This window comes from Equus quagga, chromosome 2 (assembly GCF_021613505.1).
Source record: "Equus quagga isolate Etosha38 chromosome 2, UCLA_HA_Equagga_1.0, whole genome shotgun sequence".
In the NCBI taxonomy this organism is placed as follows: domain Eukaryota; kingdom Metazoa; phylum Chordata; class Mammalia; order Perissodactyla; family Equidae; genus Equus; species Equus quagga.
In genome coordinates, this window is record NC_060268.1 from 96,019,497 (window position 1) to 96,091,585 (window position 72,089).

Genomic DNA, 72,089 nt, shown 5'->3' on the forward strand with positions numbered 1-72,089 from the left:
AAGTTTAAAGAATGTGAAAATTTACCTAGAATTAGCTAAAATTACCTAGAATTAGTGCTGGAGCTGACATATTCAAGCTCTTGAGAGCTAATTGTGCAAGACTCTTTCCAGTGACATCAAGCTGGTAGCTTGAAATCAACCATGTTTAGAGTATTGACCCCAGGGAAACTGTCAAATTCTAGAAATCAAGCCTCTGTCTTTGGCGAGCTGTCTTTGGCGATACACATTTACTGACACATCATTGAGTAGAACAGAAAGATCTGTAACTACGATTGAGTTCTGCAGTATGGTGTACAAGTACCCACATTTTTGGTAACAAACCTCATTTTACATGAATCTTGTCTTAAGAAATGTTTTCCCAGAAGCACTTGACGCTACAGAGTCAGCAGTGAAGTGAGTTCTTGGAGTGAAGACGCTGTAAGTCGGCTCCTCCTTGAGTCGTGCTTACCTCACGAGCGAAAAGACAGATCGTCATGTCTCTTAACAAGTGTGATTCTTTTGGCAAAGATTCTAGAAAGTAAATCTTTTTTTAAAGTTCTCATTTATAGTCATTTTGACATGAAAGTTAAAAACGTAGTGATATATTTTCAAAGTGTTCAAACATCTTTGAGCTCTGGCAAAGTGCTCTTGTAACGTAGCACGTGGAAATACTCCTTGTTGATGTCGCTTTGTGCCCATGTCTTTCCAGACCAAAGGACACATTTTCTTGACTCCTTGAACCCACATAATCCCCGTGGGCTTTAGCTATTGAAGTGTTATATCCAACTCCAATCCTTGTGCGTATATAAAGTTTAGTAAACACGTAGTCACCTTAATTTATGAATTGTCACTTATTAATGAGTCTCATTGTCTGATGACTATGTATATACATAATTAGATGCTTAAATTATATTTTTTCACAACTTTTGTTTATTAATAAAAGTATGTAAGACCATAAATTTTCCTCTGACAGCAGCTTTAACAGCTTTATTTTATTGATTAAATTATACAGTTTTCATTCTTATTTTCCATATATTCTTCAAATTGGTTTTATACCATCTTACGGATGCTTGGGTGGATGTGTTAAAAATTTCAGGTGACAGAGTTTCTACAGTGTTTTGTTTTGTACTTAGGACATCTTCTTGAACCTCGTTTTATCTTGTCCGTTCTCTGTCGAGGTGGCGTAGTGACTCCTACTGGTGACAGCATTCTTCATTCAATAAATAGTTATTGACCACTTTCTACCTTCTGTTGTGGAAAGCACTAGAAATAAGGTATGAGCAAACCCAAAGATGGTCCACGATGGCACTGCATTTATATTCAAGTGATGGAGACAAAAAACAGAGATTGTAACCAAAAAGCTGTAACTGTTCTTATAAGTCCCTGAGGCAGTGATTCCGTAGGAGGAGATTTCACTTAATTCAGAGAGACTTTCACCAAGGAGATGGCACTGAGTTGGGAGCTGAAGAACAGAAGAGGGGCATGGGGTAGGGAGTGTTCCAGGCAGAGCTAGGAGGATGTGCAAAGTCCCTGTGGCAGGAGAAAGAGTCAGCTGCTCAAGGAGCTGAAATGAGATGAGTGCAGCTAGAGTGCAAATAACGGGGGCAGGATGGTTGAGACAAGGTGGGGAGGCGGGAGGAACAGGAGTGGGTGTTGGAGACTAGTTAGCAGACTACTGCAAGCTAGACATGATGGCAGCTTGGGTGAAGCTGGAGAAACAGAAGCAGATAAATTTAACAACTACCTAGGGAAAAAATCAGAAATGGGTTATAGTGTTGTATTGCTAATAGGTGGAATAAGGGAGATGGAGAGATCACGGATAAAGCTACTGTTTTAGGTAACTGAGCCATATTAGTTTAAGGTCACCCAAGGGATGTAGTGACAAAAAACCAGATCTTTTCATCTTTACTGTTTCTAGGCAGAGATTAGGCAGTGGTAGAATGGTTGGATTCTGCATTTGCATGATTAGCAAGTACTAGTAGTAATTTCTAGTTATCTTTTAAAAAGTAGAAGAAGTAATATTTCAGTGTTCACTGCTTTCTCAAGAGAAAGACAAGTTGATGCCACACCCATCTGCTTCACAAACAGCTTTTGTATTATTTCTAATTTGTCCTTATTATGTGAGTTGCTTGTGACTTTACATAATCCAGTAAGAGCATCATTGACAGACCTAATGCAACACAATTTTAAAATATGGCTTTCCTTTCATCAAAAAAAAAATTACACATAGAAGCTTTGGAGATGCTGGCAGTTTGAATTAAAACAGTTCAAATTCCATCTTAAAGCTTCCATTAAATTATCGATAAAAATATCAAATGGAGGGCTGGCCCAGTGGCACAGTGGTTGGGTTCGTGTGCTCCGCTTCAGTGGTCTGGGGTTTATGGGTTTGGATCGCGGGTGTGGACCCATGCACAGCTCATCAAGCCACGCTGTGGCCGCATCCCACATACGAAATAGAGGAAGACCAGCACAGATGTTAGCTCAGGGCCAGTTACCCCCCACAGCCCCCAAAAAATCAAACAGGGAAAACCCCACAAAAGCACAGAAAAAGTTGGGGTGAGAAAACTGTATGTACCATAAGGAAGTCAAGATATATATTTGGCTGTTTATCTTGTTAGTCTTTAATTCCTGAGTGAGAACTCGTGGAGTTAAAAAGGGATGTGCCTCCCTGGAGAGCCTGGGCAATGATCAGTCTTCAATCACAAGTTCTTTCTCTCTAGCTCTATACAGAGCAGGCCACTTGTTTGGGCTGTCGAAAAGCACTGATAGGGGAAAATCCTGTTCTGAAAAAAGGAACAGAAAAGACTCCTGGTTAACAAGGCAGCTCCTAGAATTCCAAGGCTGCCCAGGCATGGAGGGGACACGTAATTCTAGCTCTTGAGTCTACAGGAGTGGGCATGTCTTTGTAACCATCTCCGCTGTCATTCTCCCACGGCAGCTTGCAAGAGGCTCCGGAGGGTGTTCCTTTTTAACTTGAGGCCTTTTGAGCATCTTTGAGTAACTTCATTGAGGTGACAGGCACCGGAATTTTCGTGGGCTTCATCTCCCACCCCTGGCATGCATGTACCTTATCAAGACGTCTAAAGTGCTTGCTAATTGTTGTTCGTCCGGTACAATCAGTGGGCTGTCGTCTTAGTGGTGGGCCAGCACGATGTTCACGTGACGTCAAGATGATAGGATCTCTGAGGACTGTGTGATGACAGAGATCAGGAGAATCGAGACAAATCTGAGGCAACTGTGAATATACACTGTTGTCCCTACCGGGTGAGAGAAAACTTTTTTTACTAGTCCTTCCTTGCAAATTGATATTGGAGTCGAAATATTTTACAGAACAATAGCTGCAAACAGTATCCCATCCTCAAAGTTCTGTTTCCCAGGACCATTACTAACATTACATCTTTATGGGCTCATTCATAAAAGTTAAAAACCATAATAGGTGTTTCAACCGAGTGAATTTAATATAAGGAATTGTTTACACCATAGTTGGTATATTGGAAAAAAAAAACAGAGAGGAAACACTTAGGGAGCCCAGAAAAAAAACAAAAACAAAAACACAAGAAGCAGTTACCACCCATAGGACGGGGAGGGAAAAGGAAGGAAAACATTGGGTTATCAGAATATAGGGCTTTGGAGGCAGACCTCCACTGAGCTGGAACTCAGACCTCCGAGAAGGAGACATTCTTTGCTGCAGATGAAATAACTCTGAAGGTCCAGGATGCTAAACGTTCTGGAAGAGCTGAAAGAAGTTGGAGCCTGGAGCTAAGTTTTGCTGCTTGGAGAAGAGCCATGGCCGAGGTGACAGCAGCAAAAACAGCACGCAGAAAAGAAAAGAAAATTTCCCCTATCTCGTGCCTCCCAGGATCCCCCAGCCCTCCATCATGGTAGAACCTGACACAAAGTCATCTGGCAAAGAATGTGCTCTGAGTCCCAGAATCACAAGACACAGCAAAGAAGAGTGGATTTGGTGAAAGACAATTGGTAAACGACAGCCACGGCAAATTTTCTTTTGAGAATCTTGAAGAATATAGTTTGTTTATTGAGGGAGGAAGAGAGATATTTCTGAATAAGCTTTCCGTGATGAATTACCCTGGGTACTGCTTGGTTTTTCTGAATCAGGATCTAAGAGAGTCTTGCGAATTCGAGTTCAACCTTGAATCAGTGCAATTGCACTAGGTGGTTTGAGATTTGCAGTCACAGGCCTGCTGTGAGCATTTGCACCAAGTTGGACGGGGAAATTTACCTTTTATAAGTGACCGAGCAGAGCCAGATGTGCAAAAAGAACTCAAAGCAATAGCGTCAGTTGAAGATTAGCAAATAGAAATTCACAGTAAATTCAACCCCATGGTTCCAGCATATTGACTTCATTCAGGGCTCTCCAATTTCCAAATTCATTTTAGAATTATGAGGCTGTCCAGTCACGTTGATACTTTTGTTATGCCGTTCCTATTTCCCAGCATCTAAAATGTAGTAATTTAGCCCGTTACGCTTAGATAAACACCTGGAAGCTCTCTTGGGAAAGATCCCAAGTCTAGACAGAGTTAAAAAAAAAAACCCTCACATGTGTTTCTTATTATAAGAAACTATTACTCTACAGACAAGAGAAAATCCCCATGTCTTCAGTGAGTTGCCAATTATGTCACGTTTTGTGATGAAGCACTTATGACTAATATGTAAGCACTTGCCTCCAAAAAGTAGAATACTGAAAGGGAAGATAGAAAAGAAAAACGATTTTATCTAGACTGCTAGAAGACCCATTTTTTGCATGCATGCAATCCTTAGATTATGGGAAGGGGGAGTGACCCACAACAATCCACCAAGGAAATTGTGTTGTTATGTTTTATAATTTTGGCAACTCTACTCAGAGGAAACCTGATCATACCACTTCAGGTTGAATGTAGCGATCCATGCAAATACATTTAGCAACTACTGTTTTCTAGATTTTAAATTGAAATATAACTTCATCTTCTTCTTCTCATAATATAATAAGAAACAATCTATAATAATACTCAATTCTGGGGGAAGTTACAACGGCTAAATCAGAAATTAAAAATTTCCTTAAAATACAGTGCTGTCAAGAATGGACTCAAGGAGAACCAACCAATCACCATTTATATCACCCAGCTGTGAATTATGAATAAATGGCAGCTCTCAGTATGATCTCCGCTAACTTTTCTTTCCACGGCGGCCAGGACTCATGGTGATGATAGCCTCTGAGCCGGTAGATACAATATAGATCTGACACCTGATACCAAACTCCACAAAAATAGGGATGTGTTGACTCTACTCTGCTTGGGCTAAGATTCTGTATAGACAACGTGCTAAGTAAAGCTGGAGAGCAGCCAGTTACCAGGCAGCACTGTGAGAAGCTGGAACAGTCACTCAGACGACTCTGGGCCCCCAGAACAAACACATTACAATAACAACTTGAGAAAATAATCAAACCGCCTTGTACAATTTCTTTGGCAGCAACTCTCTTCTTTATTCGACTAGTTACTGGATCTCTGATCTTATAAACTGAAAGTTTCCTCAGATTAGACTCCCCCACTATTTTTCTCATCCGTGCCTCAAAGATCAAAAGAGGAATGTGTACAATCTGTGGGAAAAAAAACCCAAAAAACTGAATTAACCCCAATAGACAATATTCACATATTTATACAAAGGACAACAACAAAACATTGAGCATAGATTTGAAAAGATTCAGTAATAGAGAAAAGGACCATCTAATACCTCAGGGAAATATTTTCTTTTTGAAAAGACTCTAACCCAAAAGAAAATGCTTGAAAATCTCTCATTGCGTTTATGAAAGTACAGCACAGAGTCATAGAAAAGGGAGAATATAGGATCAGTGTGGTGCTTACGATGAAAATGGAAAACACGTCACCACGTTGACGAACACAGCAGGCAATAAGGGTGAAGTGGACGAAATCGTTAGTATTCTTGGTCTCATGGAATAGAACAGATTACCTGAAGAATTTATGTCTCCTATAACTGGATATTCCTGGAGAATAAACTTAGTTTCAGGTGTGGATTTATTCTGAAATTCAAATGGTATCATCAACTTTATCTATTTTGCAACTTTCCTTGTCTCTGCTCTTTTTTTACTTTGGCTTCAGTCTTCCTTAGTCTATACAGACATTCCACGTAGCTGGTAAGAGAATCATCGGAAGACTGAGGCCCACTTGCTTTTACCTCATGATGCTAAAGGAAAAGTAGAACTCAGATTTCCCCAAAATATCCTGGGGAAAACTCTGGCCTGGGAAAATCCACACACCCATATCTAAAAATATCACGGTGTCCATTGGGACACAGAACTGTGATTTTCAAACGTCCCTTCCTGTGTCTGGCATTGGCGTTTGATACCATAATTAATAGCCATGCCAGCACCACACTAGATTGAGAGGTTCCGCAGAGACCAGACTCACCCTAAACAATACTAACCAGGATGTGCCGCTTTGTGGAATCCAAAGAAATCGATCAGTGAATTAAAACGCATCATCATCAAGTTCCCCAAGAACTCAGGGGTAAAAATAAAGAGACAAAAATAATCAGAAGATCAGATATGCGGACTTTCGTGTGAAAGATCTAGTGTTCATAAAGGAGGAATCCAGAGAGAGAGAGAACTTGGAGAGGAGTGGGTCCCGCCGCTCAGAACGCCGCCGTCTGGATTCTCGTCCCCAGTGCAGCCGCTCGTGGCTTCTCTCTGACGTCTGGGGAAGCTGGACACCAACAATAAAGCATATGGATCTGAACCGGGAAGCCTCTCTCTTTTTTCTCTAATAGGTCTTTTGTTTCTTGAACCTAAAAATGTATTTTTTTAAGAAACAAAAAGATAGAAAGTTTCAATTTACCTTCTCCAAAACCTTGAGTTGTGCAAAAAAAAAAAAAAAAAAAGAAACAAAGCAAAACAACTTTGTGCCACCCCTTGGTGCTCTAACGTGAGCCTCAGTGCTCTCTTCCGTGGGACCTGCCTTCTGCGGTGGCCGTTTTTCAGAATCTCAGAAAACAGTCAGTTTGCAAGGGCATCAGGCTCTAGCTATGTGAGGAGCGCTCTTCACTCACATGAAGTGTTGTAGGAGAGCCGACAGGCGGGAACCACCAGCAAGTGTTCATGTTAGGAATCGCGGTGTTGGTTTTTTTTCCGATTTCTTTGGTTCAAAATTGCAGACTCCCAGCCACCTCCCTTGGCGATACACCAATGGTGACTCTCCTGGAAATTAGGTATCAGAGTGGTTGTCACTGAGAACTGAAACAGTGATTTGTACAAGTGGGCAGAGAGGGACAGACGGAAGTCTACTAACATGGTCTGTCAATGGACTTTGTCTCCAAGTCTGGAAACACAATTGTCTTAATATTTGCGGATAAACAAAGAGGATAAAATCAACAAGGGGCCTATGAAAGTATATAGCAGAGCAAGGAAAAGGGAAACACTTTTAGAATATGCAGAGGAAGACTGCCATCCGGAAAGTGATAGGTTTCAGAATCCAAAAGGAACTTTCTAGAAACCTTTGGCATCATTAAAATAATTTAAGTGGATATAGATTTTCCGAAATGGAATCATCACTGGTTGAAATGAAGAGATGAAAATAAATGACATGAATAAGTGGATGAGGTAAAGGATGATCATAAACCAACACGATCTCTGTAACATTAAAGTATTCATGGGAGGCATCAAAGGAGTAGATAATATAGGAAACAATTAAGTGAGCAAAATGAAAAACAGCTTTGTAACTCTTAGGCTTCAGAGGACATAGATAAGAGGGGAAACCATGAGAGAGAAGATTCTAAATATGAACGACAGCAAAAGCGTTTCCAACAGATGAAATATTAATTCTAGAGGAGACACTAGAAGGTGGAAGATAAGAAATACGCAAAGATATAATAGGAGAATTTCTTTCTGAACTGAAGAAAATAAATAAGCATTCCACTCAAGAGGATGGAAGGAAAAAAGAACAAGCACTAACACCTAAGAAAGCAGAAAAAAAGAGATAACTAAGATAGAAAAGCAATTATTAAAATAGGAAATAAAAAGGTAAAGAAGAGGATAAAATTAATAGCTGTTTCTAGGAAAAGAATAATACAACAGTCAAACTTTGGTCTGAAACAGAAATGCATAATCAACAATTTTAGGAATAAAAACAAGGACATAACTGAAGATACAGTATAAAACTTTGAAAAGAAAAAGAAGATTATTCATATTCTAGGCAAGTCAATGAAAAAGAAGTCCTTCTCGGGTTCAGGTGAGACAAAAGTTTTAAAGTACAAAGATGCTTCTAAAGCACAAAGTAAAATTCCAGCAAGCATCTGGGCAGAAATAAAACAAATCGTTACTTGCACCGTCACATAAATCAGGCTGCCCCACACTTCTCTGGTGTAATGATAATTTCAGAAATAGAGCAGTTACAGGTGTCCTGGAGGAGACAGAAAAGGTTGCGACATTTCACTACAGCCGTTCAAGAGCTTTCACGCTCCTGTTTGATGGGGGTAGAGATCTCACCGGCTGCAGAAGGACTCAAAAAACACACCGGGCATTTTGCTTGAAAATTTTATTTCAAAAGATAATCCTTCTAAAGAGAGGAGGCAAGTTTGTGAGTTTAAGAATCAGATTACCGTAGTATAAAAAGTCTGATATTAGGCACCAACATCAATTAATTAGAGCCACAGCTAAATATCTTGTTGTTACAATTGAAAAACCAATATTGTTAAAATTTGGCTCTTTAAAAGAAGATACATGAAATAAGAACAATAATCACAAATTCTAGATAACATTAAGACCATGGGAAAGTGAAAAAGAATGGGGATAGCTAACAGGACAGATGGCAAAGTAGAATGTGTCCAAGTTCTCACTGCCAATAAAAGATATAGCTTCTCACGTGACTCTGGGAAATACAGAATACAGTAAAAATCGTACTCTTTAAAATGTGAGCCTATAGAATTTAAAACAAGAGCAGAAAAGAGACGTATCTGAAGGTTATTGGGTAGCTCATAGAATCCACGGGCGGGCTGGGAGTGGAGGGCAGGTCCCGCAAGCAAAAGCGCCACAAACTTGTCAGAAGAATCATCTTCTGAGTTCTGCTCATGACACTCGCCGTCGCCACTGTTGGTGCCACTCACCGTGCAGCTGGCTCTCGGGGCTCCTGCTGCTGGTCCCACCGGCCGTTCACTGCTGCCCGTTTCTGCAGCTCCCGGACACTCTTGTTCCGTGGACTCTAGACTGCGCTCACCACAGCCATCACGAATAAACTGTGACTGACCAAGAGTATCTGGGTCCCTCCCTCATGAGTCACCATCTAACCGCCTGTTGTCGGATCCACGCCTACGATCAAACTACAGACTAATTATTAAAATTACTGACAACATTTTTAACGATCAGGATTCTGAGGACTCACACTAGAAACAAATCTAGTATATCTTCTGATGAAAATCTCTCTTCTGTTTTCTTAAAAAGCTACCCATATGGTTCCAGTGGCCAGCGAGGTCTAGGCAATGCTGCTCTAGGATCTACACCGAGGACAGGAGACCAGGGATGTCCCTGTGATCGCACAATGGGAACTAGCTGTTGGACAGAAGATGGGTGACTGGGAGAGGAGCCCGGTCCATTGGTTTGGGAGGAGGAAGGAAGGAATCCAAAGGCATACAGCATTCTAGAAAGATGTTTCAAAGTTCAGGGGTTGACAAGGGCAAGAATTAATTACGTAGGAGAAAAACTGAGAGCAGACATTCAAAAGATCGTGCACGGAAAATGTGAAAGCAGACACGGGGCTGACAGCGCCCAGGCACATGGAACTCAGGATGGGGAGCAGTCGACGTGAGGGCTGTGGGCAGAAATGAGGCTGTGAAGCCAGGTCCACATTCTGGGCTCTTCAGAGATTGAGTGAAGGAGCAGAATTGGTCCCTTCATGGCAGACCTGCTTTGCTGGTTTCTGACCTGTCCCTGCTCATCTTCTTTAAGCCAGAAAATTTTACAGAAGATTTTTCAGTGTGAAGAAAGGAGGTCAGGCTGTCGATGCCAAACACTGTGGCACTTTAGAGGACCCTATTGCTTACCTACAAGATTTTAATGAACAGTTTTCAAGGAATTGGGCAAGGAAATATTGTGTCAACAAAGTAGGATTGGAAACAGTTGACTCATATAGACGTGGCAAACATGAAATGGTCCAGGGGGATATGGAATATTTGAGAAGGACGAAATTAGACTGAGAAATTACATGTGTCATAAAAAGAAAAAGTGTCCCAAATATCAACGAAAACAATTTTTCTTTTCAACAGAAATCTAGAGAGATTAATGGGACATGCGATGTCGCTTCTAAAGGGGAGTCCAAAAAAGGAAACAGGAGCATTTCTGGAAAGAAAACCATTATAAGGAGTGGAAATAACGTTTTCCGAAAGAATGCATGTGCAATTAATGATGCTATAATTCATGCTGGTTTAAGAGTTCTAGTAAAAACGTACAGTTGTTAAAAGATAAGCTCCAGAATTTGGGATGGCACTTCTCGAAGGAAACAGCAGAAGCTGTTCATCTGTGAGATTCATAGTAGGTCCTTAGAGATGGGAAGGACCCTCTGAATTCAACAAGTTGACGTAGTTTTAATTACTAAGAAAAAGAGAAGGAGTCACAGATGAGAAAATCTGGCCCCAATGATAGGAAAGATGGAAGAAACTTGGTACGAAACAAGATGTTGAACCAGATGGAGAAACAGATGCAAAGGTGAGGCCATAGATTCAGCAGTGTCAATGGTTTAATTAATATAAATTGGTGCTAATGGAGCATTTTTTTTTTCAAGAGCACACATTTGAAAAGTGAAGGGTGAGGCAGAGCAAAATCTCCTCATGTTTTAAGAACAGTCTGTCTCACTTGATATGCTACATAAGGAATATTGTTATGTGAAAACAGAGGTTTACTCAAGGACCCTTCTGTGATGGCCTTCCAAACCTTCACTTATTTACTTCTTCATGCTGGAGAGTGAGCAACAGGAATTATCAAATACTGATCAATCACCTTCATCATGCTGGAGCTAAATATACAGCGCACCGTAGGAATATCATTCATTCATTCAACAAACATTGATGGAGAGGCGTCTATGTGCCACATCCTGTGTTGGACATTCAAAAATCAGTACGACACCAAAGCTTGATGAGTTTACTGTGTGGGAGAGACACATTACACCATAATTCCTGGATAATGTGGATAAAAGGCACAGCTTTCCAAACATGTGTAAGGAAACGAAGAGAGACACTTAGTCCAGCGCAGGAGGGAGGAGAGAGACGAGCAGACAAGGTTCTTTGGCTGGAGATCCCAGCGGTGTTTCGAGTTACAGACAGCAAAGGTGTCCATGGTTTGGGAAGAAAAGAGACACTTCAGATTTTAAGCACGAGATTCTTTCCAGTGTGCAAGGGAGAGTGACCTTTCTGAGGACCCAGTGGGCCTCTGTGGAGTAGGAGCCAAGGGAGCCTTACTGATGCTGGGGGACCCAGAAGGTGAGGGCTCAGAGAGTCTCCTGAAACCAGCAAAGACTGCGAAGCTCAGGGCTCTGGCTCCCAGAAGGCTGTTGGGGTGAAAGGACTCAAACACGGGACGCAGAGGAAGCAGGGCTGAGAGGAAGGCCAGGCGAGTGAGGACCTGGACTTGAAAGAGATGCCCGCAGCCAAGGCCAGGCCACCAGAGAACCAGCATTGCAGGGCTCGGACAGTGAGGGCTTCCTCAGACTTACCCCTTAGAGAAGGCTCTTTCTCTCCCCTCCTCCCCAGGACTCTGCAGGACAGACCCAGAAGCAGCCATGCGTAGAAGCTCTAACGGGTCCATGTGCTTCTGGTCTGCCCCCCTCTCCTCGTCCCTCCGTGCTGCTGCTGGCACTATACGGTTTGGACAGAAGAGGAGCAACTCATTCTCTCACATCGGTGGGAAGTGGTTGAGGACAGGGGTGGATGCAAATAATTTTGCAGGAAGGCAGGAGGTTAAAGGAGAGCCTGTGTGAAGCCCTCGGTCTTCTCTGCGAGGTGGGAGGTGAAATCCTTGCTGTGAGTGTATTAGTCTGCAAGGCTGTGTTAACAAAATGCCACAGACTAGGTGGCTTAAAAAAAATAGGAATTTCTTTTCTCACAGTCCTGGAGTCTGGAAGTCCGAGCCTGAGATGCTGACTGGGCTGGTTTCTCCTGAGGCCTCTCTCTCCAGCTTGCAGACGGCCACCTGCCGGCGGTGTCCTCATGTGGTCAGCCTCCTGTGTGCACGCACCCCGGTCTCTTCCTCTTCTAAAGACCAGTCATGGTAGACTAGGGCCCAGCCTTATGACTTAATTTAATCTGAATTACCCTTCTCCAAATGCAATCACACTGGGGGCTGGGGAGCCCCATGTACGAATTTGGAGGGGGGACACAATTCACTCCACAGCAGTGTGAGAGGTGGGTTCGGGGTTTGGAGAGAGATGCAGAATGACAAGAGCTGCAGAAGGGAAATTGACCAAGAGCAAGCAAAAATTGGGAGATACACGTATACCAACACGTGTAAGTTCAGTAAGGAACATGGGGGCACTGTGGAGTAACCTCAAATAGAAAAGAATCCAAGACAATTTTGTGTTTCTCACTGAGAGCGGACAAGTATAAGTTTGTCTTCAACCTAATTGCCACTTTTAGTCCAACCCCTGGTCCTCTGGATGGGTTAGAGGGAGGAGCTAGGCCAAAAGAACAGCCCCTTCGGAGGTCACGACCTTGGGGGAGACGGTGCATTCAGGCCCAAGTCCTTCTCTCGTGGGTAGAGGTGTGTTCTTTGAAAGATGTGGCCTGAGTGAAAGAGCGAGACTGTTCCAGTTTGCATCTCCTTTCTCTGCAGATCCTGCTCTGATATTGAAACCAAGCTCTCCATCTTGGCCTGGCTGGGTCTTGGCCGGGATGTGGCGTACTCAAGTCACGGAGCAGGTGGGATCCTAAGGTTGAATCCTTTTCCAGGTGTATCCACGAGGACGAGAGTGTTTGAAAGACAAGGAGATGGTCCTTCCCTGGAATTGGGGAAGGGAGAAAGTGGAAGTGGGCGCTGTTTTCCTTTCTGCTCACTGTGTCCAGTAGGTAGATCTTTTTTGTGCCAGCGCACCTGGCACGGAGAATGCTCAATTTGGCCAAAACATTCAGGTGGACCTGGAAGAAGTGGATTAAAAAGCTTTGCCGTCATTGTGTAACAGTTAGAAGGAATTACCACCTGTTTAGATGAAAAGATATGTAAACAACTAAAAATTTATCTTCTGAATGAATGAGGTAGGTGGGAGCCAGAAAATGTTTAGCGTGAAGGCCCAATTCTGAAAGTGAAAAATGTGTACATCTTTGTCATTGATTATAAAGTCCTTGATGAGATATAAAAAATGGTCAGTATTTTAATCAATTCTGTCATTTTTCCCTTTTTCAGATTCATTGATTTCTTGTTATAAATTTAACAAAAAAATCCTCTTTGTGTTAATTTGGTTTATTATGTTCTTTTTCTAACTTTTAGTTAAACGCTTAAATAATTTATTGTCATCTTTACCAGTTGATATTAAAGCAATTTAAGCTATAATTTTCTCTTTAAGTATAGACTTGGCCTTTACTATTGGACCAAAAATTAAGATATGTAATATTTTCATTGACATGTAGGGTTCTAGTTGTTATAATTTCAGATTATTTAGCAAACAGTGTTGATTTATTCTTTGACCCACGAAGGCTTTAGATGAATCTCATATTTAAATTTTCAAATGATTTTATTGTACAGTGTTTGTTTGTTTGTTTTTTAGTTAAATATTTCCTTAAATGCACTATGAACAAAGAATGTGATCTTTGCAATTTTCTTTATTTAGATTTTCTCTGTGACTTAGCTTGTAATCGATTTTGTACGTTTCAAAGGAATTTAAAAAGAAAGTGCATTTCAGTTCTTTGTTTATAAGAATCAAAGCCTATGTGTATATATTTCAATTTTATTAATGAGATTTTGAAGTTCCTCTATTTTCTTATTATTTGTTTCTTTCTGATGTCCAGCATTTATTCTCTAATTGAGGTTACAGAACTTTGGGGGTTTTGTTCAATTGAGATATTATTAATATAAAATAAAGTGCCTGGATCTTAAGTATTCAGTTTGGTGAATTCTGACAACTGTACTCGTCCACATAACCACCATCTGAAACAACATATAAAACACTTCCGTAGCCCCCAAAATTCTCTCATGCCCCTTTGCATCTGCCCGGAATTGAACTTCAGAAGAGCAATATTCTCCTTCTGCATCTGACTAGATTTCATAACAGAAACAAACGAATCACAGTGCCCCAAATCGGGGAGAGGTTTATTAATTTTATTCTCACGTAACAGAAGTCTGGAGTCCGACAGTCCAGAACCTAGTTCCCTGCGGGGCCTCATCAGCACAGTGTCCACCTTCAAGATGCCTTCTAGCTTCAAGGTGAGCTCTGCTGCTGAACCCAACGCACTCTAGAAACAGAAAGGAGGATGAAGGGAGGGCCAGGGCAGGTGGGTCCCCTCCCAGCTTTACAGCAGTTTTCCTAAAAGGCTGCTGGAAAACTTCCCCTTATATGGGACCTACAACACCCCTCTTCAAGGAAGGCTAGGAATGCAGATTTTTTTAAGCAGGGCATGCGGATACATTCCAATGATGTAGGGGTTTTAGTTGGGAAGAAGGAAGGTCAGGAAGAATGGCTATTGAATAGCTGCCTCTGTCGCATCACTCGGGGTCTGTGTGCTTCTGGTGAAGCCGCCATCTCCTCCAGCTCCCCGCCTGGAACGTGCGACCCCCTCCTAAGCCAGTCCGTGTCCTCCTTCCCCCTGGCCGCAGAGATTCGTTGAAGGAAGGGACAATCAGAACCAACAAATCTCAGTTCCGTCGCGTATGGTTGAGTTTTCAAGGAGGCCTCTCTTTTCCCACAACGTCTGGAGTGGTGTGGCACTGAATAGCTTGGCCACCTGGAGACCGTGTGGGAAGAGGCTGCTTGAAATGGGGTCAATGTGGGGAAAGTGAGGCCGAGAGAGAGTCAGGACCTGGGTCCCTGAGCATCGTCTCAGCCTCTGATGTCAGACCTCCACTGGAGTTTCCTCCTCTGTACTGGTAAATCCTTCTTTATTCTAAACCAGGTTTGGGCGTATTTTCCATCTTTGACATCTCAGCGAGATACGTCCCTATGTTTCGTGCGCTTAACAGATAGAAAGGCTGATGACCGCTGAGCTTCTCCAAACAAGGGTGGGCTTCCACTTCTATAAATTTGGTTTAACATATTTTACGTCTATGTTGTTTGTTTCTTAAAAATTTCTGATGGTTTACTTGTATTTGTTATATCTTGTACTTTCTAGCATTTAGGAACACATCTTTTTTTGTCCTGTTTACTCCTTTCTGCCTCAATTACTGTGTCGTAGCTGATATTGTCCTCCCACTCTGGCCTCTGCCTTCCTTTATTTGAACTCGTCCGTCTCACTCACAGCCATATCTCCAAGGTCAAGCACCACGCCTAACGCACAGTGGACGCACAATAAATATTTTTGGAATAATTTCATGGGTTTCTGTTTTAAAAGACAAATCTGAGAGACAGAAAAGTATGTTCTAACTTGTAATATCCTTCAATAGATTTGTTTTCCTCCTCTCTTGATGGATTTTTTTCTAATCCTTTATTTTGTTTCACTATTCGGAAGTAACGAATCCTACATCTTTTAGTCTTCATTTTAATTCATTTAAATTTAATTTAAAAAGTTTTAAGGACCATACTTCACTTTATTTCTCCCAACACCATGGTCTGAAGTGGAATACAAGACGTGTGGCCTCCAATCCAGGCCTGGGTGAGCCAGTTCCTTTTGTTCACTTGGGTTTACTGGGTTAAGGTCCCTCCACCTCTTAGGAATCATCCCCACCAGGTTTGCCTTCGGCTCATCACCTTCGGCTGATGCATGGAGCACCAGTGACATCACGGACGCAGTGGACGGGAGAGTTCACCCCACAAATGTGACTCAAGCTACAGTCAAATATACAAAAATATTAAAAACCAGCAAACAAAAAACTGGTGAGTTCTGATAAATAAATGAAAGGCAATAGTATATGTTAGAGAATATGAGGAAGCCATTTGGTTTACAGCTAATTCAGCCTGACCTTGTTTTTCCAAAAAGGCCTGGTGTGGTGTGTTGAGCATGCTCTGTGCATCTGCTTTAAATATTTACTATGTCCCAAAGCCAAGAATGATGCCCTTAGAGAGAAGGATATGGCTTCCCCACATCTGCATTTCCTTTAGGACAAGCTTCTCTCCCTAAATCAAGGATTAATTACCGACCTGCGGTGCTCACCTTGTGACCACTGACCTGCTGTGCTAACTAAGCATCTCGGGACTATTGTAAAAGGGACATTCCTGTCACTCGTGATGTCTGCTCTTTGTTCCAAGACAGTATATAGCCACTCTGCACACCCCACTTCTTTGGTGCCCTTCCTTTTGTGGGGAAGGGCTAGTCCTCAGTCCTGGATCATAATAAAGTCACCCCAGTTTTGATTTGTAGATTGATTACGGATTGTTTGCGTCAACAGTTCCAAGTTAAGAGGATGAAATAAACCTAAATAAGGGAAAAAACCATCTCATAACACGTAATGAAATGAATGTGAATTTGTTACAATAAAAACAAAATTCATCAATAGTAACCAATTTAAGAAGAGAGGGGGCTTTAATCTAAAGCTAGGAACTCCCCAAAAAGGTGACAAAGTAAAGAAAGAGAGGGTTCCTGTGTGCCTCCAGGACTGGCCACGCACTGCGTCCTAACCCGCCCTCAAGCTTGGAAGGACGACTGAGTCACCTTTTTTTTTAAATCACGTCTTTCAGTTTAGGATGATGTTGATGAATTCCCTGCAATTAAAAATGTGCTTCTTGGCTTTCTTGCAACCTCCTGATTTCTTACACTCATTCACTTCAGATAAAGATCTTCAACAGCTCCGTGAGGAGTTCCCTCCCTCGGATTCTGGAAAGCTTGGGGGCACGGCAGCATCCTGGTTGCGCATTGAGCCACACGCCATTTATCTGAAGAGTTAATCGCAGCCTGTACTTACAACAGGCTACAAGTAGCCTAAAATACGGGTCTGGTGTTAAGTCCCAACCTGAGCTCTGCAGGCGATCGGCAGATTCCTGGTCCAGATGTGGTGGAGAGAAATGTTCTTGCTGTGACTCAGACCGAATCATGTCGTTAGTGCTTCCCATTCTGCATCATCCGTGCGATGCCCTTTGTTTCCCCGCCGTTCATTTGCCCATCGTCATTGCCCCGTCACCTCTGGCTGTTAGAGAACAAACAAACAGCTCACTTTCTCTGTTATCAGTAGCCCAAGATTCATCCTTTATCTCTAGGCTCTCCATTTTTGAGCCAGGCACTTGGCAGATCTCTGCAAGCCCCCGCCCTCGCACTGGACCTGTTTAACACGGCGGGGCCCCAGGCCACGTCTCTCCTCCCCTCTGTATGTTCTTTGTTTCCCACTTTGTCTTCTCTGAGCTGCGCCCTGTGGCGGCAGCCACTTTATGTGACTGTACAACCACCCTGTCTTTTGTGAGAACACAATCGATTCTGGGTAGAGTTCACTGCGAAGGGCTGCGTTCGGTGAGGAAGTCGTTGATTTTTACAATACTTCCAGCGTCTCTCTCTCTCCTGACCATTTCCTTGTCTTGAGCACACGATGGTTTCATTTTGGTTTTTCTTTTGGAGTTAACCTCCCCAAAGTCACTCTCAACTTCTGCCTGAATGTTTAAAGACTACAAAGACAGGTGTGGGTCGATCACTTAGTCTTAGACCAAGGACATTTTACAACACTGTTCTGTAAGGAAGTTTTGGCCACGGTTTCAGACCATTATTTATAATCGCGACATGATGCCCCCAACGGTTCTAATAGTAACAGATGTACCAGGCACTCATTAAATCAAGGGCAGAAGAGAAGGAAACTCAGATTTTTTGAATCTCCACGTGTCAGACGCTAGACTTCTTTCCCTCATCTAATTCTCTTAACGACCCCAATGAAGTGGATATTGATCCCATTTTTCTAATAAAGAAACTGAGGCCAGTGTACATAACTTGTGTAGGTCACTATCTGATGATCGATGGGATTGTCCAAGTCTGTCTGATTCTAAAGCTGATGCGTCTCACACTAAAATATAATGTTTCTACCAGAACCGTAAACGTGAAGGGGGCCAGGGACCAATTTTTAAAAGACTTCCAAATGTTGAGAACATTCTTTCTTTCAGACGGCCCAAGGTTGCTTTGCAAGGTTTCGCTGCCGTTTCATAGCTAGGGTTAGTTAAGACAGGTCAGGGTCTGAGCGCCACAAGGAAATTCTTACTAAGACCCCAGGGGTATCCAGGAATCCACGTGGTACTTATTAGGCAGATTTTGCAAACGAATTGCTTTGAGGATTTCAGTGGAGGAAGTCCGTCTGGGAGACCCTTCTGCTCCATATGGGCCGCATTTCTCTCAATGGGGCCTTTGTTACAGCTCAGCTCTGGAGGGAGGTCAGGCCGTGGTCAGCTGAGGAAACCACCGCTGAGAAGTCTGGGCCCTGAGCTGTCATTCCCCCACCGGCTTTGGACAAGGTACAAGAAATCCTTTATGGGCTGGTGTGGTGAAAACTGATGGAAGCCAGCTTTGTTCTATTTTTGTAACGTATTTCTGGTTGAGTTAATTCTATGGAAAAAAACAGTCAGTGGGTTTGTGTGTTTATACAAGCCCTTCAACTCACTGCTTTGTGCCAAGTTCCCCGAGTCGGCAAGGAAGTGGAGCCAGACGTGCTCTGCGTCCTGGGTCCTCACCCCGGTGACCTCTTAATCTTTCTAAGTTTACCGAGCTCTCTCGCAGCAGCATTTGCATGAAATTGATCTCTCACTCCTGGCTTTTGGCAGGAGGACGCTTCCCTCATATGGAAAAGTGTTTAATACCAATTTAATGGTCTGTCTAGCCACTGTACACCCGGAGCCCCCTGCTCCCCCCTCAGTATCCACTGGCACGGAGCATGGAAATCCAGCTTTTAACCACCCTTCTCAAAACGCCCCCAAATTTTCTTTCCAGTATGTCCACTGCTTTTCGAATGAGGGTTTGCCCCAACTCTCTTTTAATCCTGCAAAGGGTAACTGCTCCTGTAAATTAAAATGGTCTTCCTAATGCCTCCATATTGTTTTTCAGCTTCTCCTGTTCTCATTAAACGTAACTGCAGACAGAAAGGACGGGGGTCTGCTTTTGAATTCGCATGAACCAAAGCAAGTGGAAATCACTTTGTTGGTGACACCGATAAAACGATGCCAAGTGTTTGAGTTTAAGAATAAAACTAATAAAGGTCAACAGGAGGAAAAAAAGATGTAGAGTGAGCATTTTCTGGACCTGAGGAATCAGACAGAAACTAAATGATACATTTAAGCAAATCATAGCATTATTTTGTCCCAGTTCCCTTAAACAACATATGTCTACATAGTGGAAAATTATTAAGAATGCTAAGAATGTTGGAAGAGTCGATATAAATGCAGAACAGTCATACGATGAATGTGGCACGCTATTTATGCTATGCTAGACATGATGCTTATATTACTTAAAGCTGAATTATTTGCTTCATGATTTATCCCTGGCCAAGTTTTGCTCTCGTGGACACTTGTTGCTTTGTTTTTTATTTTTAAGCATAGCTATTGTTTAAACTGTCCAATTTTTAAATTCATTGAATTGTAGTCAAAATGGCTGTGTTCTCATCCTGACTGCCAGTAATCCACTAAGCCATCTTGGGGGAACGACTTGCTCTTTCTGGTTCCTCAAAGATTCTTCTATTCTCTGAGCCATCTACGAATCCTTCTCCCCAGTGCGCTCCCGTTAGATTACGTGTCTTGAAAGGAACTGCTTAATGCCTGGGTTTCTCTTTCAGACCCACCAGTTGGTTTCTTATTTTCACATTTTAATATACGACACAAACACTGTTTTAGCAGCAATAAAAGCACAGAAAAAATTTAGAAAGTGTCCCTGAGGTCCCAGCTGTCATTATACATCGCCTTTTTCCATGTCTGGGAATTTCTTCCCCACATTTTCACATATGCATACATAACTTTTACATAGTTAGACTCACTTTCAGCAGGATTTATTTTGCTTTTCAAGTAATATTACATTGAAAGCATTTTCTGTGTTGCTGGAGAAGTCATTCATTCAACAATACCTTTTATATGGGCTTCTATGAGCCAGTTAATAAAAAAAATCGTAATTACCTTTTTAAAAGGCTACATAACATCTGCATAATATGCTATTAAGGAGCATCATTTAATGGGGCACAGGCTTTTATTGGATGTTTAGGTTTTCAATTTTCTGTATTGTACGTAAAGCAATAATGTAGGTCCTCTTGCATCCAGTTCTTTTCTCATACTGACAACTCTTCACTCCCATATTTTGAGTAAATTTTGTTGAGTATCATTGCTCTCTCAGAGCTTGCTCAGTTAGAGTAGTTCCAGGTGAAAATTCCTGGTCATGTGCTTACTAGTCCCACAACATTGACCGCGCATCTGAACTTGTCTTCTCCTCTGTATGATGTTGACATTAATTCCCACTTTCCCGAATCATTGTGAGGATAAAGTGCGATGGATTATGAAAGCATGCAGTCTGAAAACGAGGATCACGTAGACCCTTACTAGAATTTGATTTTGCCTTATTGCAAATTACATCTCAAAAATCCTAGAAATTTATCCTGCTGTCAGTAATATGTGACAGTACCAATGTCACTAAAATCCCAAAATATCATTTATATTATTCACATTCGGAACATTGATGAGGCATTAACCAAGGCCTTGTGCTGTGATTTTTTTTTTGAGTAATTTAAAAATTGAAATATAATTTATACACAGAAGTGCAAAATCAGAAGTGTGCAGCCCGGTGAATTTTTATAAAGTGACCATACCCATAAAAGATAGAATGTTATTATCAGCATCCTATAAGCCCAGACATACTTCTTTCTGTCATTACCTCATGACAAAGGTAACCAACATTCTAACTTCTATTACCATAGATTAGTTTTGTCAAATTTGAAGTTTTTATAAATGGCATCGTATAGTATGTCCTTTTTGTTCTTTTTACATTAGATTACTCACTATGTTTATGAAATCCATATTGTATATAGCAGTAGTTCGTTTATTCCAGGGTCTAAATATATCACATTTTACATGTCCATTCTAGTTTTGACAAACATTGAGTAGTTTCCAGTTTGGGGCTCTTATAAATAATGCTGCTGTGAACATTTTTGCACATGTCTTTAGATGGATACGTAATGCGAATTTCTGTGGGGTGTATTCCTAGGGGTGGAATGTCTGGGTCATATGGAATGTGATTGTTCAGCTTTAATAGCTATTTTCCAAAGGGCAGTGATTTTCATTCCCACAGATGTATGAGAATTCCAGTTGTTCCACATCACAACCGACACCAAGCAGTTTCCACCTTTTCATTACACACGTTCTGGTGCTGTAGTCACCCTGGCAGCCACGTGGTGGTATCTCGTAGTGGTTTGACTTTGAACTTCCGTGACGTCTAATGACCATGAGCATGGTTTTATGTGCTTGCTGGCCATTCCAATATCTTCTTGTATGAAGCGTCTGCTCAAACTTTTCACTCTTTTTTCTTTCCTTTTACATTCTTTCCTTTACTTATTGATTTTTACAAATCTATTATATTTTGGATACAAAGTTTTTCCAAATATGCGTACTGCAAATATGTTCTCTCAATCCGAGGCTTGTCGTCTTATTTCCTTAATGATGTATTATGATAATCAGAAGTTCCTAATTTTAATGCAACCTAGTTTATTACTTTTTTCTTTATGGAAGGCACTTTTTTGCGGTCTGTTTAAGAAATCTTTGCCTATCAGTGCTTTCTGATTAAAAATATTATTGGCTTATCTACAATTCATCTGGATTTAATCTTTGTAAAGAAGAGCAGGATCCAGTTTCAATGTTTCCCATATGGATATCTAACCAAAGAAGCATATTCATTGAGCCAACTCAGCAATATTGTGTCATCTTTGTCCTAAATCAAGTGATCGTCTAGGCGTTTGGTCTTTTCCTGGGCTCTTTCATCCATTTCATTGGTCCGTTTGCCCACATTCGTGTCAATTGCTGCCTTTATGTCTGCAGGGCATAATGAGTCTGACATCTGGTACAATACATTTTCCAACATTGTTGTCCTTCTTTAAGATCACTTTAACTATTCTCAGTCATTTGGAATTTTGTGTACATCTTAATTATCCATTTTCAATTTCTACACAAATAGTAGGATTTTAATTGATCTATTAAATCTACACGTCAGTTTGTGCAAATTGATTCTTTATAATATTGACTCTCCTAATCAATGGATATAGTGTATCCCTCTCTTCATTTAATATCAATAATATATGGTAACTTTTACTGTGGTCTCTTGCTAAACTAGCACATGCTTCATCTCCACCTTTTGAGATGATCACGATTTTCTTTTATTTTTAATGTGGTGAACTTCATTAATTGATTTTCAAATGTTAAACCAACTTGTAGCCATGGAATTAATCTCACCTGGTTGTGATGTATTATCTGCTTTATACATTGCTAACAGGATTCAATTTGCTAATATTTTGTCTGTGATCATGAGAAAGATAGGCATGTGATTTTCTCTAATGTACATGACTTTTTCTAACAGAGTTATACTGACTGTTACAAACACACACACACACTCACTCATCCCCGTCTGCAATTATGTTTAGTGAGAATAGAATGGACATGTTAAAACCATAATTTTAATTCATAATAAAAAGTCTCGCTCAAATAGAAATAAAAAGGAACATCCTTTATCTGATAAAGGGTTTTTACAGGAAGCTCACACCCAATACTTAACAACCCAATATTCAAAACTTTCCCCGTGAGATTGAGAAATATATAGAGATGTTCACTAGCACTATTTTTATTCAATACTGTACAGTAAGTCCTACCAGTGCAATAAGGCAGAAATAGAAATGAAAGTCTTAATGATTTGGAAGGAGTAAATAAAACTGTCATTATTCATAGACATGTGATTGTAAGCAAGAAAATCCAAAATAACCTACAGATAAGAAATTAGAATTGCTAAGTGAATTTAACAAGTTGTAATATAACAAGGTTAATATCAAATCAATAATATCCTTGTATAGCAAATAATTGGAAAATTAAGTTTAAAAAAGACATATTTTGCTGTATAAAAAAGTACAAAACACTTAAGAATAAATGCAATGCAAAGGAAATGTTACCACCTGGAAATCCACATCTTTAGGAAGGAATGAGTTGCACTGGACATGATAAATATTGGGGGAAATATAAAGAATATTTTTCCTTTCTTTTATTAAATCCTTTAGAAGCCAATTAACTATTTAAATAACAATTAAAACAGTGTATTTTGCTTTATAATACACAGAAATAAAATATTTGAAATAATAGTACAATGGACAAGATGGAGTGTAAATGAAATTATATTGCTGTAGGTTCTGATAGCGTACATGAAGTATTATATTAGTGCAGGTAGACTGTGAAAAGTTAAAGATACACATTATAATCCTTGGAACAAATACTAAAAATAACAGAGATAGCTGAAAAAACAATAGAAAAGATAGAATAGAATACCAAAAATGTATTTCTGAAATAAGGAACAAAGAATGCAGGAAGCAAACAGGAAATACACAACAAGATGATAGACTCTAGCCCAACTATATTGATAATTGCATTACATGTAAATGGATTAAACACTCTAATTAAAAGAGATTGGCAGGGGCCGGCCTGGTGGCGCAGCAGTTAAGTTCACACGTTCTGCTGCAGTAGCCCAGGGTTCACCAGTTTGGATCCCAGGTGTGGACATGGCACTGCACGGCTAAGCCATGCTGTGGCAGGCGTCGCACATATAAAGTAGAGGAAGATGGGCATGGATGTTAGCTCAGGGCCAGTCTTCCTCAGCAAAAAGAGGAGGATTGGCAGCAGTTGACTCAGGGCTAATCTTCCTCAAAAAAAAAAAAAGACAGAGATTTGCAGATCAGATGAAAAGCAAGATACAACTTCATGTTGTTTACAAAGAGACACACTTTGAACTTAAAATTGAAAATAGTAAGATAGAAGAATATATACTATGCAAACCATGTGCGTAAGAAACATGTAGTATCTTAATAACAAGAAAATAGATTTCAAGATAATAAACATTATCGTAATAATAAGAAGGTTAGTTTCTGAAGAGGGCATAATGATCCTGTAGGCATGTTCCCTAATAATAGTCTTCAAAAAACGTGAAGTATCTTTAGCAGGAACGAACTATGGTTAAACCCCAAACGTGGATGAATCTTGCAATAAACAACATCTAACTGACAAATTAAGTCCGGGTAACAGAAGTCAGAGCGGTGTCTGTGTGGGGCCATGCGTGTTGCTGGGGTTGGCAGCAAAGGGGCACCAGGGAGCTCTCCTGGGTGATGACAACGTGCTGGAGCTTCAGCGTGGTGGTGGTTAGACAGGAGACAAATGTGTACATTTCTCAAAATTCATGAAACACTCATTTAATATCCATGTATTTTATGGTATGTCACTTATACCTCAATGAAACTGATTTTTAGGCAGGTGAAAACCAGTAGAGGAGGCCCCGCTCGCCCCAATGAGGTCCCTTCTCTTTGCCGTCTTGGCTCCTCAAGTTCTGCACGCTTTCCCGTGCCTGCCAGCAGCTATTTTGTTATTTGTTTTTGCATTATACCTGAAATTTATATCTGTTCCCAGTGGGAGGTTGGGTCTCAGATGAGCTCTTCCATCATAGCTGGAAGCAGAAGTCCTGTTGCCAATTTTTTTTTAATTACTAGAATAATTAAACACTTTCCACATTTGGAGAGTGAGGTGGAGAAAAGGCAAGTGACTTACCCCAAGATGATACAACTTCTAAGTTGAGGATGAGGATCAGAACTCAGCCAGTCTTTGTAGAGTCCACACTTTTAATGACTGTGTTTGTGGAGAGGTGAACATGGGAGATGGGGACACTGCTGATGGAATGGCCCATTTACTGATATGTTTTCTGCTGCATGAATTATGGGAGGGAGTTAGGCCAGGATTTTCAGAAGGTAAGATCATTTGTCTTCTTGCTGCTGCTGAAAAATGTTGTTTTCTAATGACCTTTTGGCTCGTGGGAGGGAGCATTTTGGCACCGCCACTATCTTCTCCTGTAAACTAATTGAAACCTAGTCAAAGCCAAGCACAATTATGAAGAGAAACCTTCTGCCAAAAATGGAAAATGCATTCCACACAAAAGACTTTGGGGTTATCTGAGAATAGATAATGGCGTGTTGAGTGTATTATGTCATTTTTTGGTTCTAAAATTTGATTCAGTTTAGCGAACTTAACCTTAAATACAACTACCAGACACTTTTCTACTTCTTTAAAAATGCTCCAGTTGAACAAGAAGTCAAGATGCTCCCATCCCAGGAAGTTTTCCATCTTAGCTCTGGCTTGTCCGAGACAGTTCCACAACGTTGGCTTGCGTTTGTGGTAAACTCTTAGATTATGTCCCTTGAGTGAACATGCTTCCAAAAGTAAGGCAGATGAAATTGATATTTTTAAGGAAATATAAATTCTATCATAAGGCTGCAGTGAAGGGCATTATAATATAGAGGAGAGAAACTCTTCTCAAAGACTGATTTCTGTTCACCAGTTCAACAAGAAAGGGAAGGAATTCATTGTATTTCTCAGCTCACAAAGTCTCATCATCTCAGTTCCAATCGACATGACATATGATTGTCTTGGGCAATTTTATGGTGGGCATGCCTTTAGCTACCCTCTATATCAGAGCCTCAAACTTAAGTAGAGGAATCATCAAAGGGTCCACGATCTTTCTGGGACTGTCTTCCATAATTTGTATGTCAATTGTCTGTGTGCACCCAGATCTGCTCTCTAAAGCAGAGTGGCTGCCCCTTGACCTCCAGGATCTGGCTCCAGGCTCCCATGTCAGCTGATTGTCCCCCAGGCTTGGCTAGTGAGATGTCCTGGCTGGAGACTGGAGACCAAAGGCAGAGAGGAATCAGGGTATTTTCCCTTCCTTCTATCCTCAGGTGACTTCTCCAGTAGGGCCTGTATCTCCTCCAGCGCTTCGGTTTCTGTAGGACAGTTTGGCTAAGGTTTCAGCTTCTGTCTGACAGACCTTGGCTCCCGTGACCCAGGGACATCACCTCCACTCTGTCTGTCCCCCGCAGGAGTGGGGGTGGGTTCTTGCTGTTGCCAATCTTTGACTCATTTCACCTCAGTCTGTTTGGCTACTTAGCCCCTCTGCCGTTTACATAAGTGTCCCTTGCATTAATATTTCTTTGTGGGAGCTGGCCCGGTGGCATAGTGGTTAAGTTCATGTGCTCCACTTTGGCAGCCTGGGGTTCCGATCCTGGGCGTGGACTTACACACCGCTCACCAAGCCATGCTGTAAAGGCACCCCACATACAAAATAGAGGAAGATTGGCAACAGACATCAGCTCAGGGACAATCTTCCTCACAACCCCCCCCCCCCCAAATTTCTTTGTGGATAATTCTTGAAGTAGCTTCTTTTCCCTGGTTAAGTCTTGTTAAAAGGCCCAGAGCAGTACTTTTCCAGTTATTCTAGCATTGCCAATAAGGCACCAGTGTAAAGACAAAGGGTGTTAAGTACCCTACATTCTGAAGACAGTCCCAGAGAGCTGCTTGCAATGGGAATCGACTGATCCTCAGGGCTTCTCAAGGACTTCTTATGAGGGAGCAGAACCTCAGAGGCCATCCCACCACCCATTCCTAAGGAGCCTGGTGGAAACGGAGATGTTCTCATCGAGGAAAAGTACAGTGTACATGTAAAGAAACTTTCCCTCCCTCACACAAGATAAGACTACAAGAGAATAATTTGTAAAGATGGAGTGGATCTGCAAGAAATGAAGATTGGCCTTTTTTTCCCTTGATGGGTGTCACCTAAGGCAGGGGAATTGTGGACATGCCCTCACACTTGTCTAAGAAACAACAGCAAGAACAGGAAGGAGACGGCAGGGCTGGAAACGGGGGCAGGAAGGTCAAGTACAAACCAAGAAGGTGACCGTGTGGGAGCCATCTTGCCAGAACCCCACCTAATAGGTGAGGGCACCAAGGACCGGGCTGTGGTTTTAACCCAGGGGAAGAAGTCAGATCTGTACCATAGGGAGACCCTGGGGACCCCAAAGAGTCCACGTACCCTGAGTGCCTCGATAGCCAGTCATCGTAGCCCAAGGCACAATGACAACAAACAAGGGGAGGCCGGGGACTTCACCCTGCAGAGTAAGGAGACTTTCTCTACTCGCGTCTCTACACCCTGCCCGGAAGAGGGAGGAGCCTCAAGAGCAGCACCCACCTCCTCCCGCGGCCAAACCCTCGATGGAAAGGGCGGCTGATGCCGGGGACCACGGGGAGCTCCGTCTCAGATGTGCAGTTGATGCTTTAAGTCGATGCAAGCTACGTTCTCGAAAACTAAGATGACGGAAAAGTTGCTGAATCTGCTCAAGGCATCATCAAGGAGTGAGACACAGGGAGTAAGCCAAAGACAATCACGAATAGGAAAAAAAAGCTTATGTTTCTTCCGCAACGATTTCAGATTCTTCAATGAACCAGTCACGCGTTTGTGTGTTTTCTGGAGAGAGAGGACATGGCTAATCACTGTCTCAAAGGATCCACAGCGTGCACAGTAACGACTTCAAACCTTTATTACTTGCTTTGATGTCTCTCTTGAAGACCAGCCTTGAAGTTTTAATTTTATACCTAGTTTTTCCCTATCATCCTCTGTTCCCCTCGCTGGGCTCATCACCATCTGTTCTGATGTGTGTTCTATTTAACCCACTTTTGTCTTTCTCCCTCACTAGAGTGCACGCTTCCTGGAGGCAGGGACCGAGTCGTCTTTCTTGCCATTTTATCTTTAGAACGCAATATAGTGCCCAGCACTCGTAGGTGGCAAAAGTCTTTCCAGGGAGCATCCCACAGACGTCTGACACCTGCCATGTCATGTACGAAGCTCCTCTCGGATCTGCTGTCACTCTTGGTTACTCTAGATTAGAAAACCATCGCCCGCTCCGTCTCCCATGTGCAGCTGATTTCCAAATCTTGCCGTGTGCACCTGAGAAACGGTCCCGCACTCTAACCCCAGCTCTTCATCATGCTGCTTCGGCGTTAGGTTGGCTCCTCGTCTCTGACCAACCTCACCAGTCTCATTGCCGCTGGTCTTCCCCTTCGGATGGTTCTGCACTCTGATTCTATGTTATTGCTCTGGAGCGCAACCCTGACAGCATCAATCCTCTGCTCAAAGACCTCCGTTGCCTCCTGATGGGGGAAAGTCCAAATTCTTCATCTGCCTTTGCGACCATTCAGAATTTGGAAACTGTCCATCTCTCCAGCCCCATTTTCTGTCACCCCCAAACCCCTCCGCCCAGGCACTTTGGTCTCAAACATTCACAGTCTCCTGACCTTGACGGAGGCCTGCCCCTGCCTCCCCAGCTCTGCCTCAGTTTCCCTCCCCAATTACCCTTATTCTTGCCGACTCAGATCAAAATCTGTGCTGCTTTTCTCGATTCCCTGAGACAGAGTTATTTGCTATTAACTGAGCAAGTTTCTTATCGCCTTTGAGGCTGACTGCTCGGTCTGTAAAGTGGACACGATGAGTACGACAGACATGCCAAGAACACGTGGTAGAGGGGAAGCCTGGCTTCACACGACAGTGCTAACATTGTGTCTCTATTTTGCAAAATTCAGCCCTGGCTCGTGTGTGAGTGTTTCTACCACCGAGAACAAGATCAGGCAGAATCACCCAGCCCTGTTTTCCCATTTCCAGACGTAGAAACTGAAGTTCATGATGACCAAATATATGCCAGACACTGAAATGTTTTGCACAGATGGTGCCATTTAACCTCTGCAGAACTCAGGTGTAGGTGCTATTTTGTCCTTATTTTACCAAAGAGGAAACTGAGGCATGCAGAGTACTTTGGGATTTCAGAGTCGGCGCTCTGAACCCTCACACTGTCCTTCCTGGACCTCATGGGGGGAGTGAGGCTTGCAGCCATGCAGCTGATTTCTGGGGAAGACAGAGATTCATCCAAGAACATGAAACTGTAATGAGAAACCAGAATGGAAATGATGAGGGAAACCAACGGCTTGGCCCGTGGCTTCTTCTGAGCCGGGCTGAGCTGGGGGCCGAGCTTCTACGCCTCAAAGACCTGTAAGCAAAGCACACGGATGTTCAGGCCAGAAGAACATGTGGAAACCATCCATTTCCTATCGCCGAGGAGCGTCCTCGGAGCATGGAGTCAATCCACAAGGATCGTTGCCTTGTCATCTGTAGGAGTGGCTGAGCATGTTTTCCTCCTTGGACCAGAGCCATTTAGGTTTCAAAAGCGAAAGGAGCTCACTTCGACCAGAATGTGTCTTACAGCTTCTTCCCTGACAATAAGAAGATGGAGTGGGCTGGGCACATTGAGGGAGGAGGGGAGGGGGGGAGGAGGGAAGGAGGGGAGGAGGGGGAAGAGAGGAAGTGGGTCCTACTCTAAGGAGGACTGCAAGACAGAGGCAGGTCTGGTGTGGCTCTGCCCCATTTGTCAGCCTGCACACAGAACTCCAGAAGTGTGGGGCCCACAAGGGCTGGGGAGAGGAATGGCCGCTCCTGCTCGGAAGGTGAAAATAACAGAAGATTTTGACACAGGCAAATACCTGTTTCACCCAGAAAACTTTAGTGCTAATGATCCATTTAATCGTATGGGGTCTAGAGTTTACAGAGCACATTCATATAAACTATCTCATTTGATTCTTTACACTAATTCCAGGCAACAGGGTTATAGCTCAAAATGTGTGTGTGTGTGTGTGTTCTGTATTTCCCTCTCTGCTCCCTTCCCCCATCACCATCTCACTCAGAACCAGAAACAAAAGTCTAATCAAGGAGCCAGATTTCTGCTCTTTAAGCTGCATAAGACCAGAGATGAGAAGGAAGAGCGAAGAGGCAGAAGGTAACTCGAACAAGAGGGAAAGAGCGGAACAAGCAGAGTCTTTGGAGTAAGCCGGTGAAAAGGGTCTTCTTTTGGGAAGACCAAGAAGTGGAGTCGAAGGGACCTCATGCTGGGCTGTCTCAAGGGGAGGCCTCTTGCCTTGCCAACGAGTTGCCTGTGGACAACTCATCAACTGATACTCTAGACAATCATAAGCTCCCTAGATGAGGTGGGAAACTTGGACAACCTGTGTGGAAACGGGACGAGGAAGGGAAAAGTTCACACGAGTTGGAACTGAATGATGTGGTTGGAATTTCACCACGACCTGCGATGATGGAGAACACACTTAGAGAAGCAGAAGATACCTTTACACCCATAAAGTTGGTATAACAGGTATTATTGACTGTTCTTAATAAATCATGACTTTGAAGCGAAAAAAGCGTGGAAAATTTACCCAAGGTGTAACGTCAGGAAGTGATGAAGTGCATGCGTACCCCAATCTTCTGACAGTCACTCCAGTGGATTTTCTACCCAAGAAGCGGCCAAGAAGGGAAAGGCTGGTGCTCAGCAGCTGTACGCTATTCCCCGCTGTTCTCAGCTAAGGATCAGTTACACCAGAAGTTCTTGTTTGTTTTCTGCTTTTACAGCCTCTTGACCAGCCAGATCACCAGGGGAACCGGGTGAAGATGGTTAGCGCAGACTGAGAGGGGAGGTAGGGAGACCAAAATCTAAAAGACCAAAAGTTTGCACACAACCTTACCCGTAATCGGGAAAATGCAAAGTAAAGCAACAAGGCAAAACTTCATCCAACAGAAAGCAGCCGGCAAAAACCACTGCGTTTGATAATATCAGGTGTGGGAGAAAATGTGGGCGCTCAGTACTACTGAGAGGGCTTGTTGGTAAGGGCTTCGAGGGGCGGATCTGTTAAATTAAAAGTGCACATGCCCTATAGCCCAGGAATTCTCAATATCTCCATAGAGAACCACTTGAAATACGCACGAGGGAGCGTGTTCATCGTTAAATGTTTTCTGTCACAATGAAAAATTGGCACCAATTATCAAACATCTAAAGTAAAAAAGAAAACTATTGTCCACCTCCTCGCTACTCCCGCCAGGTAAAAATAAGAAGATAGTCTTACACGGACTGGCAGATAAGCTTCCCCATGAGACGGCGTTGAGTGGACAATGCGTGTATTAAAATGCCACTTATACCATTTATGCAAACACACGAATGAATATTACAAAACTCTATGTAGATTCATATCTGCACAACTGGACAAGTCGGGGATTTACTGGGAGCTCGGGTAATGGGGAACACAGGCAAACTAACATCTCTGAGGTGCAACCATCAAGCAAACCTCTGCACTGGAAACAAGGATTGGGACCAGAGGTCAGAGCCTCCAGCTGTATCTGTGACTTCTGAATTTTCACAGTAAGATTATATTCGTGTTACTGATGTAATTACACGTGTGTGGGTGTGTATACACACGCACGTAAAACACGCATGCATGTAGATCTGCTCTCAGGAGCAGCAGAGGGAGCCTGTGGCATCATAGCCGTGGAGGACCAGGGCAGGGGCCCAGAAATTCCTTCTTTTAGCTTCAAAACTGAGCAGCTCTCTTTCTTCTACCCTGCTGGGCTGGGCCCCCTGGATTTATTTTATTTTATTGTTGTTAATTTCCCACTGTAAAAGTATCATGTGCTCATCATAGAACATTTGGGAAGTACAGAAAAACTAGGAGGGGGGGTTAAAACGGTCCCCTACGGTGCCACAGCCCAGCAGTCACGGTCGTGGAGCTGGGACTGTATCTGCTCTGAGGGCTTGTTGAGTGCACTGTTGACATGGTTCCAATCAGATGGCATATATCTAATTACACATATTGATTTTAATATCTTTTTTATGACCACCAATGCAGTGTGTGTTCACTGTAATATGTATGAGTTTAAGGCAGAAAACTTGGGGGACAATAAAGATCCTAAAGGAAAGATAGCAAATCACCCAGGTATTCACTCTCACAGTAAACATTTTCTTATGTTTTCCAAGTAATTTTATATACACATAAATTTACACAAACATATAAATTCTAAATTTATATACATACAAATTATATTACGTATAATATAAATTTTATTTATATTTTAAAAGCAAAATGCACCTACCGAGTTTTAAGTACAGTTAAAGGGATATCAGTAAGGACCAGATAAAAGATGAGGTAAGAGAGTCTTGATGAAGTCTTGAAATATCTGCATTCTTTGTGTTAGTTTCTGTTTCTTTCCAAATCACACAGGATATTTAATATGGAAGTAATGCTGGGAGGAAGGGCGAGGAATTGCACAACACTCAAAAACGCCATAGTTGTTGGAGCCACACAGGACGGTAACGGCTGCCCATTCTCCCTGTGGATGTGTATTCAGTCCTTGCATTTCAGAGCTAGTGGTGGAAAGGAGGGAACAAACAAAGATGGGGGGAAATGGGGTAATTTCTTTTAAAGCTATATAGGCTCATTTTGTTCACATTGAAGTAATTGAGGAATGTTGAATAAATGAATGGATGGATGATGCATGGATGGATGGATGGATGGATGGATGAATGGATGGATGGATGGATGGATGGATGGATGGATGGATGAATAGATGGATGGATGGATGGATGGATGGATGGATGGATGGATGGCTGGATGGCTGGATGGATGGATGAATGGATGAATGGATGGATGAATGGATGGATGGATGGATGGCTGGATGGATGGATGAATGGATGAATGGATGGATGAATGGATGGATGGATGGATGGATGAATAGATGGATGGATGAATGAATGGATGGATGGACGGATGGATGAATGGATGGATGGATGGACGAATGGATGAAATGATCTGGTAAGGCTACAGGTCATGTGTCTATTTGTCTCAGCTAATACAATTATTTCTTCCTGCAGTGGTGGACTCTTTCCCTCTGTCCATGAAAACTCCACATCCAACACTCTGGTCCATGGGATATATATTCTGTGACTTCCTTCTCCGCTTTGAGAGCATAGTCTAGTTTGATTCACGCAGCTGAAATTTCCTGTTTTTCACTGCTGGGTAATGTTCCATTCTCTGAATATACCCACATTTACTTATCCATTTTCCTGTTGTACATTAACATTGTGTCCAGTGTTCTTGCTATAATAAAAACACCAAGATGAATTACACATTAGTTAGTGTTCTCCAGAGAAACAGAACCAAGAGGATATATACATATACACACATACCTACTTATAAATAGAGAGAGAGAGGAGACAGAGAGAGGAAACAGAGAGAAAGAGATTTATTACACGAATTGGTCATGAAATTACGCAGCCTGAGAAGTCCCACTATCTACTGTCTGCAAGCTGGAGAACAGGAAAGCCAGCGGTATAGGTCAGTCTGAATCCAAATGCCTGAGAACGAGGGGAGCTGATGGTTTGAGTCGTGGTTTGAGTCTGAAGGAACTCAGGGCGCTGACATCTGAGGGAAGGAAAAGATGGATGTCCCCACGTAAGCAAAGAGAGCAAATTTACTCTTCCTCTGCCTCTTGTCCTATTCCAGACGTCCATGGACTGGATGATGCCCATCCACACTGGTGAGGGCAATCTTCTTTAGTCAGTCTGCAGATTCAAATGCTAATCTCTTCTGGGACCACCCGCACAGACACACCCAGAAATAATGTCTCACCAGCTCTCTGGGCATCCCGTAGCCCAGTCAGCTTGACACATAAAATTAACCATCACACAGTCTTAAGTCTGTCTCCCGGTGTGTGGAAGTCCTCACCGAGGCCGTAAATTCTGAGAGAGGAGTTGCTGGATCACAGGCCATCTCCCCATCGCCTTCACTAGATAATGCCAGACTTTTTCAGACTCGTTGTGCCTCCACCAGTGTCTGAGCCCATGGTTCCCATTGGCAACATCTAAGCTTAAGATTTTGGCCAATTTGCTGGGTGTGAAATGGTGTCTCATTGTGATTCTAATTTTCATTTCTTTGACTTCTAATAAAGTGGAGCATCTTTTCGTATGTTTATTGGACATGCATGTTTCTTTTGTTGTGAAATGTCGATTGCTTGCTTAGTTCTAAAGTCATGTTACCTTTTTCTTATTGATTTATTATTTTATTTCGAAATTGAAACTTTTTTTGTGAACATCTCCCTAATCGTAACTTTTTTTCATTTATCATATGATGTCTTTGATCAACAGAAGTTTGAAATTTTAATGCAATTAAATGTTTCCATCTATTTTAAAATGGGGAATCATCTAAAAATTCCAAAGGGCTTTTTATGAGATAACTGTATCGTTTATTAATAATGATTTATTTTCTTTCTTTCTAAACCTTGACCTCTTATCTTACTGTGTGGCCAGCACATTTTTTAAGTAGAAATGGTAATGGGTGTTTTATTTTTCCCTGATTTTAAAGAAAATGTTTTTAAGTTTTCTATTAGTGGTGATGTTCACTAAAGTGTTTCGTTTTGGGCTTCTTTGTACATAGTCTTTATGAGGGAAAGAAATATCCTTCTATTTCTAAATTGCTAAGAGTGGTGTGTATGTTTTTTGTCTTTAAATTAGAACTTGGTGTTCAATTTTATTGAATGCTTTTTTTTCTGCATTAGTTGAAATGATCATTTTCTCCTTTCCTCTAAGGAGTGAATTACATTTCCTAAGATAGCGAATTAAACCACTATCTTAAAATAGATTTTTTTAAATGTCAGTATGTTAGATTAGATATTTTTATGTTAATCCAAACCTTTGTTCCTGGAATAAACCCAGTGTACCAATGCGTTCCCCCTCTCTCTCTTTCTCTCTCTTTTTTTAGTACATTGGTGAATTTAGTTTGCTCATACTTTATTTAGGACTTTTCTATCTACATTTACGAGTGAGGTAGGCTTATAATTTTCCTTTTTTATTCTATTATTCTCAGGTTCTGGTTATGCTGGCCTCGAAATATAGTTGAGGAATGTTTTTTCTCTTCTATATTCTGGAATAGTTTATATGAGTTTTAAAATAACTAGTCTTTAAATTTTTTTTTTTTTTGGATGAGGAAGATTGGCCCTGAACTAACATCTGTGCCCATCTCCCTCTATTTTGTATTCAGACGCCACCACAGCATGGCTGATGAGTGGTATGTAGGTCTGCACCCAGGATCCGAACCCACGAATCCCCAACCACCAAAGCGGAGCACGTGAACCTAACTACTACGCCACCAGGTTGGCCCCAAGTCCTTAAATTTCTAAGAGGGGTTGCCAATAAAACCACCTAGGCTTAGGGTTTTCCCTGTAGAATTATTTCCTTTAATTTTTTCCCTTCATTTTTAGTACTCTTTTTTGTTTAAAATTGCAAAGTATATTTATCTCCTATTCTATTCTGATAAGTCCATCATCTGAGGACACTATAATTTCCCCCTAAAATATGAGTGTTTTGCCACAAGAGAATTTTTCAGGTCTCTAATCTTCAATATGGTGGAAATGGCACAGGATTTTCAAAGCAGTTTCATCAAACGGCCCCTTTATTTATGACTCTGAGGAAAAGCAGGCGAGTATTATTAAGTGGAAGTTTTAAATAAAACACTCCACAGGTGTGGGCGCTGTGACTCTCACTTTTGCTCAGGTAACAGGTGAGGCACCAGAGCCCCAAGGGACAGACTCAAATTCTCTCTGGTCTGGGAGGTTTTGCGTTTTCTCCGTGACTGGGGCTGGTCTGACTCTGTCACGGCCCTCGGGTTGCAATATTCCTCTACCATCGATCCCCTTAAATTTCATTACTCACCCCAAGAAGATGACCAGAGACAGCTGGAATCAACGGCTGGACCTTCCGCCTGCTTCGGGTGTGCACTTTTCTTCTTAAGAAGAAAAACGAGGAGGGAAGCCCAGGTCTAAGTTCACTGTCCATCTTCCCTTCGGGTTTGATGTTACTGGAGATCCCTAACCTCCTGGCTTTTCTTTACAGGCTTTTCTCATCTTGAGGACACAAACGTTGTACGTTCCTCTCGTGTTTTACAGCTTTTTACGTAATGTAAGAATTTCATCAATGATGAAACAGAAGCTCAGGAAGGTAAAGAAACTCAAATTGACTAAAGTACAATTATGCGCCCACCCCACACCAGTTAGCTCATCCCCCCGCCGTCCAAGTGAGTTGCGGGTTGTTACTTCTTCTTTATAGATGGGGGACCAGCGTCACGCGTTGGTGAAATTCAAATCTGAGTTTTCTGTCTCCAGACCCAGGGCTCCTTGCATTGTTTTACTTGATTCTCCTGTAATTTCCCAGGGCCACACCACTTGGTTGAGTGGTGTAACCAAAACCAAAACTCTGCTTGACTCCTAGTCCAAGAAGCTGTTACCACACTGCACTGCCCAAGCTAAAATAGCAAGCCTTTTTCCTGAATATTTGTCAGTAAATAAAAAGGTTGGATAGACGTTATGGCAGAGAATACTAGGTGTTCCCCGATATCTACCATAGGACACGAGGAAGAAGCCTGGGATCCTGCACTGACAAGCACTGTGTCAGTCCTAAACTGTGTTTTTCCATTTCTTTCTTTATTTCTTTGGTGAGGAAGATTGGCCCTGAGCTAACATCTGTTAACAATCTTCCTCTTTTTTTTCTTTTGTATATCACAGTTGTAAGTCCTTCTAGCTCTTCTATGTGGGATGCTGCCACAGCATGGCTTAATGAGTGGTGTGTAGGTCTGCACCCAGGATCCGAACTGGTGAACCCTGGGTCGCCGAAGTGGAGTGCACGACCTTAACCACTACACCACTGGGCCGGCCCCTCCATTTCTTGAGAAACAAATAAACTGCTACCTTGTTTAAGATACTGTGTTTCTGTTTATTTTTTTCCTTGTTGCCGTCAAACTTAATCTTGACTAATAAACCTTACAAAAGATTATTTTGAAGTAGTTATTCCAAATCCTTTTTTTTTTTTCCGGTGGGGAAAAACAAATGTTGCTAAAACTCAAGCTATCTCTTCATTATTATTTTTCTTTGGGAATAAAGAGGCTGGTACAGGGCCTGGAAATGATGTCTTGGAGTTTTAATGTTCCCGTGTGGGTTATGTAATAAAAATCCACGCTGCTGGGCGGCATTTTAGAAGTTCAAGATGAATGAACTAGGAAACCAAAATGTGATGGAATGACTGAAGCACAAAGGCCTGCACGCGCTCCCTCATCTCAGTGGGAAAAGCACAGTATTTACCGTCTTTGCAAGGCTCGCTCACCAGCGTGGGGCACAGATTGCCCAGTGACAGTCAAATGTCAGCCTTTTCTCCCAATGGCTTTCAAGCTTGTCAGATGCACCCATCCTCGTGCAGCAGCACAGTATTTATGCACCGCCGACGGGACGATGCATGTGTAACACGTTATACGGTGACTGATAAAACTTTCAGCTCCTGAGAGCACTTTTATGAGACATGCAATTAATTATTTTCAAGAACTTAGCTCTTCTACAAAGAATGTGTCGATATTTCAATTGGACCACTCAGCCATTTCAACCCAGATAAATGACATTGCATCCTTTAAAAAGGGAGGCTGTTATTATGGACAATTTGATACTCAAGGCAAAAATGATATGATTAACCAGAGAAAAAAGAAGAAAATAGAAATCTACAGTAATCTCATCTCCGGAGCAGCAGTTCCCAAGCTCGACCCACACCGGAGTTACCTGTAGGGCTTGTGACTCAGAGGGTGCCGGCCACCCCCCCACCCCAAGTTTCTGACCCCCTAGACCTGGGTGGAGCCCAGAACCTGCACATTTGACAAGGTGCATGGGGATGTTGCTGCTGCTGGCCCCAGGACCCCAGTTCGAGAACCACGGACTTAAAACAAAGGCCTTCACATGGATGGCGTCCATCTTTTCAGTCTTCTGTTAGCTGCATGTCACCGTTCTTGTCAAGGTCACCGATAACCTCCACGTTGTAAATACCAGGTCATCTCTTGACTCTTTGTGACTTAGCAGCAGACTTAGACACAGGGATCATCCCTTCCCTCTTGATGCACCATCCTCATTTGACCTCTGAGTTCCTCTCCTTCCTCGCTCCTCGTTTCCTGACCTTGAATGAGGGGGCGCTCAAGGGCTCAGTCCGGGACCTCTGTTCCACTCCGTCTATGCTCACTCCCCTGATGACCTCTTCCAGTTAGTAGCTTGACTTGCAGATACCACCTCTCTGGGGAAGATTCTCAGGTCTGCGTGCTCAGGCTGCTCCTGGTCCCTGGGCGCGTACACAGACTCCTGGAGCCAGCTTCCCACTCCGCGTCTCCTCTTAGAGACGTCTCAGACTCAAATGCCCCACACTGAACACCTGACTCCTCCCCTCCTGTTCCTGCAGACTTCCCCATCACCAGTGGGCCAAACCAAAAATTTGTAGTCATGTTGACTTTTCTAATTATTTTTTTCAGCAAATTGGGTCAATTCTTCCTTCAAAATATGTCCAATATTCCTCCACTTCTCTGGCTCCTACCCTAGCCCAAGCCACTGAAGTCTTTCAACTGGAAACTGCACGAGCATCCTGGGTGGTCTCTGCCTCCTACGGCGGCAAGAGAGTGCCTTCAAAAATGTGCATCAGATCATGTCATGGCTTTGCTCAAAATCTTGTCATCTCTTCAGAGAAAAAGAACAAAACCTTCACAAGGACCCACAAGATCCCAGGTGTTGTAGCCTCCACTGTCCACCCGGCTCGTCTCTCTTGCTTAGAAAGCTCTGGCCACACTGGCCCCTGGCTGTTCTCTGAACACTTGTTCTTTCTTCCTGGAATGTCTCCATGACTTGCTCACCAATATATTCAGATTTTTGACTTTTTTTCAAGTGTGGAGCCTGCATACATCGGAAAGGCCTTCCCCCAAACCCTCTGACCCTGCTTTATTTTTCTCCACAGTTTCTTTCTGCAAAGCAGAATCATGTGGTTCAGTTGCTTATGATGGAGCTCCCCCCACCCCACTGAACCCTTGTGAGGACGGGAAACCTTACCTGCAGTCTAACCAGGGCCTGCGAAAGTGTCTGCAACACAGTAGGCTCTGTGAACACACGAATGAACGACTTCTATTCAACGCAAACTTTGTACCACATACAATTTGGCCACCTGACAATAATAATATGATGATAATAATAATAATAAAACAGAGAATAATAATGCCTAACATTTCCTGAGTACACATGGCACTCATTGAATTGCCACAATCTTTCAACCTGGATACTGTGATTTTGCTCATTTTGCAGATGAAGAAAGGGAAGTTTAGAGAAATTGAACAGCACACCCGAGGTTCCTGAAGCCGAAGTCTGCATTCTTTCTTTGTTTTTTTTTTTGCTGGGAAAGATCGGCCCTGGGCTAACATCTGTTGTCAATCTTGCTCTTTTTTTTTCTCCCCAAAGCCCCAGTGCATGGTTGTATATCTTAGTTGTAAGTCCTTCCAGTTCTTCTCTGTGAGCTGCTGCCACAGCATGGCTGCCAACAGACGGGTGGTGTGGTTCCACGATCAGGAACTGAACCCAGGCCACTGAAGCGGTGAGAGCACTGAATCTTACCCACTAGGCCGTCACATCAGGGCTGGCTCCAAAGTCTGCTTTTTAACCACATCAGTGTGTGGCCTCCAGCAGAGCAATTTGGGCACATCTGCAAATATTTTCATAAAATTTAAAAATATAACGTACATCAAAAGTTATGCAAACTTTTAAGAATTTTCTTATCAAGACTTGTAATAATTATACATCTATGAATCAGAATGTTAATAAAAAATTAATTTACCTAAACCCACACCAATTTTGAATAATTGTCAACTTGATTAGTGAAAAACAATATCTTATTGTTGTATTGATTTGCATCTCTTTGCTGTTTTGGTTGAATATTTTGCAAGATATGTATTTGCCATCACTGGTTTTCTCTTTGTCCAAATTTCATGTTTATGACTCTTCTCAAAAGAATGCTTATGTTTTCAATGATTTTTTAAAAGTCTTCCCTCACATTTAAGAAACCAGTCACTTATTGCATATATTTGTAATATTTCCCTCAATTTTTCTTTGTCCTTCCATTAGGTTTGCTATATTTTTAAATGTGTGCAAGTTTTTGGTTTTTATATAATCAAATCAGTTGGTTTTTCTGAAATGCTTCCCGATATTTATGTCAGAAAGCCTTTCACATGTAAACACGGGCTGATAATTTCTTCTCATTCGTTTGTGGATCCACTTTAACATTTACCTCTAAAACATTGAGATTTGTCTCGTGATTGAGTTGGGGTCCAGAGCTCACCTGTGCAAATGTGTGGTTCCCCAATTGTCTCCAAACCATTTATTTAAAAATCCAATAGACCAAGTCCATCCCGAGCTGAGAGAGGGAGAGAGGACACAGACATGTCCTTGCCTAAGTGTTATACCACATGAACCTTAGCATCTTTTCCTTTCTGGAACTAATTCGATTTTTTTTAGTCCAACGAATTTTTTTAGTTGACGATTTTGTCTTTTTCAGGTACATACTCCCATGATCTGCATTAACAATAACATGTCTTTAATTTATTTTTGATTTGTTATATTGGCTCGCATCTTCGGTAAAATGGTATTTCTAGTCATAGCAGAAAGTATATAAAAAGAAACCCCCCAGTAGGGTTTATTTCAGGAATGCAAGGTTAACTTGATGTCATAAAATTGATTAATACACTCAACCACATCAGCAGGTCATGGAAAAATAGCAATTGACAAAAAAGTATTTAATAAAATTCAACCTCTTCCTAAATTTAAAACCAAGATTAGAAATACATTTCTATTACATTTAATTTGGAAAATGTCAGCCCAAAGGACGGTATTTTATTTAAAGATACAACAGCTTAAGTCAAGAAGAAGACAAGACTAGTTGCTTTCTTATTTACTCGTTTGTATAACATTTTCCTGATCAGTTTCTCTTTTTCCTTCTTTCCACCTTCGAAAGTTTTGCATTTTATTTCTGTTTTAAAGTAAATGCCACCAGTAATTAAAAATTTTTTAAAACACTTTTAAATTAATATCAAAAATTGATTAGTGTCTATTCACGCTCCCTGAAATGTGAGGCACTGAGCACAACTTTATTTCCTCCTTCCTCATTCTGTGGCCGTGACGTGTGACACTACACCTGCAGGATTCATACGAACTTTGTTCTGACCGCGAACCTTTGTTTCACGCCTTCAGGGTCTGGTGCTGCCTGCCCTCTGCAGGCCCCGCCCCCCTCTCTCCCCCCAGGGGTCAGCCACCCGCCAAGGCCGCTTCTGGAGAGGCCCTGCCCACCCTCCCACCTGGCCCTCGTGGAGCAGCTCTCTCTGCTTCGGATCTTCTTCCCTTCTCTCACTTAATTCCCATTCATCCTTCGTATCAAGCATGCCTTCTGCATGCCCTGACAATGTTTCGTCCTTTTTCAATTATGGCATTGACTAAAATTCGTAATTATGTATTTATGTGTGGGAAATTACACATTGTCTCTTTTCTCCACCAATCTATCCACCCACCTGGGCAGAGACGGGGTTTTGATGACCGTTTGCTCTCCCCAACTTTTTCTAATTGAATAAGTGAACGATGCGTATCTTAGATATGAATTTGCATAATCATACTGACAGTGATTTGAATACATCTGTATGTTACCAATTTCATTGTTCGCCAGCTGGAGGAACCTGTTTCTTTGAACGGGGGACGGTGAGAATGACGAGGCCAGGATAGGGTCACACCTTATCACTATCGCCTCTCCTCCCAGGCAAGCAGAAGCCCTCCATGGGGGTTCAGATGTGTTCCCTGAGGCACGAAGGTTTTCATCCCCCATCCCAATTTGCAGGGAACAGGAGAGATCAGAGAGCGTGTCTCAGTCTTTCCAAGCACTGGATCACTTCTCTGTCCCTGTCGGTGATTTCAAATTAATTCCCAAGATACATCGCTGTGAGCTTCAGAGAAAACTTATTTGATGCATTTCCCATCATTTCATAATGAGCGTGCTATCTTTTTCATGATTAAAAATAAAATGTTAGCCAAAAGAGAATGGCTCTTCACAAGCTTTGGACCTTTAGTGGAATCTAGTTCTACAAAGGTTTGAATTTTAGACTTAAGCTGCAGTCCAAGAGGATGTCCGTTTCTTGTTGCATTTGCTTGATTTGTCTGCAATTAGAGTACACCGCCCTTACTTCCACAGTCGTTTGGAAATCCGTCTGGAGGGACGGGCTGGAGCTGCCTTGTGCCAGTTTGCAAGAGTTGAACGCCATGTTTTCAGGAATTTAGCAAGCCATGTGTTAAACCCTCAGTAACCTGAAACCAGCCATGGTGGACGTTTGACACCACGGAAATTGGCAGATGCTCCATCCAAATCTGGGCATTTGCCCTCCAGAGAGCTGATCGTTAAACATTTACCTGCACGCGCCCGAGCAGGCTCGAACCACGGCGTATCCCCCAGGCGGTTCACAGGCACAGCCTTCCACTCTGAGTAGCTTAATCCTTCACGCATTTGGTTAAGCAAGAGCGGATCTGGAGTGTTGCCCTGCTCTGTGAGCACTTCATTACCTTAGGTGCTTGGCAAAATCGGAGGGCAACTCCTTCTGTAGACCAGACATATTTGAATATTTGAATGAGTAATGAGGCAAAACTTCAAGATGCCAAGAACCTTAGAGACCAATCACAGGCTTATACAACCGCTCATTTATTTTCTACACACACACACACACACACCTTACAGGGTGTGTGAGAATAGTCAATACCCTCTGCCTGAGTGGTCGGCCCTCTCCTTTCGAGATTAATTCTTATTTCTTCTATCTTAGAGCCAAAGTTTCCTCTTTTTCGTGAGGGACAGATACTGAGGACTTAACTCATCTTTATTCAAACAGGAAAGAAGTTCTTTTACACTAGTATCCCTCTAAAGGCAAAGATGATTGGCAGTGATGCTATCCAATTAGAACACCATTACCAGTGATTGGCAGTGATGCTATCTAATTAGAACATCACTACCAGTGATTGGCAGTGATGCCATTCAATCAGAACACTATCCCCCAGCTGAAGCGAGGTTGGTGGGAGGGTCCTTCTCTCTTCTTCAGCACCTATAGGTAAACAGCAAGCAGGTACATACTGTGAACAGTTTCCTTCTAGAAACGTTGTCAGCTGTTTCATGTCCATCTGTTCCCAAAATGTGACACTGACCTTTCTGAGAACAACGCACACAGATTATTATGGGTCTCAAGTGGAGAATAACAGCTAACAGTCACAATTTGCTTTCTTCTATTTTCCCCAGAGGAAAAGACACACGCACACACACGGAAAATGCGATGAATGTCAGTGGGGCTCCAGGCCTATAAAGAGGAATCTGACCACGGGTCTCCTGGAACGTTTGCACACAGTAGACATTGGTTCAATCCAGCACCAATACCGGTCACGAGAATAACCAGTGCCCAGCATATCCAGGCTGCCCAACTCTGCGTTCATCGACATTGCTCTTCAGTTCTCGTCTGGTATTTCATTGCACATTCCCCAGAACCCCTTCAACAATTCTAATGTTCCAAACCCCAATCCCTCTCTGCTCTTTTTTCCTAAATAGAGAAGCCATCTAAAGTACAAGCCAGAAAAATAAAAGACACCCAAGGGTGTAAACGGCTGCCTTCCTCAGGAAAGAGGGATGTCTGGCTGAATCGGTAAGCTTCAATGTCACGCACGATGACGATGTTCATTTCCTTTTGGCCTCGAATCTTGTGTTTGTATTTCACTACTTTTATTTTTCTTGGAAAAAATATTTATTTATTTAATTAGTAAATGGGGACCTTTGGAGAAACTGCTCCAAACACAGTTTCCTGTGCTCAGTTGAGATTAGGGCCGGTACGCATCCTGTTTCAAGACCCTCTCTTTTAGAATCCTCAATTTTGACCTGTTTGTGGCATGCTCTCTATATACAGACTCGCATCCGTTTATACTGCGCTGGGCACGTCTGTCCCTGTGCAGAGGTGGGGGCCTTGTTCCTCCCTGGACTCCATTCCAATGCTCTTCTTGCACTGGCTTTCTGCCAAAGCTCAGGATCTCCAAGGAAACCCGGGGCCGGTTGCCATGGACACTCCCTCTGCTGATCAGCCACATCGCACCTCTCGGCTTCTAGATACACCCACGAAGCCAGTCCTGTGGGTGATCAGACAGTTCTATTCATTGACATTTCCAGAGCTCACAGCCATTTCATGTGCAAGGAACAGGCAGACGAAGGGGCTTTGCAAATATCTGTACCTGTCCAAACCAGCATGGAGTGAGGCCACCTTTCTGTAGTCTGGTTTCTGGCTGTGGGGAATAGGTAAGCTTCAGCAAATATCAGGCCCGAATTGGAGCAATTGCCCCGAGATGATCAGAGCAGCAGGAGCGAGGACTGCATATGACATCTGCCCCTTGAAACCGGATTATACTTGATTGACTCCCACTTGATTGAGGTCACCTCATCGGTGTCTCCCCTGGGGGTTTACCATGAGGCTGGGGCTGCCTGTAGGGTTCATTCATGCCAGAGGCGTCAACATTCAGCAAGTGACAATTTTTTAACAGTGAATATTTCGCTTATGATTTTGTAGCGATTAGAAACCACCTATCACCTTATTAGTATCTCCTTAAAAGTTTTCCTCTAAATTCTGGAGAGCTGTTGCTGGCGGAAAAGCAGATTTGACTCAAAGTCTGACCTGATCCATTTTCTGGTACAAAACATTTTTGAGCCACTGGTCTAGCGGATTCTGCTCGCCAACGGGAAATTCTATCTTCAAACCAAAGAAGGGGAGCTCCTTGGGGGCACGTCCTGTGGTTCCACGTTCTTTACTCACTACTCTACCACCAAAACTGACTGAAACAAAGGGTCACCAGACAGGGAGCCGTGGTTTGCTGTCAATCCACAAAGATGAGGTCATATTTATTTAGACGTTTAACACAAACCGATAGTGTATATGAACAGACAGAGAAGCGACTATGAGAACCTATATCTAAATCACTAACTTTTGTTATCTTCTGGGGGAGGGAGGGGGTGAAATTGGAGAGTAGGAATATTACCCTTTCCTCTAAACATCTCTGTTCGTTTGGCTTTTTGCAATAAGGATGCGTTATTTTTGTAGTTAAACAGGACAATTATTATTTTTTAAGAAAATTGATGGCACTCTTTCTTTTTCCCTTTGAACATACAGTTAGTTACCTGCTGTGAAGATGGAAAAAAATGGATGAAAATGAGCAGCAAGAGGATGTATGTTTTGGCTTGCCCAGGAGCGCGGGCTAAAGATTGCTTTGTGGAAAATTAGAAGACGTAAGAGCAAGGAGGTGACTCAACCTGAGGCGTCTAATTCCCCTTGCCCCTCCCAAACGTTGTTGGACATGACCACGGTAGTGTGTAAGTGGAGGGAAACCTGCACTAGCCCCTGAAACTAGGGAAGAATGTCATTTACACGCCACAGTCTCCCAGGGAGTTCACCTGTGTGCTGCCTGTGGGGCTGGATCCAAGGACAACTTCACGTGGTCTTCCTGAGAGGGGGGTGCTGTGTCATGGGCATCAGTAGAGGATACCCTGGGGGGAATGGGTTAACCCGTGGTCAGGTTGAGAGACTGCATCACTGGGTATATGCACAGGGGTCATTCCACTCTGAAACAATGGCTTGAATCCCAAGGGAGAAGGGCAAGCAAAACCAGGCAAGCAGAAAGCTAGATGTTGTGGGGATCTCGTCACCCAGCAGTGGTTACCCAGGGCAGGAAATCCCAATGGGACTCTAGGCAAGAGATGGGGCTGCACAGAAGACCATGCACCACAGCTGGTTTGCCTCTGGAACCCCACCAGACTCGGAGAAACCATGAGGGAGCAGACAGCTCAGCTGAGTCTGAGCAGCGTTCCTGCACAGGGCCCATCCCACTGCTGGGCTGACTGGGGAGGGACGCTCCGGTCCCCAGCCTTCCCGCTCAAGATGTGAGAGAGCATCCCGCAGTCTCCAGCTGGACCGCAAGGGAAAATTTCTCTTTGTGTTGTGGCCGACTATGTCCACCAGGAATTTGACCGTTATTTTCTTTCCTTCCTTCTCTTCTTCTTTTCATTTTCTTTTTAATTTTCAAGGAACCAGTTCTTTTCTGTTTTCTGATGCTTTCGTATTAAATTCATCATCATAGATTCCTTCCTCCCACTTTTCTTGGGTTTATTTTGATGTTCTTGTATGTTAGTTTTTGGGGTGAATGTTTAGGTCATGTATTTATACATCTCTTGTTTGTTTTTTTATTATTTTTTTAAAGATGGCACCTGAAAAACTCTCTGACCCCCGACCCCCGACCACTGGACAGCCTAGCTCCTGCAAGAGGCTCTCTTCCAGCAGACTCCCCCATAGCATCGCCACACACCAAGGGCGGGAGTGTGCACTCACCAGCAGAGCGACGGTGGAAACAGGCGACAACAGCCCTACCCAAGACCCCCCACGATTACACCTAAGCCCAGGGGGAATCCCCAGGGTCCCACACCCACCGGCAGGGAAGGCCTCCACTCGCCATTAGCAGGGAGGCCCCACCCAGAACCCAGAACAAAAGAAAGCTCCCGGCAAGCGGATTCCCTGGCACGGCTCCAGACCACCAGCTGCTGCTGGGCCCACGGTCTCCGGCCCTGCATGGGTCAGTGCAGGGGGTGCCCGGACTTCCCGTGGACGTGCTTGGGGACTGGGTGGAGCTCCAGCACCCGGCTCTGTGGCCCAGGGGGACGCTCCAGGGTCCCACAACCCCCCGGCCGGGAGGGCCTCTGCTCGCCATTGGCAGGGAGGCCATGCCCAGCATTCGGAACACCAGGAAGCTCCCTAGAGCAGAATTCCCCACAAGGCAGCAGCTTATCAGCCACCACCAGGCCCACGAACTCTGGCCATGTCCCAGACGAGGCAAGGGGCTCCCAGAGATCCTGTGAGAGTGGTGGGGGTCAGAGTGGAGCTCTGGTGAAACGGCTACATAGCCCAGGGGGGAACTCCAGGTTCCTACAGCAGCCTCAGCGAAAGCCTCTGCACAGCTCCAGTGGAGAGGTCCCGACTGGCAATCGCATGGTGGGAAGGCCCTGGGGCAAAAGTAGCACAGCTAGGTGGGCTTACGACAGACTGCAGAAGATACCCATAGCTCTGTTGGACCTATAGTGGACAAGAGTGATCTTGTGGGCTCTGTCAGGGACAAAGCTACGATTATAGGTGATCCTGCTCCCGGCTGCTGGGAAAGCCCATAACACCACTGCAGACCACAAGGAGGGAGCGCGTCTAAGTGGGCTGCAACAGTAGGCACCAGCAGCCTGAGGCCCCCTTGTGATTGCTCCCACAACCGATGAGGGACCCCACAGGACCACTGTGACTATGAGGAGGGGGCCAGGTCCAGTCAGTAACAGCTGACAGGGTTCCTGGTCGGTGCAGTCTAAACAGCTGTGGCCCCCCTCCCCCCAACACCAGTCATAACAAGTGGAAGCAGTAACTAAACTCTATCTCTATGTGGAAGCAAAAATCCATGCCATTAAGCAGTATGAAAAAATATATTAAATCTCCAGAACAGTAGGAAAATGATAAGCACCCAGAAAACAATCCCAAAGACAATGAAATCTATAACCTAAATGACGATGATTTCAAAACTGCCATTACTAAAAAACTCAACGAGTTAAAAGAGAATTTAGACAACTCAATGAGTTCAGGAGCTATGTCACAAAAGAGCTTGACACTATAAAGAAGAGCCAATTAGAAATACTGGAGATGAAGAACACAATGGAGGAGATTAAGAAAAATCTGGACTCTCTGAACAGTAGGGTCGATAATATGGAGGACAGAATTAGCAATTTGGAGGATAGGAATATAGAAATGCTGCAGATAGACGAGGAGAGAGAACTAAGACTAAAAAGAAATGAAGAAACTCTCCGAGAATTATCCAACTCAATTAGGAGATGCAACATAAGGATTATAGGTATACCAAAGAGAGAAGAGAAGGAGAAGGGGGCAGAAGGCCTGTTCAAAGAAATAATAGCTGAGAACATTCCAAACTTGGGAAGAGAGATGGAACTTCATGTGACAGAAGCCAATAGATCTCCAAACTTTATTAACGCAAGAAGACCAACCCCAACGCATATAGTAGTGAAACTAGCAAAAGTCAACGACAAAGAGAAAATACTAAGGGCAGCCAGACAGAAGAAAATAACTTACAAAGGAAACCCCATAAGGCTATCAGCAGATTTCTCAGGAGAGACCTTACAGGCTAGAAAAGATTGGAATGAAATATTCAAAACTCTGAAGGACAAAAACCTGCAGCCAAGAATACTCTACCCAGCGAAAATATCTTTCAAATATGATGGAGAAATAAAAACTTTCCCAGATAAACAAAAGTTAAGGGAGTTCATCGCCACAAAACCTCCTCTTCAAGATATGCTCAGGAAGAACCTCATTCCTGAAAAATCAAAAAAAGGAAAGGGGTTACAAAATCCAGAACAAAGGAGGTAAGCAGAAGGACAATAACACAAAGTAACAGCTCTCCATCAGGACAAAATGCAAAAGAACTGGAAAACAAGTGATAAAATGGCAACAGTAGGCCCCCACATTTCAATAATCACTCTAAATGTGAATGGATTGAACTCTCCAATCAAAAGGCACAGAGTGGCAGGATGGATTAAAGAACAAGATCCAACAATATGCTGCCTCCAGGAAACACACCTCAGCCCCAAAGACAAACACAGACTCAGAGTGAAGGGATGGAAGACAATACTCCAAGCTAATAATGAACAAAAGAAAGCAGGTGTTGCCATACTTAGATCAGACAAAGTAGACTTCAAAGCAAAACAGATAAAGAAAGAGAAAGAGGGGCAGTATATAATGATAAAAGGGATGCTCCATCAAGATGACATAACAATTATAAATATATACGCACCTAATGCAGGAGCACCAAAATTCGTAAAGAAACTATTAACAAAACTAAAAGGAGTCATCAACAGCAATACAATAATAGTAGGGGACCTCAACACCCCATTAACACCAATGGACATATCATCCAGACAGAAAATCAACAAGGAAATTATAGAATTAAATGAAAACTTAGATCAGATGGACCTAATAGATATATATAGGACACTTCACCCAAAAACAGCAGGTTACACATTCTTCTCAAGCACGCATGGAACATTCTCAAGGATAGACCATATCTTGGGAAACAAAGCAAGCATCAATAAGTTCAAGAGGGTTGAAATAATATCAAGCATCTTTTCTGATCATAATGCTATGAAACTAGAAATCAACTGCAAGAATAAAGCTGGGAAAGGGCCAAAAATGTGGAGACTAAACAACATGCTACTGAACAAACAATGGATTATTGAAGAAATTAAAGAAGAAATCAAATATTATCTGGAGACAAATGAAAATGAAAACACACCATACCAAATTATTTGGGACACAGCAAAGGCAGTCCTAAGAGGGAAATTCATTGCAATACAGGCTCACCTCAATAAGCAAGAAAAATCTTACATAAACAACCTCAAATGACACCTAACGGAATTAGAAAAAGAAGAACAAACAAAGCCCAAAGTCAGTAGAAGGAGGGAAATAATAAAAATTAGAGCAGAAATAAATGATATTGAAACAAAAATGACAGTAGAAAGGATCAATGAAACAAAGAGTTGGTTCTTTGAAAAAAATAACAAAATCGACAAACCCTTAGCCAGACTCACTAAAAAAGAATGAGAGAAGTCTCAAATAAATAAAATTAGAAATGAGAGAGGAGAAATCACAACAGATACTGAAGAAATACAAAGGATCATAAGAGAATACTATGAAAAACTATATGCCAACAAATTGAACAACCTGGAAGAAATGCATAAATTCCTAGACTCATACAACCTACCCAAACTGAATCGGGAAGAAATAGAGAATCTGAATAGACCAATCACAAGTAAAGAAATAGCAACAGTAATCAAAAACCTCCCCAAAAATAAGAGTCCAGGACCAGACGGCTTCACTGGAGAATTCTACCAAACATTCAAAGAAGATTTAATACCTATCCTTCTCAAACTATTCCAGAAAATAGAGGAAGATGGAGCACTCCCTAATACATTCTATGAAGCCAACATCACCCTGATCCCCAAACCTGACAAGAACAACACAAAGAAGGAAAAGTAAGGCCAATATCACTGATGAACATAGATGCAAAAATCCTCAACAAAATTTTGGCAAACCGAATACAGCAATACATCAAAAAGATTATACACCATGATCAAGTGGGATTTATACCAGGGACACAGGGATGGTTCAACATCCGCAAGTCAATCAACATGATTCGCTACATTAACAATATGAGAAACAAAAACCACATGATCATCTCAATAGATGCAGAGAAAGCACTCAACAAGACCCAACATCCATTTATGATAAAAACCCTCAATAAAATACGTATAGAAGGAAAGTACCTCAACATGATAAAGGCCATATATGACAAGCCCACAGCCAACATCATACTCAACGGACAAAAACTGAAACCCATCCCTCTCAGAACAGAAACAAGACAAGGGTGCCCACTTTCACCACTCTTATTCAATATAGTACTGGAGGTTTTGGCCAGAGCAATTTGGCAGGAAAAAGAAATAAAAGGAATCCAAATAGGCAATGAAGAAGTAAAACTCTCGCTGTTAGCAGACAACATGATCTTCTATATAGAAAACCCCAAAGAATCCATAGAAAAACTATTAGAAACAATCAACAACTACAGCAAAGTTGCAGGGTATAAAATCAACATACATAAATCAGTAGCATTTCTATATGCTAACAATGAACTGACAGAAAAAGAACTCAAGAACTCAATCCCATTCACAATTGCAACAAAAAGAATAAAATACCTTGGGATAAATTTAACCAAGGAAGTGAAGGATCTATACAATGAAAACTACAAGACCTTCTTGAAAGAAATCGACAATGACATAAAGAGATGGAAAGACATCCCATGCACATAGATTGGAAGAATAAACATAGTTAAAATGTCCATACTACCTAAAGCAATCTACAGATTCAATGCTATCCCAATCAGAATTCCAATGTCATTCTTTACAGAAATTGAACAAAGAATCCTAAAATTCATATGGGACAACAAAAGACCCCGAATTGCTAAAGCAATCCTGAGAAAACAGAACAAAGCTGGAGGCATCACAATCCCTGACTTCAAAACATACTACAAAGCTACAGTAATCAAAACAGCATGGTACTGGTACAAAAACAGATGCACAGATCAATGGAACAGAATTGAAAGCCCAGAAATAAAACCACACATCTATGGACAGCTAATCTTTGACAAAGGAGCTGAGGGCATACAATGGAAGAAAGTAAGTCTCTTCAACAAATAGTGCTGGGAAAACTGGACAGCCACATGTAAAAGAATGAAAATCAACCATTCTTTTTCACCATTTACTAAAGTAAACTCAAAATGGATCAAAGACCTAAAGATTAGGCCTGAAACAATAAGTCTTCTGGAAGAGAATATTGGCAGTATACTCTCTGACATCAGCTTCAAAAGAATCTTTTCGGACACCATAACCCCTCACATGAGGGAAACAATAGAAAGAATAAACAAATGGGACTTCATCAGACTAAAGAGCTTCTTCAAGGCAAAGGAAAACAGAATTGAAACAAAAAAACAGCCCACTAATTGGGAAAAAATATTCACAAGTTATTTATCTGACAAAGGGTTAATCTCCATAATATACAAAGAACTCTCACAACTCAACAATAAAAAATCAAACAACTCAATTACAAAATGGGCAGGGGACATGAACAGACATTTCTCCAAAGAAGATATACGGATGGCCAATAGACACACAAAAAGATGCTCATCATCACTAATCATCAGGGAAATGCAAATCAAAACTACACTAAGATATCACCTTACACCTGTTAGAATGGCAAAAATATCCAAAACCAAGAGTGACAAATGTTGGAGAGGCTGTGGAGAAAAAGGAACCCTCATACACTGTTGGTGGGAATGCAAACTGGTGCAGCCACTATGGAAAACAGTATGGAGATTCCTCAAAAAGTTAAGAATAGAAATACCTTATGACCCAGCCATCCCACTACTGGGTATCTATCCCAAGAACCTGAAATCAGCAATTCCAAAAGTCCCATGCACCCCTATGTTCATCGCAGCATTATTAACAATAGCCAAGTCATGGAACCAACCTAAGTGCCCAGCAACTGATGATTGGATAAAGAAGATATGGTATATATGTACAATGGAATACTACTCAGCCATAAAAAAGGACAAAGTCGTCCCATTCACAATAACATGGATAGACCTTGAGGGTATTATGTTGAGTGAAATAAGCCAGACAGAGAAAGACGAACTCTGTATGACTCCACTCATAGGTGGTAGTTAACATATGGACAAAGAGAACGGATCGGTGGTTACCAGGGGAAAGGGGGGTGGGGGGAGGGCACTAGGGGTGAAGTGGTGTACCTACAACATGACTAATCATGATGTACAACTGTAATTTCACAAGGATGTTAACTTTCATAACCTTAAAAAATAAAATAAAAAAGATTGGCACCTGAGCTAACATCTGTTGCCAATATTTTTTTTTTCTTTCTTCTTCTTCCCAAAGCCCCCCAGTATATAGTTGTATATTTTAGTTGTAGGTCCTTCTAGCTGTGCTATGTAGGACGCCACCTGAGCATGGCCTGATGAGCGGTGCCATGTCTACGCCCAGGATCTGAACCAGCGAAACCCTGGGCCCTGAAGTGGAGTGCACAAACTTAACCACTTGGCCACGAGGGCCGGCCCCTCCTCTTGGTTAATAATGAAAGCCATAGAGGGCTTATGAATTCTGTACTGAATAAAACTTAGAGTTCAGCTAATAAGTTTTGATGCAAAATTGCCTTTGTTCTGGCCTATGCAGTCTGTGATTGCTTTTGTTTGTCTTCCTGACCCAAACATTGCTTGAAAATACTTTTTAATCCAAAAGCAAATAGGATTTCTATTTAAACTGTTTTAAAATTCTTAACTTAATGCCCATGAATGTGGTCCTTACAGTTCTGACTTTTGAAGTGTACGGAGGCTTTCTTCTGATATAACACATCATCAAGTTTTCATAAATGTTTCATGGGCACTTGGGGGAAAAAAGTGTATTCTCTATAGGGTAAAATTTTTGGTAAAATATTCATTGGTTATTGTTTTACTTTGGTTTCAAGGAGTCAAATTAACCATATTCCTCCCTTCATGACACTCCATCATCATTATTTCAAGAGAGGATTCTCTGTTCTTGAAGTTAATTTGCTTTAATCTGTTTTATTTCCCCCCACATTACTCTCTCTAATGCATTTGCTAATCTCCTTTGAAATGATATATCCTTGTGAAATACGATGTTGCTTTGTGTACCTGCATCTCAAATTTATATAAATCTTACTAAGCTATAGATTTAACTCCAGGCCCTGCCTTTTCGGGCTCTACACTGCGTTTTAAGACATAAACATATTGTTGTGTTCTTTTTCCGTTACTTCTATCACACTTCAGTCTGCGTCCATCATATTTTACGCTTTATTTTATTCATATTCGATCCTGTGTTCCAGCTTCCCGCTTCTACAAACAATGCTACCTCCTACGACCCGCTTTCCCCAGCTTTGTAAGCCTTTCTTTAGAGCAGGGTTTCTCAACCTTGGAACCACTGGCATTCGGGCAAGATGTTGCTCACTTGTTGGGCGCTGTCCCATCCACTGTAGGATGTTCAGCATCTCGTCATCTTTGGCCTCCTCCCACTGGAAGCCAGTAGCATCCCCCTAATTGTGACAACCGAAAATATCCCCAGACATTGCCAAAGGTCCCCTGGGGGACAAATTTCTAGCTGAGAACCACTGCTCCGGGGTCCACACTCAGGAAAGTGATCGGTGGGTTTTTGTGTCTGCCTAATTTCACTAAATATGGCCAGATCTCTCCCACCCGCAGGCAGATGTTCTTTTTTTCATCATTTTTGTCAACAAAAGATATCATTTAACTTTCTTGTTTGACTAATCTGGTGGCTTTAAAGTGGAATCTCGTTGATTAATAGAATTACCAGCGATGCTGAACGTCTCTTTATGTACTAGTTTGCCATTTAAGGTCCCCTTCTATGAAATGCCTTATCATTAGCTTTTACCCATTTTCCTACCATGTATCCTGCATTTTTCTTAATGAGTAAATATATCCTCCTAGTCTGTAGCTCTCTGTTAACTCTATCAGTGGTGTCCCTTATTGAACAGAAATCCTTAATTTTGATTTGGTCATATACAAAATTTTGCCTTATAAAGTTGTGTACTTTTGGAAGCTTAAGAAGACCTTTGTCATCTAAAGTTAACAACAACAACAACAACAAAAGGATCAATCTTTATAGTTTTTATTCATCTATCTAGAGTTGAAATTTGCATATATCATGATAAGAATCAAAAATTATTTTCCTTCATTAAGTGAGCCATTTTCCCCCCCAACCATAGTTATTGAACAATCTATCTTTTTCTAAACGTATGTGGCAAATATCTTCCTCCAGTTCGTGACATCTTTTTGTTTTTGTAGGATTAAGATTTTAAGATAGCCAAATTTAGCAATCTTTTCTTTAAATTTAGAATAGAAATTCTATTCTAATAGAAAATTTTGAATAGAAATCTTGTTTCTATTCAAGAAATCTTTCCCAGTCCCAAGGGCAGAAAGATTTTCATCTACATTTTCTACTAAAATTTTACCACCTTCTTTTGACATTTAGCTTTTAATCCTTTTGGCGTTGATTTTGGTTTTTCATGTAAAATGATACAACTTAATTTTCCCCCTAAATGGATGAATATGTATTCCATCTCCATTTATTGAGTACTCACTCCTTTTCCCAGTGAACTGTCTTACTACTTTTATTATTTATCGAGGCTCCATAACGTGGGGGCTTGTTTCTGAGTTCTCTGTTCTGTTCCATCAGGGAATTTGTTGATTGCTGTGCAATGACACACTGTTTTGGATATGACGGCTGCATGCTAAGTCCTGATTTCTAGTCAAGCACATCTCCCCTCCTTATTCTTTTTCAGACATAACTGGCTATTTAGTATCATCTTGTCAAGTTCCGTGAAAAACTCTAATTGGAGTTGTGTTAAATCTATGGTTTAAGTTAGGGAGAATTAACATCATTTCGACATAAAAGCTTCCTGTCCATGAGCAGGGGACGTTTCCCCAATTATATAGGTCTTCCTAACGTCTTTTAGTAAACTTTTATAATTGACATGTACAGATCCTTTGTATACTTTGTTAATTCATTACTGAGTATTTTATTGTTTTTGTTGCTATTGTAAATAGTGTTCTAAATAAATTACATTTTCCATTATTGTTGCCATTGTACAGAAATGCAATTAACTTTTTTAACATTGATTTTATATCTAACTATCTTATAAGAGTCTCTTATTGTTTCTAATAATTTTAAAAGTGAGGTTCTATGTAGACTATTATGTTTTCTGCAAATAATGACAATTTCATTTCCTCCTTTCTAATGCTAATGTCTTTATTTTCTTTTCCTTTTCTTACTGTGCTGGCCTGTGCCCTCCATCACAATATTGAAGAAAAGAGCAGTGAAAGTGGGTGTCTTTGTCTAGTTCCTGATTTTAAAGGGAATGCTTTTATAATATTTTCTAATTTAGAATGGTAGTTATTATAGGTTCATGTTTGTTGTTTATTGTTATTTTTTCTTTTCTTTTTTTTTTTCCTGAGGAAGATTAGCCTTGAGCTAACATCTGTACCAATCTTCTTCTATTTTATGTGGGATGCCACCACAGCATGGCTTGACGAGCGGTGCTAGGTCCACGCCCAGGATCTGAATCTGCGAACTCTGGGCCGCTAAAGCAGAGTCCGCGAATCTAACCACTACACCACAGGGCTGGCCCATGGTTATTGTTAATTTTGAAGAGAAGTGGTAGATAACCCACCATCGTGTTAAAGAAGCATGATTTTGCTAATTTACTAGGTTTTTATTTTGTGTGTAATCACACATGAGGGGTTTTAAATTTTCAAACAGGATTTTTACAAATTCTCTTTCATTCAAACTTATTTAATTACGTTATTCAAATCCTCAATAGATTTACTTATGCTTCCCCTCTGTTTGGTCCATCAGTTTCTGAGTTGCGTGTGTGATAGATCTTACTACAATGGCTGATGTTTCTGTATCTCTATACATTTCTATACTTGTTACACACATTTTGAGACTATGTTGTCAGATGCATATGTTGTCTGTGCTTGTTTTATCTTCAGAGTATATTGCTTCTTTTTCCAGTATTTAACATCCCTTTCTGTCTTTCTGATGACTTTGACTACAATTATTCTTGTGTCATACTTAAGCTATTGCCCAACTTTCTTTTGGTTCATATTGGCATGAGATATTTTTTCCATCTTATTATTTTCAATCTTTTTATGTCTTTTTCAGCCTGCCTATTGAAGAAAACATGAATCCTATTTTTTGCCATTCTGAGTGTGTCTGTTTTGAAATGTGAGTTTAGATTATTGATACTTATGGTGATCAATGGGCAATTAAAACTTTTTTTCTGCCACCTAATGTTTTTCTACCATTGTACTTTCTTTTTTCTTTCTTTTACATTATTTTTCTGTTTTCCACGGGTTTGAAAGTTATACATGTCTTTCTTTCTGGCGCTCTCTTATAACTTGTTAAAGTTCATACTTACTTTTTCCTAATGTATTTCTCAGGTTCATCAATATAGGAATATTTCTCAAAATATTTCTCAAAAGAGATCTCAGCTGTCAGCTCCCTCTGGTTTCCTCCTTTCCTCTTTACTGATCCAACCTCAGACTCCAAGCTATTTTGTTATTTTTAATTTTATTGATTAATTATCATCTTTAGCTTGGAGGGATGGGATAATGATTTACTTGGACTGGAGAAAACTTACTCTTTATTTAGGTGTATCCCACAGGGATTGAATTTACTTGAATTTACTTCTCTTTTTGTTCCTGTATTCTCTGCAATGAGTTTTCAAAATGGTCATTGGGAAACTGTCTTAAGTTTTTTCTTTCTAAAAATATCTTTACTTTGTTCTGACATTTAAAAGACAGTTTAGTTTGGTATATGATTCTAAGCCCTAAGTTATTGTCATTCTACCATTTGAAGCGCTGTCCCACTGTCTTCTGGTGTCTGTTGATGAGCGTGAAGTCTGTCTGACTCCCTTGCTTTCTAGGTGATCTACTCTTTCTTTTCAGAATCTTCTAGAATTTTCAGTTTAACTTTAGTCTTCTTAAATGTCACTGTATTGTGACTGGGTGGAGGTGGTGTGTATACTTGTCTCTCTCTGTGTGTTCTTATCTGTTCTGGTATTCCCTCCCTAAGACATTTCTTCTTTTAATTTAATTTTAAAAGTTATTTCTTTATAGGGATTTTCTGCATACACAAAATAGAGACAGTATTATAATGAATTCTTATAAATTCATCACCCAGGTTGAACAAATATGGCCAATTTTGTTCCATTTATACTCCCCCTACCTCACCACTGCCGCCACCACTTTATAAGTTTACAGCAAATCCCAGGCACTGTAACTTTTCATTCATAATAAATTCAGTACCTCTGAGTAAAAAGGACTTATTTTTTAACATACCCATGACACCGATATCCCACCTAAAAATACTCCAATAATTTTTTTAATATCATTTAATACCTAGTCTGTGTTCAGAATTTCCCGATTGTTTCAAGGATGTCTTTCTACAATTGCTGTGTTCAAAATAGGATACAAACATGATCAAAACACTGCATTTGGCTGACGCGTTTCTTAAATCTTTGTAAAATCTATAACTGCTCTCCCCTCCCTATTAGCTTTTTCAATCAAAAGGTTTCTTTCAAGTTTTTCTAACTTTGAGAAATGCCACGTAATATTTTTTCAATTGTCCCCAGCTTTGCTCACATGGTTCTCTCTCTTTCGGAATCTTACTAAACGGATGCTGACATTTCTGCGCTGGTCCTCCGGCTCGACCTTTCTCGTGCTCTGTTGCTCTGTCCTTTTCTAGTGTCTTCTGAGACAGCGTACTCACCTGCTCTGCTTACTAATTTATTCTTCAGCTGCACCTAGATTGCTATGGAAGGCATCCATTGTCTTCTTTATCCCAATTCTTATATTTTTCGTATCTAGTATTTGTAAAGGGTTCTTTCTTACAGCTTGTTTGTATTCCATGCTACCAACATTCCGTAAAACCCCAACAGCTATACTCTTTGTATTATGCAGATTCTCTCAAATGTCTTGACGTTTTTCTCCCCAGTTCCCATTTTATCAGAGGCAGCAGTGACCCTGGCAGGTCGTGTGTCCCCAAAACTCGCAGGGGGAAAGTTTGGGTGACGCACCTCAGAGATGAGAGTCTCTGAGCGTGACTGCGCCCTCGTTCTGTGCCACCCTCCCTGTCAGACGGGTACTTTCCATCTCTGTCTGCGCTTTCCCAGACTTCAAAATGCCTGAAGATTTGTCTCCTTTGCTTGCGATCACCCAGCTCTATGGGGCTGGGCTTGCGCTGCTGTTTGCCTGCCTCCCAGTGGCAATGGTTTGCCCAGGGGTCTGCCTGGGAGAGAAGAGACCCCAAATCCTCCTCTCATCTGGTCCTTTCCTCATCCACCTGCGGTGCATGCTCTTCTGCTCCAGGGACCTCTTCCCTCCCCTGGGGTTTTCATAGTTTATCAGTCCCTCCACCTCCGTCGCCCTGTTATGAGCATGTTAACCTACATCAATACCACACGGCCGTCTTTGTCCTATATAATATTTTTGTTTTAAAATCTACGTTGCTATGGTGTCAAGTCTACTCCTTTTATGTCCATTTATTTAAATTATCCTTACCTGTCCTTCTCTTTTCCTCCCCCACCTCTTTGTCTCAGGTGTCTTTCTTACAAAGTGCTTAGTTAGATAAGATGCTTTTTCTATCACGTCTGAAAGAAGTTGTCTTTTAATAGGAAGCTCTAACCCATTTAAAGGGCTATATAACTAAGCTATATTGTTTTCAAGCGTATCACCTATTCCTATACTGACTTTGATTATCTGGTTCTATGTTGTGTTTTCCTAAGTGTTTTAAATATGTTTTTCATCTTCTTCTAAGAGAACTTTTTCCTCTGCTGGTATTTTAAAAATTACGCATCTTAGTTTTACCTTTACTAATAATTTAAAATCTTTGGAAATGTTTTTAGCTGATTTATTTTGAGTTTGTGTTTTTCTTATTTAAGAGAGGTGATTGAAAACGCTTCTATTTTTCCATGTGCCTCTTTCCTACCCCTCTGCTGATATAACCTGACGTTTTAAATTCTAATCATTATGAATAAATTATAGTTCAAATGTGGCAGGTTCTATATTTCAAGAATTATTTTTTAGAGATATATTCGTTAAGCATTACAGTCTCTTTGCTGGACTAGCTTATGTTCTCTCCATCGTTCTCTTTCATCATGACATCCTCATTCTTGGGCTCTTAATTTTGCTCCTTCCCTGCAGATTTTGAATCCATATCTAGGGATTTTTTAAAAGAAAAATGCTTGGATGCTCTGTTTCGGAACCTTTGCATATTTGAGAATGTTTCTCTGTTTCTGTCATTCTTGAAAGATGATCTGCGTGGGAATTAATGTCTGGGTTACATCCTTTTTCCCACAAAATTCAGTCATTATGGCTTTAGTGACTTTTGGTGTTCCGTGGAGAAATAAATCTGTAACTGTGACATAATTACAATCAAAGATCACGTAATTTGTCTTGAGAAAAGAACTCTCCCATTTGCGTGGATAAATGAATGTGGAAGAAAGGCCAAGACGTTTTTGAATAAACTTTTGAATCAATCGTAGAATGAGGGGAGACCTGATAATTCAAATATTATAACATCTTATTAAGTTCTAGCAATTAAAAAACTCTGGCTCAAGAATAAGCATACAGACCACAGAAACAGATTTACTCTGGGAGTTAGTATAAAGTAAAGATAACATTACAAATATGGGAGAGAAAAGATATTTAACACATGGCATTTTGAGAAGTTAGTTGCCGTGCAAAGAAAACTCATTTGTATCCTTAAATTGACTGATACATTTTATAATGTTTGAAAGCTAACTTACTGTAGAAAAACTAGATATAAATCTAATTGGGTAATTTGTAAACCTGCAATGAAGGTAGACTGACCTTGACAACCCCGTTTATCCACCCTGACTATGTGCAAAGTGATGTTTCAGGAGCAAGGAGCGTACGATGAACAAGGCAGACCCGTGTCCCCTGTCCTGGCAGAGCTCGTGCTCCACATCAAAAACGGAAATTTCCCAGAGAAGAAGGAATTCTACCTCGAGACCGCAGCGACCAACCGTGCCCTTCAGACTTCAGACTTGCCAGCCCCCACAATTACATGAACCAACTCTTTAAAATCTGTTCACACACACACACATATACACAGATGCATACACGCGTGTGTGTGTCTCTGTGTGTATATATACACAAATATTTTATTGGTTCTGTTTCTCTCTATATATATATCTCATTGGTGCTGTTTCTCTGGAGAATACAACTACCAGACCAATAATATTATTTTTAACACTTGAATAATTGTGTTAAATTCTGTAACATATCAGCAATAAATATTTAAACAGTAGTAAATATTAAGCAATAAATTAATTAAACAATAAATAAATATTAAAAGGTTTTCTAAATTTTAGGGAGAAGTTCTCCTGCGACTTCTCCGCCTGCTCCGTTTTCTTCTTTTGGGATTCCACTCACATTATCAAGGGTAATCTCTTTTACTTAAAACCAGTTGCTTGTGGATATTAACCACATTTGCAGAATACCTTCACAGCTACACCTAGATTAGTGTTTGCCTAAATGAGTGGGTACCCTATTGACACACAAGACTGACCATCGCAACAGGTAGTAATGTTTACTGAGTGCTTCCCAGGTGCCCCACGTGGTTCTAAACCCACGTCTTACATCATCTTCACAGAAACCTTCTGAGGAAGGAATTAACATTGCCTCTATTCTACAGACAGGGAAACTGAGGCATAGAGAGATTATGTAGCTTACGTAGAGTCACACTGTTAGTAAGGCAGGACTAGGATTCAAACCCAGGTCGCCAATCTCCAGAGGCCTCTTGGTTAACGGCTGTGTGGTACCGCCGATAACAGCCTCATCTTCAGTCTCCAGGTTACACCTACAGGCAACGGCGAGAGGGGCAGTGGACGGTGAGAGGTGTTTGAAAACCTGCTCCGCGCCTTGCAAAAATCTTGATGTTGATAAGAACACACATTTCATTTTCTGTTTCAACATCAGGAAACGAAATATTAACCACTAATAGAAACAAATTACGATTTTCAACTACTAACAAAGTAGAAGAAAAATATAGATTTTCAAAATACAAAAGAGAACGAAAGCTTTGACCAAACGCGTTTGTAATCACAATTAACGTGCAGGGTTAACTTCCTGATCAAAAGTTAAAGACTTCAGGGAAAAAAGCAAAATGTAGATGTGCTTTACTACATTATTTTTTATATATTCATTTTTATATATTTACTACTTGTTTTGTATGTTACTATATTATTCACCACATAATATGGCATATAATAGTATATTTAGTAAAATAATACAGCATGTATTACGCATATGAACACTGTCAGACACACAGGAAGACCTACAAATATCGTGAGGTAATATACCTCATTCACCCTAGTCTTTGACAAATCGAGAGGATACAAATTTAAGAATAATATAGAGCATTGGGATATTGTAAACATTCAAACAAGTTTTAGTTATATGCCCAGAAATATTTGTTACGATATGATGGAGTATTATTAGTCTTATTTTACCAATCAATAAGGATAAATATTTTTTATAAATCAATAAGATATTTTATAAATCAATAAGAAAAAATATGGCAGCTCAATTCAAAAGGGTTAAGAAGCTAAAGAAGAAAGAAGTATAAATAAGTAATAAAAATGTACAAATTATGTAGTCTATTAATATTAACAGAAATTCATTTTATTAAAAAATTAAATATAATTTTAGGTATCAAATTGGCAAATATCTTAAAACATAATATGGTTGCAGGCAGGATTGTGATGAAAAAGAGTTCCCATAAACGTTTTTTGAAATAATAAATTGATATAAGTTTCCTGGAGTCCTATCTGGTATCAAGAGACTCAAAAATGTCCACGTTTTCTGACTCCATATTTCTAAGATTTTTCCCCAAAGAAATAAAACATTCAATGAAACATTAATTGTACAAACAACACTAGAGAGACATTTCCATCCTTAGGACTAAGTCATGCTCAACATTAAAATCAAGTTTCTGAAGGTTATTTAATAACACAGAAAAGTGTTGTATAATTTAAAGGAAATAAGAAAGCTACACAACTGTATTTTTGGTACATCTGTATTTTTTAAAAATTATATGACATATATGCTTTTAGAAAGTACATATGTGGATGTTTAAATGCACAGAAAAAAGCACCAAATGAAAATATATAAAACTGTTAACGGAGGTCGATTATGGACGAAGGGCTTAAGATTTCTTCTTTTTTTCTTACTACTTTATTTTTCAAATAATCTCCTGTGGAAATATTCTACTCTAATAATTATTACAAAATGTTATTTCTGAAAGTGAGTCATCTGGTTTGGTAGTGTCTCTGGCAGATGGTGTGCCAGCCTGAGCACTTCCAGCGTGTGGGGGTCTCAACCTTCCCAGCTCATCTGTTTCACTGTGTGACAGTTACAGTTCTTAGAAAACGTCCCTTATATTGAGCCAAAATCCGTCTCTCTGTTAATTCCGTCCACTGGTCAGAAACGCATCCTCTCTTCTGTACGGCCAGTCCTCGGCTCTCTGCAGGCAGCTGTCACGTCGGCCGCGAGTTTTTCCTGGTTAAATCTCGTCAGCTTTAACCACCCCCGGTAAGGACAGCATCTAGCTCACTGGCTTCCACGTTGCAGAATTATACGCTAGGTTTGAAAAGTTTAATTATCAGAGCCAGTTCTCCTACTCTGAGCCGGCCCGTGGCCACCTCTCCAAGCCCCAGCCTGGTCCTCATTCTCCCGGGAATAACCTCGTCTCAGAGCAAGTCCAGAGGCCTCAGGGTTCTCGCCCGGCCCCTCCCCTCTCCTTCACGCGGCCGTCTCAGCTTCCTCCTCGCTCTCAGGACGGAACGCAGGGCCTTCGTCTGTTCACGGCTGGACTGCAAGCGTCTGCTCCTGCTCTACTGTTCTCTTCATTCTTCTGCTTTAAACTTCTCTCTCAATTCCCTGTTTCTTTAAATTGTTAACCCACGTGACGGCCTCTTCTCTCACCATATCCCCACCCTCACCCTGATCCTCTGATACCTATAAGTTCACGAAGAACAAACCATTTCTTCCAATTTCGTCACACTTAATCTCAGAATAGCATTCTTTTTCATTTCCTCTTACCTTAAAACTGCAGTCACACTTTAATAATTTATCATCAGAAGAAGCAGAGTTGAAACAGAAAACCAAAAGAAGTAGCAAAGACTGGATTATGATGTAATGTTATGCTATAATGTAAAACTTCTAAACTCAGTTCTGATGGAGTCTATGAACCCAAAACAGCCACTTCTCCATGAGCAAGAGAGCAGGCACCTTAAGCATCATCGCAAGCTGCTTCTACCCAAGAAAGAGAAAAGCGGCTTGCAAATTCTTGAGTGCAGCAAACACCATTCCACTGGCTTCCTATCGAATCTACTTCTGGGGGTTGCCTGTGTGTCAGTGAGGGTTTTCTAGAGAAACAGAACCAAGAGGATGTGTCTGTATAGATAGCCAGGAGGCCTGAGACCCAGAAAGAGCCAGTGTTTCCATTTTGAGTCCAAAGGCAGGAAAAGTCGATGTTCCAGTTTGAGTCTGAAGGCCCCTCCTGGAGGATCTCTCTCTCTCTCTCTCTCGGATCAGTCTGTTGTTCCAGTCACAACTTCAACTGATTGGGTGAGGCCCACTGGCATTATGGAGAGCCATCCGCTTTACTCAAAGCCCACTGATGTAAACATTAATTTCATCCACAGATGCTCTCACAGAAACACCCAGAATAATGTTTGACCAAATATCCAGGCACCCGTGTGACCCAGCCAAGCGGACACATTCAATTACCCGTCACAGCCCGCTTGTTAGAAGCATTCTGAACACTCACAAATGGATATTAGTGGAGCAAACAGCAAAATATCTGGTAGAATATTATGTCGCTACTAAAAGTCATAAGTAAACGATACCAAAACTTCCTGTGTGGACTGGCCCGGTGGGTGAGTGGTTAAGTTCACACACTCTGCTTCAGCAGCCCGGGGTTCACTGGTTCGGATCCCAGGCACAGACCTACATACTGCTCATCAAGCCATGCTGTGGCAGCGTCCCAGATAAAATAGAGGAAGATGGGCACAGATGTTAGCTCAGGGCTGATCTTCCTCACCAAAAAAAACCCCAAAAAGCTTCCTGTGAAATAAGATTTCATGAAGAAAAGCAAGATAAAAACTCATACATCCACAAGGCACCCTATAGCCTGCCAAAAATAAGTCTGCAGACCAACGATGATTAGAAGAAAATCTAGGAAAGGATGAGAGTGGTGGGGGTGAGGGTATGAGACTCCCAAAGTTCATAGTAAAATAATTTTCCTGTAATTATGATGCATCCAAATTGATGTCTTGACCATACGTTTGTAATTTTTGTTGTGCCCGTAAACTGATCACTAAGTGATCCCTTAAAAACCATCGAGGGGCTTTCACGCTAAGATTTGGGCTGAAATCAATGGAATTTCCTTACCTAAACTAGTGAGGGATATTTCTTTCTTTGAACTTTCCTGTTTATTTTTAAAATAAGTGTTAGATCAAAGAGATTAAATGCCTTTCTTTGAACACGTTCTTTTTGATAAGAGACTCAGTGATCCCAGGAATAGGAGAGTAAAGTGGAAAGTCGTTGTGTTGGTTGATAACATCACGTAGCCTTCAGGTGTACACCGCTATACTTGGACTTCTGTGCAGACTACCTCGTGCTCACCACCCAAAGTCTAGCTTCCATCCATCACCATGCACCTGTGCCCCGCACCCCTCTTGCCCTCCTCGCCCCCTTCCCCTCTGTAACCATCAATCTGTTCTCCATATTAGGCGCTTGTCTATTTGCCCACAGGTTTTAAACAAAGCTCATTTGCAAGAGTAGCAACCCCACTGCCAGCCATCACGGTGATCTCGGTTATCTTCTCCGCCGCAGGACGAGGGGCGTGGACCAGTCAGGTTGCAACAGCACGAGATGGCTCCAATTTGGACAGAATGTGGGGAGACAACCACAGGGGAACCGTGGGACACCCCAGTAATAATAAGAGTAGGAAGCCTTGACAGGCCCAGGTCCAAAGGAGCACAGGCTTAGGTCAGGGGTCAGCGAACGCCGTCAACACCCACTGAGAGGAGAGCTGAGAAGGAGGGGCCCCCACAGGAGCTGTAGCCCCCAAAGGACAAGCAGCTCTCAGGGCCTCTGTGCCTCCAGGGGAAGCACTAGGGAAGACACAGCCCGACTCCTTCCTCCACCTCTCCCGCATCCTGACCGTGCCTCCTGTTGGTCGGTCCCACCAGAAGCCAGCAGACCAGGGAACCCCGGCACAGCCATTAGGTTCAGCCTTGAGTCACAACGCGGGGCAGAGAATGGCCAAGAAAGGCAGAGGACAGTGCTCAGCTTATGTGGGGTGGGGACGGTGACGGCTAGAAAATCACCAGCACAGTCCGTTCTTCGCCAGGACGCGTGGACAAGGTCAAAGTTCCCTCCAGGCCTTTGCATGACGTTTGTTAGGAAATAATAGACTTCTGACGGCTCTTTCTGAAGTGCGAACTAATCTGAACGCCTGCCAGGATCCTGGCGGCTTCGACCTTGTGGGGTCGGCTGGAGTTTAACGACGAGCTTGGTAGTCACCATTCTCCGCTGGGACACCTCTGGTGCGGGCTGGCCGGGAGGCGACATTAGATTTGAGAGCCTGGCGCTTGACCCCCTGGCAGGAGCGCGGCAGGAACGCATGGGAAAACCCAGCAGCCTCGCACCCGAAAGGAGAGGAGCCCAGGTTGAGGGGGCAGTAGTTCAGGAGTCAGCATTTCTAACGGCCAACTTTGAGCCCGCTGAGCTTTTCTCACACCTGGAAACCACTTTCCTGTTTCCGATCTTGGCCACTTGGATGAGAAACTTTTGGGGCAAACACAGGGTGAGGGCAAGTACCCGAGGTTCAGAAGTTCCACCGTGTCAGAGACACTCTCATAACTAAGCAGGGATGCTGTTTGCGTGTGGGACACAGGCCCGAAGACCTGCGGGCACTGATGCTTAAATGAGTTCCTTATCCTTGGTGTTTGATAGGTTTTAGCAGTAACCCTGGTCCAGCGCAGGTTGTGCTCTAGGATGCTCACACTGATGCTGGATGAAGACGGGTCTGCCGTGGAGGCTTGTGGTCACATCTTTCAGGGTTTGGTGAGTGGCCCACTGGCTACAGAGATCTCCCGTCAAGAACCGTGACGGAGAATTGTCAAATCCTTACCAGACATGAAATTCAAATCCCCGAATCCTCTTACCAGCAACTGTTGTCAAGAGACGCCCTCAGTGTCCACAGCCCGGCCCTCCCCACCACTAACGCCCTCCCACTCCCCTTCATTAGCATTTCTTTCTTTTTTTTTTTTTTTTTTTGGTTCAGAAGATTGGCCCTGAGCTAACATCTGTGCCCATCTTCCTCTATTTTGTATGTGGGATGCCACCACAGCATGGCCATCAACAAGTGCCTGGGATCCAAACTTGCAAACCTGGAGCCGCTGAAGCAGAGTGCTCGAACTTAACCACTAGGCCACCGGGCTGGCCCATTAGGTATTTCTTATTGTGCATCCTGCTTTGGTAATTTCTTTGCCTTGCCTTTGATTAAAATTATTGTGCTTAATATTTTCTTTGGAATCTCTGTCATCATTCAAGTCTGTGCAAACTGGACACCTGTGTGTTCACCAACTTTGTGCTCCGTTTTCTGCTCAATTCACTTCTAATCGTAGCCAACTATTTCTTCCCAGTCACTTTGAGCCTGGTCTCAATATCTGCCCAGCTCTCTCCCTTCACCCTTTACTTTCCCTTCTAAGAATTCACCTGATCTTTTTGTTGAATGGTAGAGGATTTACCGCTGGTCTGACAGAGTTCCACATCACAACTCCAGCTTATTTCCCTCCCATTCTTATTTTATTTTTATTTTTAAGGGCCGTTCCACTAGGATTTTCTGTCTGAAGAAGTGCTTGTGGTCCAAATCTCTATTGCATCTCTTTCTTTCTTTCTCTTTTTCTAATCTCTTTTAATATGCGGTCAACTCTCTACTATATAGGTTTGTGGCTTTCCTCATGTTTAACTCTTCTGACGCCCTGTGTCACGACACCACTTTGTTATATTGCCTTCATTTGACCACCAGCCTGCCACTCCCTCCAGTTCCAGCCATTGCTCCAGGTGTGCCTTAGCATGAGAGGTTTTCTGACTCATTGTTAACATATCCTGTACTTAGAGAGCATGTAAGTAAAATACAGTAAAATTCTAGAAAAAGACGATTTCTTTAACTAGGAGTGACAACCAATGTTGCATTCAGCACCACCTCTAAATACCAATTCCCAACGGGCACCTCTGAACAACAACCACAGCCCCCTGACTCTGGTCCTGCTCTCATCGCTGTGGCCAATTTGGACGGCTCATCACGGGACAGAGAAAATCCGGGAAGAGAGAACGCCTGGAAGCTGCCTTGCCGTATCCCTCTGGGGAGCCAGGCTGACCGTATCCGGCTCCAACCCTGAGATTTTCTCTCTCCGGGCTGACTGCCCATGAGACGCTTGTGTCTCTAGATGTCCAGCCTTATTGCACGTTGGGGTTTAGTGGCCTTCCTGGCGATGCTTGTGTGTGCTTTGTACACCAGAATGGCAGGTTCAACGGGAAAGGGGCGAACCCACCTGTGGGGTGGGGGACACGCCAGCAGGGAGGGGCGTTGGTGCGTCCCGCCTGTCGGATGCCACGTCATAAGTGGGCTTTGCTGGAATGGGGACAAGTCCTGGGCATTTTTCTGAGGGTAGTTTTTTAAGGTCAGACTTTCCCATGTCACTCATCAAAGCACATGCAGTAGGTTTGAATGCACGCAGAGACAGAACCAGTTGTGTGACATTCTTTATTCCTCTCTGTCATTGACCTCTATCCCATTACTTTGGTTCTCGAGGCTTCAGTATTGCCAACTCCAGAAAGTCTGATCCTGCCAGCTCAAGATCAGCACCGTCACCTCCCACTGGAGCGTCAGACTGCTAGGTAATCCTCCGGTCATCTGGGAGCTCTTCTCAGAACTCAGCTCCTCTCTCTCCTTCCTTTCTCCCTGGGGATGATCTAGCTCTGGGATTAAGGGCAAGGAAGGAGAAAGAATCTCGACACGAGAGTAAATGGGGTGTTGGGGTCCACAGTCCTTCTCCCCTCAGGTTGTACTCCTACCAGAAATAGTCTCTGACGACCTGTTGGCAGCCACTAATTTTTAAATAGACTTTATTTTTTAGAGCACTTTTAGGCTCACAGCGAAACTGAGCAGCAAGCATATAGAGTTCCCATATAACCCAGCCTCCCCCGCTATCAACGTCTGCCAGCAGAGTGGTACACTGGTTACAATCAATGAACCCACGTTGACACATCATTATCACTGGGTCCACTGACGACATTAGGGTTCCCTCTTGGTGTTGTATATTCTATGGGTTTGGACAAACGTATAATGACCTCCATTGTAGTATCATACAGAATAGTTTCACTGCCCTAAACACCCTCTCTGCCCTACCTATTTATTCCTCTCTCCCCTCCACAACCCTTGGCAACCACTGATCCTTTTACTGTCTCCATAGTTGGCCTTTTCCAGAATGTCATAGAGCTGGAATCATGCAGCGTGCAGCTTTTCAGACCGGCTTCTTTCACTTAGTAATGTTCAATTAAGGTTCAATCACTGGGAGTAAGTTTAGCTTTGCTTGAAACTGCCAAACTTACTTCTAAAGCGGCTTTACCATGTTGCCTTCCCACCAGCAGTGTACTCGAGCTCCTGTCACTCCATGCTCGCCGCCTTCTGGTGTTTCCGTCGTTCCAGATTTTGGCCATTCTGACAGGCGTGTAGCAGTGTCTCACTGTTGTTTTAATTTTCGGTTCACTAACGACATATGATGTTGAACGTGTTTTCATAAGCTTAGTTTTCATCTCAAGTTTCCAGATTCTTTCTTTCATGGATTGTGTCTTTGGTGTCGTATCTAAAAAAGTCATAGCTATACCCAAGCTCATCTAGAGCTTCTCCTATATTATCTTCTAGGAGTTTCATAGTCCTGCAATTTACATTTAGGTCTGTGGTCCATTTTGAGTTAACTCTGTAAAGAGTGCTGGGTCTGGGTTTGGAGTCCTTGTTTGTTTTGTTTTGGGGTGTGGATGCCCAGTTGTTCCAGTATCTCTTGTTGAAAAGACCGTCTTTGCTCCGTTGACTGCCTTTGCTCCTTTGTCAAAGATCGGTTGACTATATTTATGTGGGTCTGTTTCCGGGCCCTCTGTTCGCCTCCATCAGTCTTTCTGTGCATCGTTGTGCCATGGTCTCTCATAGCCAACTGAACACCCAGTGCCCCCTCACCCAAGACCCTGCCTCAGTGGGGACCGTGATGCCGTCCTGGGTGTTCGGGATGCTGGAGGTGCCTCTGTCGGCTGCCCTGAGCACCTCACCCGTCGTTACAACTCTGCACCTCTGGCTTTGTGAGGAATGCAGGGCCTCTGTGATGGGTTCACAGATGTCACCCCAAGAAGCAAGACATAAATCGCCTCTGCTCTCAGTTTCTCCCCACAGCCCTCTGGACTTCCTTCCAAACACATCCGGGAGGCAGCAAGGCTTTCTCGTGCCAGGCGTTGAATTTTTATTTCCTTTTGGGCAAGAACTAGATCTTATAACAGTATTCATTCTCTTTCCAAACTATTATTTTTTTTAGAAACTTTATGCCTTCCTCCTTTGGAGCTCTTGGTCTATTTAGTCTCAGAAGACCTGCTTTCTCTCTCAAAAACAAATAATCAAACAAAAGAAATATTTTGCCATTGAAAATCTTGGCTTTTATGAGTTTAAAAAAGTCCATTCAGCAACTTCATTGATGTCTGTAGTTGTCATTTTAGTTCCTGAGCTCTACCCTTCCACCCCAAGACTCGTTCACACAGCAAGTTATCACGGCTCCCTGAACAGTGGGGGAAAAGAAATAGTACTAAAAAGCAAAAGAAAAATGGAGAAAGTCTAGTTAATATCTCAGATTTTCCTGGGTGCACACGTAGACGTGCACATGGGTTCCAAACAAGAAAGCAGATGCAGATCAAAAAAAAATGGAGCACTATACACACATTGGTACGTTTCTCCCTCACCTTTAATTGAGAGGTAGTTTTGCAAAGTAAAGACGGTAATAGTGTAAGAGTCAGAAGACCCAGGACCTACATCTGCTGATGCGCGAACTGGTGGTGTAACTGTGAGTCAGATCTTATTTGTTTCTTTATCAATTAAGTACAATATGTAATCAAATATTTATTTAAATAGTTAATGGCTATTATTAATGACAGAGCTGTTGGTTATTTAACTTTTCCTTTCTTATCCACGTTTTCCAACATTTTTAATAGACATGAAGTACTTAATCTGATTTTTTTCCTAATTTTTTAAAAATGTAAAATGCAGGGCCAGCCCTGTGGCCTAGTGGTTAAGATCAGTGCCCTCTGCTTCAGTGGCCCAGGTTTGGTTCCCAGTCGTGGACCTACAACACTCATCAAGCCATGCTGTGGTGGCGACCCACATACGAAATAGAGGAAGATTGGCACAGGTGTTAGCTCAGTGTAAATCTTCCTCAGCAAAAAAAAAAAAAAAAAAGAGTAAAATCCAGGGATTGCTGTGAGATCTCATTGTTTCCACCTATCATATTGGCAAATACTGTACTCTTCAAGTGCCCCAAAGAACCTGGCAGAGGAAACAAAAGTTTTCTCCAAGTGAAGATCATGTTGCCCTAGAGCTCAAATTATTTCTGACGTAGTTTTACAAAGGCAATATCCAGCATAGCATCAAAGATAACCAGGGACACAGGAAGACCGTCCAGCATAAACGAGACCTGTAGAGCGAAACAACGACAGAATGGACCTACATGGACCCCCGTGGACCCCAGATGCTGGAAGGAGCAGACCCGTCCTGTAGTGCGACCGGGCTGCCAGGATGAAGGGGATGAAGAATTCTGCAAGGAATGAGAAACTGCAACGACTGCCATAGCAAAGTTTGAGAAGAACAACGAGCAAATTCTAAAACGGAAAAAAAATACAGTAGCTAAAATGTATTACATGGATTTTAGGGCAGAATAGACACTGCTGAGAAGGGAAGCAGAACCTGAGGAGGGTCAAAGAAACAATCCCGAATGAAGCACGGAAAGACTCAGGGTGGAAGTTACATAGAGAGAACAAGAGGCTAATGCCGTGAACATTTTAAACGTCTCTTCCTGGAGTCACAGAAGGAAGAGAGAGAAGGAGAATGTGAAGAATAACGGCTGAGAATGTTTCAGGAGCCCTGAAAAACCTGATTCCACAGGCTCAAGAAGCCCAACAAATCTGAAGCAGGACAAATAAAAATAAATCGAAACCTAGGCACCAAACAGAAAAAACCCACAAAGACAGATCACCTTACAAGTTTCAAAAATTAGACTGACACTCTACTTCTAAACCACATTGATGGGAGCCAGAGATAGTGGGAAGATAAATTTAATGGGCAGAAGAAGAAAAATAACTGCTAATTCTATTTACACCAGTGAATACAGCTCTCAAAAATGAAGGCAAAATAAGTAAATTTTGAAAAAAGTAAAAAACTGGGACACTTTTCCACCATCACATCTGCATCATGAGAAAATCTGAAGAGTATCATTGGGATAGAAGGAACAGGCTCCCAGATGGAAGGCGTGTTGGAGATGAAAAAAAAAAAATCAATGAAAATAAAACTAAACCCAAATCTAAATGCTCGTTTGCTATACAAAGCAAGAATAGTATTGTCTTGCAAGGGTTAAACCATATAAAAAATGAAAATACAAATTGATATATAAGTAGGAATAGACAAAATTAAGTTAGACTAGTCTAAGCTGCCAGGGCATTCAAATTTTCAGGGAGAAGAATGCAAAAATATTAGTTAACGTTAAGTGGTAATGTCAAAAAATCATATTGTAATTATAGAGTAACCCTAAAAGGAATAGTAAAAGAGAACATGGCATGCACACTAA